Raw genomic sequence first — 71,501 nt, 5'->3', positions numbered from 1 at the left:
GAATGCAAACAGCTCCTTGTGGCCTTAAACTCTGAAGGATGGCACTAAGAAACTCAAAGTGATGCACAAAGAGCAGTTCAACCAACATTAGAGCAGGAGGAAAAACAAAGGAGACCAGAGCCTACTGGTTTCCCAAGGCAACCTGAAAAAAGTCACAGCCCAGGGCTGTGCCCATGTGTTGGGCTGCGTGTCAGGGAGTGGTGGTGACACTTGGCTGCACATGGGCACCAGCTGTTCCCAACACTGGGTGGCAGAGGGAGGCAAACACAACTCCTGCCTGTGGCTCAGACTAGAGTCTCACCAGACCTTAGGGTCACTGGATGCCACTGGTCCCTTCCTGCTTGCCTAGGCCAAGCACAGACGGCCCTCTGACCAAGTAAGGGCTGATGAAGAACCAAGCATTGCAGGTCTGCTGCTGAGAGAGAAATCCAGGCTAACCCTGGCTACCCTCCAAATGCAATGCTTGCAGGCAGGTGAAGATCCTCCTCCGGGAATACACTAATTGTCAGGAGATTCGTATTTCAAGGCAAATCAGAGCCCTTAATCATCTCCCCAGCTACATGCAACTCAGCTCTCACCTCCCAGCAGCCCTGAAGGTAGATGATCCAACCACCCTGAGGACCAGCCAGGAGAAGCAGCCAGGCTGGGAATATACTTTCTAGCTTTGCCTCTCCCCATGGGTGCCTGCACACCCACAAGAATGAGGGACGGACACAAACTCCCCAGAACTAGGCACCAAAACTGTGATCTTTCCACTGTGGATGAGTCACTTCCAACTGGGTTATTAAGTTATTACATTGTATTATTATGTTAACGTCATTGCCATTTTCAGGAGAAGATAAACCTAATTTTAATCTGCTCTTAATTGAAAGCTTATCAAGAGACTGGCTCCATTCCTATGCAGTGAGACAGCTTTTTTTTTTTCTTCTCTTTTCCTTTCCCCTCTCCATACACTGCACTCTCTATGCTGATGAAAAGAAACATCTCTATTCATCAGAGAAAAAGTAGCTTGGAGTCAATCAGGCCTGTTAACCTACAGCCTGGGCTGTTATCACAGATCAAACCTTTCCTAACAACAAAAAACTCTTGGGGGCTGTGGTTTGGTGGCTTGTTGCAGTGGTTTCATTTGCCATTCATTTTTATGTTGGGGTGCTTGACAGTTTCCATGAGAGGAAGTGAGAATATTAAAGATATTTAAGCAGCTCTGGGAGAAAGTTAAGTATATAATGCAAGGGGACTGCGCAGATTTTAATTACAGATTCCTCAAAAAATCCATAGAAACTCTGATTAAACTCCTAATTACTTTTAAAGAAGTGAATAAGCAGTCAATAAGATGAACAGCAGTCTTTCTCCTTCTTTCTTTCTCCCATAAGCAAGCTCCACACTGATAGCGTGCCGCAGATGTATTATCACAGGCAAGTTCACAGGAGACCAAAGGGGAAACATTTCTCTAAGGACTCCTTCGAAGGAACCTTGTGACATCTTCAATACCAAGGCTGGCCCCAAAATCAGTCCAGTCACAGTGATTTACACCAGCAAAGGAGGTGCCCATTGACTCCAGCTGTGACTTCATTTTGGAAGATTACATTGGCTTTTCCAATGGAGCTCTGCCTCCCCACGCAAGCGGTTCTGGCCTCCATGGGGCTGTGGCAGGGTGTTACTGCTTGCCTAGCCCAGGTGATGCTCATGGAGATGCAGGCCTTGTCCCAGTGGGCTGGAGCTGGTTTTACTGGCTGTGTTTTACTTACAGCCTTCCCAAACGTGTCACATCACCACAATGAGCAACTTCACTTATCCCCATTCTGTCAGAGCGCAGAGCTGGCAGCAAACCTCCCCTGAGAGCCCTGGCCCAAGGTCATGGCTTGGCCACAGCTGAAGATGTGGGCATCTCTGTGCTAGGCAGAGCACCAGCCCCTGGCATAGAGAAATACTCTGATTCCAAGGCAAGCTCCTACCAGGTGGGAAAGAACTTCTCAGTCCCAGACCTGTAGGCCACGTTTCAGTCCCTCCAACCAGGCCCACCCCTGCAACATGGATGCACCCGATTGTCTACTCTCATCCTGAAAAACAAAAAAGGTTTCCCAGTGAGGCTTTTTCAGGCCGTGCAAACATGCTGGATTTGCAAACAAATTTCTTTCTTCTGAGCTTGTCTGAAACCCACAGTAAACTACAAGCCATGGTCCTCACTGCCATGAGGATCACTCCTCTCTTCCACAGCTGTCACTTAGCCAGAGCTTTGCTAGAGTTGCACCGGAGCAAGACATCCCTGCTTGCTGCCTCCGAGCACAACAGTGCTATAACAGTAGAGATACCTCCCCTAAAGTAATTCAAAGTCTGCAGGTGGGACCCGCTCTGAGCTGGTGTACAGCAGCAAGACATGCTGAGCAAGCAGTGACTGTTCCCAGGGCACAGCCACACTTCATCTTCCTGTCTTCTCTTCCAGCCATTATTGTTTGTTTTGCTGCCGCCAATGCCCATAACTTTAACTCTGCGAATAGCTTTCATTTTCCTGTCTCAGAACAGAGAATGTGAGTGCTTCTAGGGGGTCAGCTGTGCCTGCGTTGGAGGGCTCTCATTCTCCATCTGCAAATATCACCACACTCTGCTTCTCACCAAATTTTTCTACATTTTCCCCACAAAGACGACTCACAGCTAGAAAAACCCTCCTCCTATACCACTGCCAGCAATTTTCTAGGTAAATCAGAGGGCTGGGAAGCAGCCCTCCAGCTGTCAAGGGGTGGTAACTACCCATCTCCCCCATCCCTGCCTGCAGTGCCAGCACGTCTGTATTCCACAATTTGGCCAGAACTGTCCTCACTTTATCTAACTGTCCAGGTCCCACAGCTTTATCACTCACAAACCTTTCAGACTATTCCCCAAATTTGAAGAGACCTTAACCAGAGGATGCAGATGACCTCTGGTAAAATTGTTAGTTCAAGATTGCTAAAGCCATGTCGTGCACTTGATGTGGCATCTGACAAGATGGAGTTCTTTGCTGGGTGGGAACTCTCAAGGTTTTTGCCATAGAAATAATTTTGAAAGAGAAAACACAGCTAAAGTAGTAAGGCTATAGGACACGGAAAACCTGATTTATTTTCTGGAAGAAAGATGCAGCGGGGTCTTCAAGGGGAGAAAAAAATCCCAAGAGGAGACTTTTGAATCAAGAAGGGAAGGAGATTTTGGGGTGCGTTGCAGAGGTCAGTTAATTCTTAAGCCTTGAGGCAAGGGACAGGAGCAAAGAGAAAGAGGCTTGGAAAGGGAAGGAGGAAAGGAGTTTGTTCTGCAACTAAGGCTGGGTAATAAGGCATATGTGGCTTCCAGTGACAGTGTGAGAATTTACAGTATAATAAAGATATATATGGCCATTTGGAACAAGCTATTTCTAACATAAAACCACTCTGTATATTGATTGCCCGAGGAATTTGTACAGAACGTTATTTCCAGGCATATAACTGAGTATATTATTTACTCACCATAAAAGCTGGATAAATGGCCAGGCTCCAGGAGGGTGTGAGGCAACAGTAGTCATTCACTGACAGATGAATGGAAGGAGGTTTGAGTGTGACAGAGAATGCCAGGATACTGGGACCTATACCACTCAGCCAGCAGCTTCCACAAGTCACTGCAATGTACAGATCAGGTGTATCTGCTTGCTCTTCAAAAAGGTGATGCCACTTCAAGGCCCTCTTTGAGAAGGCAGGACCCCAACATATAGGAAAAACCTTATTTCTCCGGAGCAGCACTGAGACATAAGGAGTCTGAGGCCAACAAATCCAGAGAGCAGAAAGGTCTGAAGCAAAGCAGGCTCTTATACAGCAGCATATGATAATCACCTGAGGCCCCCCAACCATGGGCACCCAGCTAGTTCTCACATCAGTCCCTTAATGGTGAGGGAGGGATGACAGCAGCAGTTCAGCCTCTGCCTTGCTTGCCATGAGCCCAGGGCCAGCCTGGCCTGAGACGGGTCCCCTCAGCAGGTCTGAGAGCTACTGGGTCACTTCCAGCTGTATGGAAGTGCCTGAATGGCGTTCAGAAAGCTGACCCTTTCAGATCCCTGTTCCTCTTTCCAAGAGACCCCATGGCATACCGGTGTCCAAAGGGAAAGGGCTTCGCAGGCTTCCTTGTCTCACAAGCAGACCATAAACTTCAAAGCATTTCCCAGGGAATGTGATGGACACATCAGCTGGGAATTTCCTTTGAAAGCAATGAAGAGTTGAAGGAAGAAAGAGTCTGAAAATGAGAGGAGGAATATCTTTTGGCCTTCCAGCAGATACACAAGCAGTAGGACCATCCCAGAGATGGGGAATTCAGCAAAGTTTAGCAGCTCTACTGCAATTCTATTTAGACTATTGATATTTTTGCCTCAACTTGTGAAACAGGTGAACAAACAACGCAGTCATCTTGAGCACCCTCCTCCCCATTCTCCTTGCCTTTCACACTCCATCGCCATGTCTTGTGCAGGCAACACCGAGTCCAGACTGAAATCCCCTAGGCAAGGACTGCATCGTTTCCATATAGTTAAGTATTCAGACTGTCCTAGCAGTTACATACAGAGACCCAAAGGACTGGCCAGACAGGTGAGGGGGTCTTGACTCATGACTTCAGTTTAACAGCAAGTTGCTCTAATAATGAAAATAAAAACTCCCTGTCTGTTGAGCTTGAAGGGCTGTAAAACTGGCATTACATTCAGCACACAGCCAAGCCACCATAGCAGCTGAGCATCGGAAGAGGCTAAATATTCCCGTTCTCCTGCTGCCACCTAAAGGAAACTTCTCAAAAACGTTCTGAAATATTCTGGAGTAAATACATTCATGTTTCCAGGCTAGAGTGGGCTTTCAGCTGAAGAAAGATCCATTTGGAACAAGGAATATCAGGAGCAGAATATTTCCATCTCCAGGAATCAGCTCCATTGTCCTGGCAGATTTCCAGCATGGCCATGATTGCAAACGGATAGGATCAGGGGGAACTTCTGCCACCAGCACTACAAGGACTCCAGCTATGACTGTCTTGATGGGCATGATCTAAGGCAGAGGTGTCAAACTCATTTTCACCAGGGACACATCAGCCTGGCAATTGCCTTCAAAGGGCCAAATGTAATTTTAGGACTGTATTTATACATATATACTGTATTTATTTATACTGTATTTATATATACACACACTGTATTTATTTATACTGGTCTAAAGCTACAGAAGAGGGAAGGCTTATAGAGAGCAGCAGTATCTTTCTTTATATGAACTGACCTAGATGGAAATGAACACAGCTTTAGGGTCATAAAAAATATCTCCTTCAAATCATTTAGGGCTCACCACAGAAATACCACCAGTCCTTGTTCAATGGCCCCTTCTGAAACAGTTTTCCTCAAGGCATCTGATTCCTGTGTTTGAGTTCTCCCCATTATTCAGAGGAGACCTCAGCTCCTTTGGTGCTTTTTAAGAGCTGGTGACCAGGTCAGGCCAGCTTTAGAAATCTGGTACTATGTCCTGTTCGGGCCAGGTGTTCTTGATGTTGGCTGCTTACGGATGAATTAATCCATTCCTTTTGGATTTCTTTGCCAGAATTGGGCGTACTCCAATGGTGCTGGTGGCAGCTGGGCAAAGGGGAGATTTCTAAAAAGAAATGTTCCCATATTGTGCATAAAAAAGCAATAACTTTGTTCAAGTTTCTATGCTGAATAAATGCCCAACACCAGAAGTTCTGTACAGTCAGCACTAGTGAGCCCAGGGAAATATTAAATTGCCTTGTAAACTGGAAGCCAAGTGGAAGTATTACTTAAATGCTCAAAAAGTGTAATTTGCTGCTGCAGATCAACAACTTGCCTTGTTAAATAGACGGAACATTATTACATGAGTTAGGAAATTGCCTTTGCATCTTTAACTATGGAGTTCACATTTTAACAACCTTCTGCTTCAAGGGTAAGAGAATGTAGCCTATTTAGTTTAACATCACATACGTGCATGAGGACATGCATGGAAAAATGTGCATATGACGTTCAGAGTGCTCAAGTACAGAAATTTCATTGACATGTGTCAGAGGGTAGGATCACTCCCCATGAATGGGACAGTACCTCCCATTCAGGACACTGGTGAAACATCTCCAATCCCGGATGATTTAATAGATGCTTCCAGACATCCCCATGTGAAATTGCATGTTTGTCAAGAACAGGCAGCAGTGCATAAGCTTCAATGCACGGTAGACCCTGATGTATCATTCCACAACATGAACATCTAGTGAACTTATTACCTTTCCTACGTATTTACTTTTTGGGATGAGTGAACACTGTGTTGTCCTATTTCACAGTGATTTAAGCTGAAATGCATATGCATTAAGCAATTTGCCCAAAAGTATCATATTGCGATGTGTCATTTGATGATAGCTGCTGTTTCCTGGTGTTATTCAGGAAGCCATTTGACTCCCGGCCTGTGACTAATGTCTTGCCTGAGCAGACTTGTCAGGAGATGTGATTTCTATATATGCTTTCCTTCTCCCTGCATTCCACAGAAACTGTATCTACCCAATTTGGTCTAATCCTTTCCCTATTTATCCTCACTAGGGAATTTCAGCTTCTCTTGAGAGTGGAAGCAGAAGCTGTCCAGGGCATCAGGCACAGATGAATATGACCTTTTAATTAAGTGTTCTGAAACTGCTGAGTAAGGAGGGAATGGAAGACAATATGCATTATTTTGAAAAAGAGAATGGTATTTAAAACAAAACATTTTCAAAAAGGATCATCTCCTTGTCTTGCTTTCCCTCCCAGACTGCACCTTAGGTCCAGCCAATATTGCTACGAATCCTCAAAACAGCGGTGGCCCAGAGACACTGATGTGCTCTGCTCCAAGGCACTGTGCATCATTAACTCTACAGCAGCAGTTCTCATGACTGACATCAGAGCATGCTTGATATCAGAAGATGAAAATCAACAGGGAAATCAGAATGATGGGATTTTATTTTACCATTTTATTCCCCAAATGCTCAAATTGGAAAGATTTTTTTTTTTCCTCCACTATGCAGGAGCATGTACTTGCTGCTTGCAATGGGTGGAATCAACTTCTATCCCCAGCTGCCCTCAAGATGTTGTCTACAGAATATAAGAATTCCCAGAGTCTTTAAGTATAGAGGCAGTCAGGTAACGCCCACTAAATATCTCTGCAGCTGTGACCACAGGTATGGCACACCTCTCACCTACCTTCAGCCATCTAGAAGTGATCCCTGTAGTCCAGCCTTCTTATTGAGATGGTCCTTCTAGTCACTGGAGGGACACAGGCTCTTCTGGCAGGCAGTTTGTCCATCTCCAAACCTTTCCTTAGAAGGAGTTGAAGTCTTCTCAGACCACATTTAGATGCAGGCAGAGAAGAGGATCCCTACCCCAGAAGATTCACAGGTTGTGTGCCAAAGTCCTGCTGAAACACAGGCTTGGGGAATTATTCAGAACACCCCACCTCTGGTTTTGTCTTTTCCAGCAAGACAAATAAATATATACAGCAATAATCAAGCATAGAAATATCACACCTCTGTCCCTGCTCTGAGACAGGAGTATGCATTTCATATTCTAGCCATGCAAAATGTGGCCCTGAAGCCTTGAGTTAGCATTCATCCCAGTCAATTGAAAATAATTTTGCTTGTAACATCTCACAAAACAGTGTCTCTAATGCTTTACTCTATTCCACACACTGTGTTCTTACCTACATCTATTAGTTTTTGTAACGGTATCTAGGAAAAAAGGCAAACAGGTTTGCTTGGCACACTGTGGTTCTGTAAACAAAAGAACCTAGGAGTTCTCAGTGCCATTTTCCTCTCCAAAAGTCCTCACTGGTTGTTTTGGTTTGTTGGCTTTTTTTTCCCCCCCAGAACCATAATTACTGCACTACAATGCCTTTGTGTTTTACTTGGTCTCATTCTCCTCCACTTTAATGCAAGCTTTGGTGTTTCAAAATTCCAGCAAGAAAGCAGAGCAATACTAGGCACAAGGCGTGCTATGCACATGCCAATGCTTGTAGAGCCTTAAAAGCACATCTGTGGCTTCTGCGCACCAGAAAGACAGAGTCATACTGGCACAGCTCTTTTACCATTAAAAAAAAAAAAAAAAAACACCGCATAATTGTTCCTCAAGATCTTTTCTTCCCTGAATAACCTCACAATATTTCAGCTAACTGGCCTTTTTTGTGTCTTCAAAGGAAAGTCATCCTGCTGGACCACTTATTGTCATTATTGCCACAGATGAAAAGTTAAAACAGGAACTCAGGTGACAGGTCGGGGACACTGAGAACACTTCATTTTATCTCAGCAAGGTGAAGGAGAAGGAATTTTTATTTTCACTCTGTTAACATGATGCTTGTAGAGATATTCCCTTCCTGTTAGCAGTCCTGTGTCCACCTGAAGAATTTCTGCATTGCATGTGGAGATAAGCCAATGTATTGATCAGAGGAAAAGTTCTCTATGTGGGATTAGCGGAAAGTTCTCTGTGGTCTTGTCTTTTTAGCACAGCTTGCCGTGAAGAGCCTGCAGACAGCAGTGCGAGTAATACTGATCTGGACGAGGGTCTCTGTACCATTTTCCCACTGGCAGTGTCCCAGCCCACAGAGACACCCCCAGCCTGCGTGCCAATGCCCAGCAATAGGATGAGAGGCAACAGGCACAGAATGAAGCACAGGAGGTTCCATCTGAACACGAGAAACTTCTTTACTTCAAGGGTGCCAGAGCCCTGGAACAGGCTGCCCATAGAGGTTGTGGAGTCTCCTCTGGAGACATTCAAAACCTGTCTGGACACATTCCTGTGAGATCTGCTCTGGGTGAACCTGCTTTAGCAGGTGGGTTGGACTAGATGATCTCCAGAGGTCCCTTCCAACTCCAACCATTCTGTGATTCTGTGAAGCAGGGCTGTGGTTCATGGAGGTGATCGAATCAGTTCTGACATGGGCACAGCCCAAAGACTGGGATATAGGATGAAACTTTGCTTGGATTTGTTCCTGATGCTGGAGTAAAGGAAGCTGCACACATACATTACCTTGCTTCACATGCTTACACAACTGGAGACTGGTTACAGCTATCTAACACCAGTCTTGCATATATAATAAATGATACAAAATATAAAAGATATCCACAAAGCAGAACAGACTATCATGAGGATTCACTCTTGCTTTGAGAGAGTCTGATCTCCAGAACAGCCCAGTATCTTCTTCTATCCATTTCCATCAGCCATGAATTTTTTGAGTTCTTCCCAGCTTTAGTGCAATACTGGGATACCTTCAGATTTTTTTTCTAACTTACTACGTTTAAGGTATGAAAACTATCCATGTACAGAGACCGGTGTTAGTTTCCATATGCCTTAGAGCACACAGTCAAATCCACCCCTCTGCTTCCACTGAGCTGACATTGGGGTCTCTGCAGATGTAAGCCCCAAAATGAGAGATAACAGCCCTATTAGGACAACCAGGGGGACATCTTTCTTATCCATAGGTGAGAGGCACCTGCATGCCCAGCTCCACTGTGGTAAATGCCAAACAGGCCTAATAAAAGACCAAGTTAGTATCTGAAATAACAATAGGCCACAGAAAAAGAAAGGAACAGCATAGTCTAAGAGGTGCCTGTGGAGCATCAGAGACAGAGACAGTGTGGGGAGCAGAGAAACACAGGCTCTCCCCCTGGACATTCTCTCACATGCAGAGGTCCATGGGCAACTCTGTAAAATTACTGTTTCACCCGCTGTGACCTCAGTGTTAATTACAGAGTCTAGACTAGGAGCAAAACCTAAGGCACTGAAGGCCAATGTGTTTAGGCCAGAAGGTAAAGAGGAGTATAAGTAATAAAGAGAATCATATTAAAGATATGAACTACGTAGCAAGGGGACTAGAAGACCTATAAAACCAAGGTGAAGTGAGTTAGGAGAATTATTAAGGAACCAAAAAGAGATATTGAGTATCAGACTTATAGAGAGGTTCCCAGGAAGCCTGATGCACCATGGACAAGTCTGTACCAGACAGAAAGTAAACAAGACAATTACTCCAGTAAAAATGATAGGGATGAACTGAAGTCAGTAGGTAACGAAATGGGGTAATTTATGAAGTGTTTTTTTTCCATCTGCCTCTTCACAGGAAAGGGAGGACCCAATGCCATGACAGGGACTATATCTCTGGGAGGGAGAGGGATAAATAATGTGCAGATAGGAACAAAGTCATTCTGGAAAATATAGGGCATTTACCATCACCAGATACATTAAATACCTGCTTAAAAGAGAAAACACACCTAACAGCTGTGTGGGAAATGAAGATAACAGCCAGAGAGCATCAGGTCTAAGGGAGCTATTTTAAAATATCTGGCAGTGCTAGCAAAGGAATGCAATGGAAGATGTATTTTGATTAGTATTGGAATATTGCTGCTGCATTAGCACAGTGCCGAGATACACAATCAGGATCAGGGGAACAGGCAGGCAAGCAGATTCCCTACCAACCCCAGGACTGTGAGACTGGTGAGGTTACCAATGAAGCCCCATTTCATCAGGCACTGCAGAGCTCCTGGGTACAGGTGATCCACACACACAGGAAGGCAGATCCAGAGCACAGAATCTGGCAATCTGCTTGTAACATAACCTTAAGGTAGACTTGGACAAATAGGTAAAGTCTTCTCCTCCTGTGCTTTAGATACATGTGGCAGCCTTATAGCAGGACAGCAAGGAGGCTCATGCCGTAACCTCTGGTCAGGACTCTGAGGATCTGCCATTAGCTCTGCCCATGAGCCAGAGCAGACACTAGAGATTCACTGTACTTGGTGCTTTCCACTCACAGCTAGAAACAAAACTTTGGAGGTGGGAGAGAAGAAACCAAGGCACAATGTATTACAGAGGCTTGGCTTCTTCCTTCACATAAGAAGTCCACAGCACAACCAGCAATTCTTTCTTGCAGATCAGTAACAACTCCAGTCAAGCCAGTGCAATTACTAGAATTAAAGGTGAATCCGACCCATTTAACTAGATCCATTGTCTTCCACATTAGTGCTCATAAATCCATATTCTAGGCTGCAAGCAAATTTGCAGGGAAAACAAAGTACAGAAAATAGTTATATTTCACCTATTCCCTAAACTCAGGATGCTGAGTGGCAAGCAGCAAGCACTGGGGAATGATGATACTAAAACACCAGAGTATTTGCAAAGAAAAAGAACAGTCCCTCACCATCCCTGTTCTTACAAATGCTTTTGTATGGGGTGAGTCCTACTGAAGAACACTGCCCTCATAAAAGTGTCCAGAAAGGAAGAAGTGCAAATATTCTAAGGCCTGATCCTTCCCCTCCGCCAACCCTGTACCTTACCTTACATAATGGCTGTATTCCCACAGGCATGCACACACACAAGATTTTTCCTTAGAAACAAGGCAGAATTGTTTTCCAGATCAATTCCTAAATGTGCATAGTCCCATGCCTACCAAAAGCAGAGTCTGTACTTTTAGGTCTATATGATCAGTTAGGGAATAAATACCCAGTGCTGTCATGCCTGTTTGGCAGCTGGTTCCCTTCTCATGACCCACAGTTAGTCCTTAATTAGTCCTTAACAAGTCACTGGTGGCAGTGATTAATAAGGTGAATTGGCACTCAGGAGACCTAATTTCCCTCCTGCTTCTTCTCTTGTGTCTATATGGACAATAAATTCTTTATAGTAAGGACTGTGTGGAGTGTGTCCACCTATTTTCAGGTTTTGCACCTATTTCCACAGCCATGCTGCTCAGGCTTGGTTCTTCAGGACAAGTGAATGTTTTAAATTATATCTCCAACAGGCATTAGCTCAAGGGACTGTGTATGGCAAATTTACAACTCTTTCAATTTGTCTACAGGAAGATGAGGAACATGATTGCTTGTAAATAACAGGTTTGAGGATATAAATCATTCCCCTGCTTCCATCCATCTGTCCCAGTGACTCCGAAGTTAAAAATGCACGGTCTATTACCATATAGCTTGTTATTCAGCCAAGTTTCAAATATTGTTAATATGCATCTTCATGTGTCGGTGACAGAGGAGGTCAATCAGTTCAGGCCTGTGCTGTGCAGGGCAGAGTGCTGGCTGGCAGAGGGCTTTCCCAGGTCCTGCATGGGCTTGAGATGGCTACCTCCACTGAGCTGCTCCCCACAGCTCAAGGGCTCTGAAAGTGAAGGGAAGAGAAATTCAGTTTAAACCAAACCCAGTACAGGACTCAGAATGAAGTTATTGTCCTGCCTTTTCTTTTGAGCCCTCCAGGGACAGAACTTAGACAAAGCTCTTGAACTGTCACCACACTTCTGAGGGATCCAAAGCAAGGATACCTGTATCCAGCTGCACCACACGTTTCCATCTGGTCACAGACAAGCGCTTCCCCTCCACCCCGCTTCTGTGGTGAAGGCTGTGCAACTCCTGCCTCCTTCCCCAGCGCACTGAGGCTTGGCGTATTGATTTGTGTCAGGAAGAGGGCAGAGCAGACAGCACTGGAAGCGCAAAGCAGTGTCTAGCAGGCGCGGGTAACCCGCTGAGTGATGGGTGCTACAGGAATGCTTGCAAGTAAATAATAAATCTGTCTCATCTCTGATGCATGTTGCACAGCAGCTAATCCCTTCCCCTCCACACAGTTGCTGCTGAAGTGTGGTGGTCGGCTACGTGCTCAGCGATGGCCTGCCCCTGAACACGGGATAGTAATGCGGGGCCCCACCGCACTATCTTGACATTGGAGAATATTATAGTAGCTTTAAAGCTCTCAGACATTAAGGGACCATTACTCACTGTCTCCCCAGAGCTGATGGAGTCCTTGCTCTACGTGTTCTCCATTTAACAAATGTCACTGATTGTTTTACAACACACTCCGCCAAGGAACAGAGGAATCTTTCAATTCAAATAGAGTTGCAATAGATCTAAACAGCTTTGCGCTTGTTTGGGAGCAAAGCGGTTCTGCAGGCTAAGGTCAGGGTAACAAGCCCTGAGAGAAACTGCCCTGCACAGCAGGACTTTCTGCTGGCAAACCCTGCCGGTCCCCACAGCAGACCCAGCAGTAAGGCTAAGACATGTCCAACATGAAGTCAAGCAGTGAGTCTGTGGGAGGATTAGGGCCCACATGCTCCAGCTCCTGTCCAGCTGAGCAGTGCTAGACGTGATGAGCTCTGGTTATTGCAGTCAGGTCCCTGGGGCGTCCAAGGTGGGAGGAGAGGCCAGCATGGAGCTGACAGCAGATCACCATCATTTTACACAAATACGAACGTTTCCCCTGTGTTAACCCAGGAGATAATGTGAAAGTCTACAAACTTAGTGAATGGTAATCATGAACCTACATCTCAGTAATGTTGCAAAGGACAATTAATAATTGTGCTCCTCTTAATACAGGGAAAATGCTATATCATAGCTAGGGGTTTTTTTAAGTCTGAACTCAACAAGGATAAAATGGCACAGCAAATCTACAGTATCATAAAAACTGTCATTCCCAGTGCACTATGGATTTAATGTCATTATCTAGAGATAGTGTGTGTTCCTATTCTTCTGAAATCATCCATTCCTCATCTATGGTTAATTACTTTATATTAGAGATGCTTTAAAATTATTTCTGCCATGCGGAAATCTTGTATGAAAATGAGAACATTTTGGTTTGGAATCAAAATTCTCAGTAGAAAATTTTTGTGTTTTGCAGGGCGGTGTTTGTTTGTTTGTTTGGGGTTTGGTTTGCTTTGGTTTGTTTGCTTTTCCTTTTCCTCAACTGCACAAAGCACTGTATTAAAAGTTTTAAGTTTGGGTTTTCTATGGAAAAATATCAGGTCTCTCAGTTTTTTTCAAGGAAAGGAGATGCCCTCTATGAGTTGCTTTTTGTTACATCAAAACTAAAATTTCCTTGGCATTAGGTCTAACCATGCTGCACCAGTCTCACTGCTGCCGCAGCTGGCTAATATCCAAAAGGACTCAGGATCACTGACAGACAATTTTTTAATGCTATGACACTGTGCTTTGCTCCAATACCCTGGGTTGTGTTCATCGGACAAGCTCTGTGGAGGCGGGGGTTGAATTTGCAGAATCAGACCCAGGGACAAGGGCAGCCAATATTTTTGAACACACTTCCTTTGTCCTTCAGGATGGTGCCAGAGGTAGTGTCACTGTTCTCAGCATTGGTTTCTGGAAGCAGAGGGATCCTCTGCAACCGCAGCTAGAACAGACTTTTTCACTTTTCACCCTAGGACCAAATAACCTTCCCCCGAGCCTTGTCAGAGCCATCCATTTGTGAAATGGTTGTGCCAAAGGGGCACAAAGCGCAGGACAAACTTGGATGCTATTGTATGTATGCTAATGTAATAACAGAGGTGCTGCTCAGGAGCGATGTACTCTGTGCCCCTCAGTCCCTCCAAGATCCCAATTAATATGATTCCATTAACTTCAAAAGGTGTGCTAAGTAGTAATGCTCTGGGCCATTAATTCCAACAACGTCAGCATGCTCTTGCTATGACATTTGCCTTAATTAGTCCTATAACCCATGACTTGACTGCAAGCTTTGCAGGTAATAATTCATACGCAAGTCCCCCATAAACAGAACGTTGCGTGTGTTCTGCTAGAAACTGCAGAAATTGGTACATGCTAAAAGATAGCACAGGGGCACAAGATTTAAAATGTTGTAAAAGAAAAGAAAGGGATTTAAAATGATGTTGCCAGAGCTACTGTAACTCTTTGAGCCTCAGTTACCCCCTAGGGGTCTGTTAGGCTCCAAAACTGACTGTTCATGATGTTCTTCAGAGATCCACCAAGAAGCAATAGACTGGAGGAAGTGTCTCCGGATGGCGTTCATCTGTAGCAGGCTCTAGACATCTGGTAAAATCTTTACATGGGTTAAATTGAGATGAAAAGGATTTGGTCCCATGAAAATGAGAAGCAAGGTCCTCATCCACCCTGAAAACATCCTCTGAACTACTCAGACTATCTGTTGCCAGAAAACAATATGAGATCTGTGGTTTCGTTGCTGCCTCAGTGGTAACAAGGTTGTCCTTGGGGAGACAACCCTTAGGGGGTATTTGCAATTTAGAATGGGGCAAGTACACATACCCTGGGAGGACATATACCTGGAAAGAGGAAAAGCAGAAACAGCCCCAAATTTCCCATAACTTCTTAGTTTCTGCTGTAATTTCTAACAAAGTCTTATGGAAAGGAAATGGGGATAAATGGGACCCAAGAAGATCCCTGTAAAGAGAAATAGGTGGAAACCACTGATACACAGGGAAACAGCAGCCCAGGCCTGTCCAGCCACCAGGAACCCAAGTACAGGGTCTTCTCATTCATCTCCTGCAGCAGCAGCAGCCAGAATGTTCATCTTACCAAAACAAACCAACTTTCACAGGCCAAAGGATCAGAATACCTAATTTCACGTTAGGATCCCTTATGTATCTGAACTTAGTTCAATTTCTCCCCACGCCTTCTAAAACTTGAGAAGCACTAAGTGCTGAAAACAGTCAGCAAAGCAAATGTCAATCTAGGCCATATTTTCTGAATAAGCCAACTGCAACTAACAGAAAGAACTGACATGCCCTGCAATATCCAAGCTCTTGAGAAAGATACATTTTGGCCAGAAGTCTTCCAAGGTCAAGTCTCCCAAGAATAGGAAGGCTTACTAAAGGGCCAGATCTCCAGTGAGGCATGCTGGAAAGGTATGAGCACAAGAGAGCAATGATGCCAGTAGGTATGGGCCAAACAGTCATGCAGAAAGATGTAGGCTGACTAAAGACAGAAAATGTAGTCAATGATGTCATCTCCTTCAAAGATGGTCTGTTTGGGATTGGCTCTAGAAAGCGATAGGGATTCAGATGCACAGTGTGTCTTCTAAAAGTTATCTCTTTCTCCACCTAGACATGACAAACAGATGTTCCTGGTAACAATCGCTCTTGTAGATAAATGAGATAACACGGATGGCTGAGAGGTGCCAAAAATGTTGTTCCCAGACCACTCGTTCCTTGTTTTTCCAGCTGAGACTGCCAAGAAAAGAGGCACTCACTGTCAGTTAGAGTTTCTGAAGGCAACACTACTCCAGAAAGAATTAAAATGAGAGCAAACCACTCATTTCTCCCAGGACTTCATTTTCATCAGCAGGAAAGAAAATGTAATACAACCCTGCAGGCCTTTGACACTGAAGTCTGAGGATCTCAGTCTGATCTCTATTATACTCACGTAAATCAAGGCCTGCTTGTGCCACAGAGTCGGTGACATTTCACTGCTGTGGTATTAATAAGGGCCCACATATCACCTGCTGAAAGGAGATGGAAGATGCCTTCCAACAATTCACTGCTCTTTGCCTTACATGTGTGACTTGGCCAATTGCTAAAAAAAGGAAGAAAAAGTCCTGAGGTCATAGGGGAGATCTGTGCTGTTGCAGTAGCTGGAGCAGGTGTTCCCCATGCTAGACCAGTGCAAATTCACCAAATGGGGAGGTTAACCGAGATGAGAAAGCACATCAGTCCCCATCACTCACCTCCTTGCCACAGCACTTGGATTTCACACATTACCAGCGCAGTCTCCTGCCTTCCCTTCAGCTTCAGGACCTATGAATTCCATGAGGGGAACCCAGCAACGCCTGGAGTCCTGGCCTGGCCAGCACTTACCCACCCATAGCACACAAACCCAGCACACGAGCTTGTTGCCCGCAGGGTGTTCAAACTGGGGCAGCATCCACCCACCAGACTGACACCCTCCCCATGCCAGCATCCTTCCTCTTTCCCACCAGGACTCTGAGCACCTCAGTGATTCTGGTCATTCTCCAGCTTCCTGCTAGAAGTGGGTTGAGGAACAGCCCAGACAAAAAAATACCTGTTTGAACCAAGCTGAGTGTGATGTTTCGATGGAGCACAATGGGTTTTGCAGCCACCAAGGGATCAGTCATAAACACCCATTCCCACTAATAAGGTCACAAGCAGTTGCTCTCAGTAGATCTGAAAGACAGCAGCCATCAGCAGGTTAAATTAAAAATAAGCAAAAGACGTGGGCATAATCCAAATTATTGCTCCAGTCCCTATGTGTTCAGTGCTGGAAATAGCTCAGACTGAGGTTCGAGCCACAGGAATTCCAGACAGCTCCCTGACCCCTCACACTTCAGGAAGGCTGAGACTGGCTTTTGTGGCGTGACTGTTACTGCCAGAAACTTTTTTTCAGGCGCTGGTCCAAGTCTGTGGACTGTGCAGCCTGTGGGACCTAAAATCCGCTACAAAACACCCTACTTCTCGTTCCAAGTGTGAGACCCTTTTCCCAGCATGGCAGGCCATTTAATGCCACTCATGCTTAAAGTAAAAAGGCTACACAGGTTTTTTAAAGTTCTCCTTCTACTGTCTTCTGCTGAGAAGAGAAGAAAAGTCAAAGCAGGTGAGGAGCTGTTGGCTCATCTCATTTAACGTGGGACTAAAAGGCAGATAGACACCTCAGCACCATCAAAGGGTCAGATCTCTAATGGCTGGTTAACAGAACCTGCAGGAAACCTCTATCCAACCTCACTAAGAGCTCCTGGTCAAAACCATCCATAAGTATCAAGAAATTCTGATGAGGGTGGCCCAAGTACGCGATTTTCCACATCACTCTGGAAACACCCTATCTGCTGAGAAGACAGTCACTAAACAGAAAGGCCACTTGTTTCAGACACACATAGCCAGCTCTGGAAGATGTCAGCTGTCATATAAATTAGTCACTATAAAATGGAGAACTCAGCACTGAAAAAAAAAAAAAGGAGGAAATAATATGAGAGGCTTTTCTTGGTTCATGACTGGAGCAGCTACTGTCATTTAAATTTTATTAGGAAAGATTAAAAGGAGCTTTGGAGTGAAGCTGCTGTGATGAAGTGGTCCCAGGGTCTCTATAACTGTGATTGGCACCATACTGATGTGTCAGCCTGACAAAGTTATGATAGTTATTACGCTGGCCCTAAAACAGTCCCTTTTAGCCCGAGGCAAAATAATAAAAAATGGGAAAGAAATCTCCAGAACACAGGAAAACTTAATTCAGTTGGGCACAGAGATAGACATTTACCTCAGTATTATTTTTTTGGAGGTGATGTGGAGTAGATAGTCAATACTGCCAAGTCTATACATGGGTGATTCTTCTCAGAGATGTTTCTATAGCCTGACCTGTAGGTGAGGCTTGGTGCATGGCCAGCCCATGCCTGCCTTTCCCTGTGGAAACGGAGCCCTGGGACCAGGCAGGAGCGGGCTGAGAAGCCTCTCATCAGTTCTAGACAGCGCCTGCCTTGCTCATAGTGTTTCTGTCGTCCCCCCTCAAACAGCACTGCAACAGGCTCCAGGAGTCAGGCTTGGCACTCGCTGAGCAGAGCCTCCGGTTTTATACCCATCTTCGCTCTCGGCCATAGGTAAGGAGGCAACAAAGGGGCCGTAGGCTGGTGCCACCACCCTGAACCGCTCTGGAGAGAGCTGTCACCTGAAAGTCACAAATGCCCGTCCCCACTGCACCAGCCCCCACATTGCAGCTGTAAAAATCTCCACTTCTACAGTCTGCTTGCCTTTGATATCTCTGCTGCCCTCAAAATACCTCGTGATGCATTCAACCTACTCACTGACCGCATTACACCAGACATGCAAGCGTTATCTCTGGCCCCAAGAGACACTGCCAGCCTAAGCACAGCTAACAAACAGAAGCATAATGAGCCCTTCTCACCACCCCACAGTTGAAGGTGAGATCCCTTTTTAATAATAAGGTATTTGGAAGGATTTATAGGCTCTGGTTGTCTCAATACACAAATGACAGCATCAGTCAGAGCCAGACAGCAGAGGAGGAAAGCGATACACCTGCTAGGTGAGGGGAATGCTGATGTAAGGCACAGGCAGCAGGAGCTGTGACTGGCAAGAGCTGAGGTTTGTACCTGTGACTTCTCATTTGGTGACAGAGGTGGTAGCTGGCAATAAATATGAAAGAAAAACTGCATTCTGCATCCCAGGCATGTCTGGCTTTGATTTTAGGACAGACTAAGCCCCTTTGGTTCATCCCTTCCTGTCTCAGGGACTCTCTACCTGCTTCTTACATAAAACCGCAGGACCTCACAAGCCAAAGAAGAGGCTTCCTCCAGGTCTATTTGCACCCACAGCCCCTCACTGCTGCAGAGGTGGCAGATGCAGAAGACAGATCATTGCTAACTGAAACCCTTACGATGCCTCCACCAATTTAAAGGCCAAACACACCAGGCAAAATCAATCTTTGTTCTTGTTCAGAGGCTGGAAAACCAGAGGGACTCGAGTTGCAATAGCTGCATTCTTTAAAGACACCTTGAGGAAGGAACAGCACTTTGAGGCAACCAAAGATAGGCGAGCAGATGATAATCCTGCACTGCAGTAAGAACATCCTGAACAACATTACATATGAGCTCAGTCTGGGGCAGGAGGTTACCTGCCAATGGAGTGAACTGGTGATCCACAGTACGTCTGCACCAGTCCAGCTCCCTTTCTGTCCCCACACATCAGAGGGGAGGAGCTGAAACACCAGCACCAGGAGATATTGTACAAGAACAGGGCAGGTGGTGCTCTGAAAAGGGACACAAGGCTTGAGAGATCATTTGTTTTCATCCTGTTCGATCTGCAGAGGCAAAGCAGAAAGGGAGTCTTCCCATCCAGCAGGATCATTTTAATTTGGGTTCACCCAGAGATAATTGTTTAATTTGAGCAGGTCAGGGGTTCTGTTTACTCTGTGCTCACCTAGTTATTTTACAGATAATACCTAATACAGTTTGAAAGGAAACTTATGCTCATGTATTTTCAAAGATTTCCAGCAAGTCTCCTGGGCAATGCTCCCAGTTTAGAACTCATCTGGAAACTAGAGAAACCTATTGAGTTGGGAGTTTAATTGTTCTATTCCATTAGCTACTGTATGCATATGAACACTCTGTACAATAAATCCTGTATTTTACTCCTATGGCTGCTCTACTGAAACAATTACTGGGTAGGAAATGGGTTCCCAACGCACAGAAATTTTTACAACTTAAAAAAAATCACATTTTAGAATAAAACCAAGTCCTCTCAAATCCTTTCTGAAAAGAAATGCAGGTCCACCCCTGTGGCTGGGGGCTATCAACTGGGACAGAGTGGGACTGTTCAAGTCCAGCTTGACTTCTCAGAGGTCTCCTGGAGGCAGGCTACTGGTCATGCCACCATTTCTGCTGCTGGAGCTTCTTTGCACTCCATAAATATCACAGCTTCAACCAGTGACTCGAACCCAGCTTTCTCAGGGCTAACAAATATTTCTTTCCTACAAAGTGGAACAGTTTCAATAGGACAAGTTGATAAAGACCTGTCCCAAAATACCCATGGACCTGGTGTGTGAAGTTGGAATCCAGTCATCCAAGCTGACACAGAGCAGTCTCTCACAGCTCCTGCTGCCCAGAAAAGTGCTGCATCTCCCATGCAATGCACCATATTAGAGCCTGCAATCTGTTCTCCGTGTGTCCTGGGTCCAAGCAGAGTTTAATCAAAACTACCTTCCTTTTGAGAAGTATTTTCTGAGCAAAACTATTTCATCAAAATATTTCCAGCCTTTTCAAGTACAAAAGCTCAAACCCATTCATTGCATTGTGCATACTCTGCAATCTAGCAGATCAATAGGCAATCTTTGCCTTTGTCACTAGCTGCAGTAAGAATCTTTGCTGCTACTGACACTCCCTTCTTTCTGTGTGCTTTTAACAACAACACGTTTGCCTCCAGCTTCTCTTTGCTTCCATGCACTTTATAGATGCAGTCGTAAGCAAAGACAGCATCTCATTCATGGGGCAGACACAGCAGAACAAGAGTGCTGAACATTCGCTTCTCTTGCAGAAGGGAAAGCTGAAGTCTCTTCCCATTCTGCAGGGCAAAAAGACCCTCACTCTCCTTTGGTAACAGCCTTGGTGGCATGCAGCCCCAGAGAGCCAGCCAGGAGCGCAGAAGCATATTATGAGCAACTGGGCAGACAGAACAAACTCCCAAATGGCGCAGGACTGAGCATGTCTTCTTGTGCTTTGCAAACTGCAGCCAATTCATGCCTTCCACACCACCCTTCACAGGAGAGCCTGCCCGGCACTCCCCTTCTAGCCTTCAAGCACCCTGCCAGGCCCAGGTCCAGGATTTAGCTTTGCTGTCAGTGCCACTGCCTGGCCAGCCTGGGGACTGGCATGTGCTCCACCAACCTCACATCTGCCCGCTGCAGCAGCGATGTGCCAGATGTACAGCCCAACCCGCAGAGCTCATTGAGAGTCATTTCTACATCAGGGACATACAAGAGTGGAATCCACCAGGCAGGAGAGACTCCTTTCTTCATGGACATCCACAATCTGACGGATAAGCCAGGCTTTGAAGATGATATTATACATGTTTTCCAGACATTTATCACTCTTGGCTCTTATTAAACTAAGTTCTTACAGAAGGATACATCAGTTTCCCCATCAGCACATTCAAACACAAATAGATATCGTCAACAAGAACTCTCCCTCAGTTTCAAGGAAAAAAACAAACAAACAAATGAACACAAACAAAACCAAAACCCCAACAAAACAAAACAACAAACAAATGAAAACAAACAAAACCACACACACACAAAAAACCCAAACACAAACCATCAGCATTTCCCAACTTAAAGACCTCACAGTCACCACCAGATCTTGGGAAAGAGCTGCAGCAGTTTCTTCCTCTTCCTCCAGGGCTTTAAGGCTCATTACCCAACTAACAGATAGACAGGGTTTGCCTGTTAGGAGCTTTTTCGTAAGACAATCTATCTGCAATTCAAACAGTTTAGTACACAGCATGAACGTAACACAATTTATCTTAACTGGAAACAGCTCCAATCTGGCACTGTTTGCCTTAGAAAGCAGGTCTCCCACCCAGGCTGACTCGAATTACACAAAGCTCTGCGTCACAGGAGCTGTGCAGAGGATGATGCTGAGCAGTTGCTACTCGAGGGGCAAAGCGAGGCAAGCAGCCCTTCTGGAGAGCAGCTGGGAATATTACAGCCTATCCAGCTGAAGAGCCACAGGAGACAGTCACTAGTTTCAAGCAGTTCTTTGTCTGGAAATTGCTACTCACACTAAGGTACAAGCCAAATTCTTCCTGCAGGTGAGAGCAGCAGCAAACTGTAACTCTGAGATAAGAAAAGTGTCTGGGAGTCCTCTCATCAGCCCAGGTTTATCATGATGAGCATCTGCAGCTTTGGATGATGGCTGAGCAAAAAAATAATCAAAACCCATAAAACAGGCTGACCTCAGGCAGTTTGAGGCTTTTTTTCAGGCTTTTTTTCTGTCAACTCTGAGACCTTCCCTCTTCCAGGTCACACTAAATGTCTCATTTTCCTCCCTAGAAATTGTAGTGATTTAAATAAACATCACTTTCTACAAAATGTGTCACTTATTTTTTCCTAAGGCTGTCAGAACAAAACTTTCCCTGGAAAAGTTCTCCCTCTTCATTTTTGGCCCAAACAATTCACTGAACTCAGCCCAGATACCCAAATAATTTCATTCCACAAAACTGGGTTTTTTTCAGTGAATTAAGTATTCCTCAAAAGGCATTTCCTCCCCTGCTGATGACCTCTACCATTTTCTTCTTTGATGTGGTAAGTAATAAAAGACCGCGAAGCGAGAACAAAACTCTCCTACACAAGCGATTCTACTCCCAGCTGCTTTTTCATGTTAGATACAGGCACCTCAGGCTCTTGGAGACATAAAGTTCCTCCAGAGTGGGGAAATGACTTGCCTATTGTCACATTGAGTCAATGGCAAGGCAAAAGAGATCTCTTGCATTGCAAGTCTCTATTTGAACCACAAAACACCCTTGAGAGGAACAGACTTATCTCTACAGTTTCCTGATTTGCAACAGAAACACCACCACAGGGATTATTGCAAGGAATAATCATCAGCAGAAATATCGGAGTTGTGCCTAAAAGCACCAGATACAACATGAATTGCATTGTGCGAGATATCATTCCCACACCTGGTGAGAGACAGGCCTTGGAGCACAGGGCTTGCAGGCTGTGGAGGCAGCTGATGGATGCGATGGGAGGTGTTGGTCCCTCCCAAATGCAGAGAGAGGCAGTGACTCCACGGCATTCATTCTGCACCCAGACTAGCAGCTTACCTAGGCCAGACTTTCTTCCTTAATGCACATTAGCCAAGAAACCACAATTCATTTGTGCAAATTTCCCATTTCTCACTGGTTACTGTTGAGACTTCCCTCATGTCCCCACTCAATGCTGACTGCCTCCTCCCACGCAGAGTGGCAGTGATCAGAGTGCAGATGAGATTCCTTTCTGATCCATTGGGTAAAAACCATGGAAAGCACTCAAGGCTGAACCCACATAAACCGAGGGAACAAGGATGCAGTGCACCTTGCCTCTTTCTAAAGGCTAGAAATGTGTGAAATCTCAGCATGACTGCTAAATTGTGCTCCCCAGAAGCCCAACTTCAGTCAATGCTTTGTAACGGCTGAGCGTGATGCCCTGTTTCTCAGAGGGCACCGAATTCAGGAGGCTGTTAAGTGCAAACAGAAAGACCTGTATTTAACACCTCCCCAGACTCTGTGGGCATGCCTGCATAGACAGGCACAGGTCCACCACTCCCAAGCCCCAGCCTGCCTGGCACAAGCCAAATCCTGCGTGGAAATACAAGGCAGAGTTGGCGCAATGCTGCCCGCTCCTGCTCACACTGGGGCCAGTGTCAAAGTCTCTACCCAGCCCCCAGAACATGTCTGACGGGGTTGGTGCATGAGCACAGCACGTGTCCCGCCACATTCACCCAGGCACAGCACCCTTCCTGTGGCTTTTTGCAAGAAATATATTTGTACGTTTTCTTTCCTGCTTTCTTATAATTAGCATTCTTCTGGACAGAGCAAGTCCAAGGAGTCCCGAGGACATGGGGACCGTGTGGCACACACTGCACAGCCACACAAGCACTTACCCATCAGCAGGCAGAGCATTTTTCAGTAGCTGGCACGCACCTGGTACCACATGGGTCTCTCTGTTCCTGAACTGAGATGTTTGAGAAACACAGCTTATGACGGATAAATGCCCATGTCACCAAGTGAGGAAAGGGAGGGGAGAACAAATCCAAACCACAACATACTGAGTGCTTTTTTGGCTGTCTGCCTTACTTCTGCCAACAGCTGCCTGCTGGCAGCGAGGAGAGTTCCAGGCAGAGAAGACCTTGTTGCTTCGGCTGCTCCTGAGCCCCATTTTCACCTGGACCGTGCTCATAGCACCAACTGTACTTTGAATTTTCCCTCCCAGCCGTGCGAAGGAGCCCAGGAGGTGGCGCCGGCCCCTCAGCCATCGCCGCTCTGCGCGCCGGCGAAGCCGCGGGGTTGGGGGCGGGCGGCACCTGCGGGGCGCACAAATAAAATACGACAGAGGAAAAACGTCCCTGTCCCCCGGGGCAGCGATCAAAATCAAACAGCCCCTTGCCGTGCCCGCAGGGGAACAGGAGCCGCCGCCCCCGCGGCTTTCGCTGCAGGTCGGGATGGGAAAAGCCCCGCGGGCGGCAGCCGCCGGCGGGCCGGGAACGGGCCGGGAACGGGACGGGAACGGGACGGGAACGGGCCGGGAACGGGCCGGTGCCGCCCGGCACCCGGGGAGCTGCTGCGGCCCCTGCCCGCCCCTCCTCGCCCGCCTCCGGAGCCCCGGAGAGAGCGGCAGAGCCCCGGGGAGCCCTTCGGGCCGCCGCCGGGCTCTCCGCGGGGCGGCCGCGTCCAGCCCAGCGTGGCCGGGGCAGAGCTCCCGGCCCGGGGACACACGAGAAGGGGAAAGGGGAACGTACGAGGTCACCCCTGGGAGGGAAAACGCCGGTTTTGTTCTGGCGGCCTTCGGCAGGCAAGATTAATCCATGACCTGGGGAAACCAGGACATTCGCTGCCTATAGAATGAGTTTTCCAGCAGCAGACGGAGCATTCCAGGGCACCAGGGGGTGAGGCAGCCTGTGGACACCCCGGCCTGGACCTGCGGCCAGGGGATGTTTATTTTTCCTTTAGATCAGGCTGCAGAGAAGTGCTCTCCCTGGCGCTCTCCTCAGTCGTCACTGCCTTTAAATCTTTAAATTGCCGCTGAGCGATTGCCAAGCAGCTTCGGTGCCAGCCTGGTGCTTTCAGGCTGTGGCAGGAATTCTGTCCGGGAAGGTTTGACGTGACAGCTGGGACTACGTGCTTGCGACAGACCTCAGGAAATGCAGGAGAAAATAACCACTTACAAGCAAAAAAAAAAAAAAAAAAAAGCAGCATAAAGTTTTTTGTTTGTTTTAGACAGCTGGTTCTTTGGAACTGTTTTTCTTTCATGGTTGCTGTTGGGAAGGCAGCCCTTGGGATGCACGGCAGCCTCTGGTGGAAGTGGGGAAGGAAATAGTTCCCTTCAGGAGTTGCTCTCATCTCACCCATATATAGATGGACACATATAATTCAACAGAGGCAAAGAGCATCACAAGATTAACTGAAAGAGGTCCCAAACACCACATTCTTCAAAGACAACAAAACGCTGGGCAACTGCCTGGTCTGGCACCTGGTCTGAGTGCCAGGGCATGTTATCCCCGCTGCAGGAGTGAGGCAGGGGAAGGTCCTTGAGAAGCAGGGTGGCAAAGCTCACAGGCTTCCATGTGGGACCTGACAGGTAACCAAGCCCACCAGATACAGCACACATGCAGCTACTGCTTGGATGTTTGTACAACTGCTGTCAGGGTTCCCTCAGGGGAAGCACCTTCTGTGGGAGATGTTTCGAAAAGCTGCACTTTATTTGTCTTTCTTTGCTTTTCTTTTTTCTATCCCTGCTAGAAATCGGCTTCATCATCTAGGTGCTCAATTCCCAGTGTCTTTGTTAGAGGATCTGGTTAAGCAAAGGTTTGCCCAGAGAGAGTACAAACTAGACTTGTGGTCAGCCTGGTCAAATAGGTTGAATTATCTGGAATGCCAAGTTTAGGCTTTTTGGAAGCCTGCAAGCACACGAAATGCAAGTACTTTCGCCAGTTGAGGTGACTTTTAATTGCAGTTAAAAAAAAAATTAAAAATCCCGTTCGGATTTAAACTTCCTCTTTGCTGGAGAGCAGCTCTAGCTCAGCCCATGCCCATGCACCAAAACCTCCAGGAAAGGGGATGCTCTCAGGGTCTTTACACTCTTCCCACCATCAGCCCAGCTGTGCTAGTGCGTAGGGATGAATGATCCTGCTGGCAATCATTAGAAGAGTGAAGTGCAGAAAGACCAACCAAACCACACCAGTCATTCAAAATAAGCTGAGAAAGAGAATTGCAGACATCGTTGTCTATGTATCTAATCCTGTGGAAATTACTTTTCCATGCCTTGAAGAATGCCATTTGGATATTTGTAAATTCAAGTTGTCATTTGGGTCACACAGAAGTCAGTTAGAATTTTGCGATTAATTTAAAAAATGGTCAGAATTTGAAATCCATGTTACTACCTCGAGGCATTTAAAGCTGTTGTAAATGAAAAATGAAATTTATCAACCATTTCTCCTTTGCACTGAACAAGTTCCCTTCATTGAACAATTGCTGCGTAACAGTTGTCTTCATCCTGTTGAGGTCGAGACCAGAATCTACAGCACCAAATGTTCTTTCTTCAGAGCTGCCTGTATCTCAGCTCACACACACAAAGGAGAGTTAACAGCAGGCCTTGCAGACACATGGTTTTATCTTAAAACAGCTAATACATCACCAGCTAGTTCCTGGAAATTCAAAGCAGCCAGGTCTCAGGCCCTACTCACACATGTTCGTTGTGATAAGAAACCACACTTTTGTATTTATGCATCTGTTTGTCAGTGTGACTGAGCAGGTACACTGGTTTACTGCTAAACATGGCCTGACCATCTTGTTTCCTCCCAGCCCAGTGTCAGCCAGCTGTACGCCTGCCCCTCCAAAGGGTTATTTTGGCACTGCCGGTCACTAACAAACAGCTATCACATTCTCGTCTGGGAGAGGCTGCACTGTGGCTGGGGATGAGTGAATTTTATGCTGTCCATACAGGGCCTCACAATTAAATGCTTAATTGTATCATACCCTAAAAGCCTCAGATAAAGCCATTCAAGAAACAGGGCTCTAATTTCCAGTTGGTTTCTTGTTCAAGAACTAGAAATGTTAAAAGCAGGAACAACATTCTAGTCAGACAAATGTCTCTCTGCAAATTGCCGGAGATACACAATTAATACTAAACTGTTATTAACCCTGCGTACGGCTTTACCAAGCAGAGTATAAAATAATCTGAAATTGTGTCCTTGCCAAACTCATCAGGACGTGCCTTTTCAATACAAAGACACCAATTGTTTGAAACAGCTCCTAATGAGTCATTTTGGGCCACAGATAAATGCTTTCTGCCTCAAGGGATTCAACTCTCCTTTGTCATGTGCAACAGTAGCAAGGATATAGCCCCGGTTTGCTTTTTATCAGCAATTTTGTAGTGTTTCCATGTAAATCCAGACAGACCCAGGCCTGGGGTCCCATTTTGGCAGGGTGGCCCAGGATCAGAGTTCAGATGTTTCTGCACCAGCAGCGCCTTCCAACACCACCAGATCTGTCTCTTTCAGGACAAACTGGGAGTGATACTTGCTTGCTGCTGGGGTGGGTTAGTCAGCACAGCCTCACCTAATCCTACTCACCCACCCTTTATTTGTGACTCAAACATTTGCATTTTATGCTTTTTCTTTCCTCGTGGACGGCAGCGCCGGAGGCTGGAAGACCATGCAGCTGGGTGGGTTATGCCCTGACAGGACTGTGAGCTTGGGTATGTGACTAACTCAGGCCCAGAGGGAAAAGGACTACCTGGTGTGGTTCTAGTGGCTTGCCTGCCTTCTGAGATGCTCTTTCTTTGTGCTTTCAAAGTGGCCACTTTAGGAAGACTGGGTCTCATTCCCTTTTGTTGGAAAGGACGTAGCAAAGAAGTAAAATACTGTTGCATCAACTGGACCAATATAGAGCAGCTGCATGAAGAGTAGGGTGGGAGAGTCATGCCCACTGGTTGTGGACACAGGACCTGCCACCCATCACAGCTGCAGCACTGCTGCAGAGCTGCCCCAGGTAACACAGAGAGGGCAACAAGGGGAGACCAGGAGAGGGCACACAGGTGCCTCATTTCTCTTTTCACCTCTTGGGCAGCGCAAGCACACACCACCACGCAAGGTAAGCCAGATGTTCCTCCAGCCTGACTTCAGCACAGCTGTGCTTTCAGAGGAGGTACCTGATGTGGTCCTTGCCGCTGAGGCTGAGGGACATGAAAGTTGTTTCCACCTCCTCCAGTCTGAAGGAGTGAAGCAGCTGTATATGTTGCAAAGGTGCTTTTAATTTCCTCCCCAATGCAGTGGGAAGGCAGAGGGAAGGAACTTCAGTGGTTTACCCCACGAGACCAGGCTAAAAGTAAGAGGGAGCAGTGGTGTATTATCACATCCCCATACCAAGCTGCAGTTTACACAATCCTAAGTACTCTCTCCCATGGAAAGAGAGGAGGGAAGCTCTTGCTGTCACGGGGGGAAAGAAGCCTGGGAGACCAAGTGGCCTTGTTTTCACTGGAACCGATTTGTGTGCCCATGAGGGAGGGCTGTAGTAGCAGAGCAAGCTGGCTGGGTGTTAAATTGTATGGTTTTGTCACCTGAGCAGAGTCCAGCAGAGAGGAGTCCTGCTGCCGAGCCACTGCGCCACCTTGAACAGTCACTTCACTTTATTGTGGGATGGCCAAAATATTTCCCTCCTGCCAAGCACCCTTCCACTATCCCTGTACACTGGAAAGGTGTGAGAGGTGCCAAGGCAAGCAAACTTGAAATTACAGTTTCCATTTATCTTGGAAAACAAATTTACCATTTGTACAGCCCCTCCTCCTTGTCAAAGAAGTACAAGGTGAAGAAAACACAGCTGCCAGGCAGCCTTTCGCAGCTGAGCAGCGATATCAGGCAGGAGGTCTTTGTGTGGTGTGAGCTGCTGATAAGACCCAGGAGATTCACAAGCCACCACGCAGCAGAGAGCAGTTTGCAGTCTCTGCGCCTCCAGCAGCCAATGCACCTGCTTGGGGGCTGCTCTCAAGGTTCGAGAAAGCATCGGATCCATCCACTGGAACCTTCATACACATCCCACAGACATAGGCTCTTTGCCAACCTCCCATCACAGAGCTGCTCCCTTTTAACAGCAGCTGAAGTTACCGGACAGTGATCATTCCCCAGTACAGCACAGACAATCTCACACATATGTTTGTCAGGTTTAGAGAGATTTGTGCACCATAAGCACTTCTTGTTTCCAGAACAGGGGTCATTTGGATCAAAGGCTCTGATGTAACATGGGAGATTCTTTGGCTCACTCAGCTCAGAGCCTCTCTACAGAATTATAAATATAGCTGAGACATTATTACAATTTTAACAAGTTTCTCTCTCAGGGACGTCAGTTACTCACCTGTGAGTAGCTGTTGTTTCATCACCAAGAGGGAGTCAAATGGAAAGCACAAAAGCAGGGATGGGTTCTAAGCTTTTAGTAGTCATTTTGTTCTACAAATTAACGGGGACAAAAAGTCCCCACTAAGCTTAGTACTCTCCTTCCAGGTGGTACTTTCTAAAATGTACTAATTGTGGCAAGAACTTCTGAAATAGTTTAACAGTCTTGCATCCTTGGTTGAACATATCCACAGCCACTGCTCATCAGTATCCTTGACAAATACCATGTCCTGGTGAAGGCTACTAGGCAAAGCCTGACTTGTAAGGGGGAAAGGAGCTCAAATAAGGGACCAACACAAGTGTAGCTGCTAATCTGCATGGAGTTTTCCCCACCTACATTCAGGTCACATTTGGCAAATATTTTTCATGACCAACATTTATTAAAAAAAAAAAAATATGAAATGTTAGCTAACTGTTTCTATCGGTAGCTATCACAAAAAATAAACAAAACCAAACAAAACCCCACTACGAGTTATCGTGCCACACAAGAGTGGAAGTTGTTCCACATTGTGGCTGGAGAGGATCGTAAAACACACGAACCTTTCCAGAAGAGTTGGTGAAGGACAGCTAATTCCAAAATAGTTCATCTGACCCTGGTGATCTGAGTGGCCCATTACCTTGTGCTGCCTCTGTTGTGCCCTTGTTATTCCAGCAAAATCAGAAACTGGCACAAAACCTGTTTTCATTTGAAGGGAGAATCTCAATTGGACACTGGCCTTTAAGACAGCCTTTACTTTTAGGAACATTTCATAGTGGGAGATGTTTTAATACTGCAGTAAACACTTGGATCGAAGTTCTGGTAAAACCCTAGATCTTTTCCTAAATTGTCAATGTGCAGAGAGTCATGTGTAAAAAGGAAATTGGTTAAGGGACGAGTTGGTATTTCAGGCTGCAATCAGCTCCCATGTCTCTATGGGAGCTGTATATGCGGATGTCCATGAGTATTTATTCCAAAAATTGTGGCAATGAAAAGGTGCAGGAAAAAGTGGGGAGTTGCAGAGTTTATTGGAAACTCAGTACATTGAGGATCTTAGAAAAGGTACACCCAATTAGGTGAGCTCAAGTTTAATTCGGCTGGTTGCTAAGACGGTGTCATTGTGCAACTGTTTTGCAAGAGCATTGAAACTGGTAGAACAAGGTACACAGCATGTGGAAGTGAAACTAAAGAGATTAAAGAACACTTTGGATTGTTGTTGGGTCTTCTTTAATTACTTTTTTTAAGACACTCCACTTTTCTTTAAACTTTAAATAACATCAGGAAGAAGGCCTCATCTCTTAGAGTGAGCAAATAATGCTCTGTCATGTGTAAGGACACTTATGAGAACAAGCCAGGCATGAATTTTCAGAAAAGACAGCTTATGGGAGATGAGAGATGGAGAACAGGTTCTGTAACAAGGGCCCCTGTTCAAAGCAAGTCAAGAGAGGTCTCAGCAACTAACTCGCTGGGTATGTGTTGTGCATCAACAAAGCCTTCTCTGTTCAATGAAAGGTTCCTTCATCTTTGCCTCTAACCTCCATTCCTTCCTCACCACAGCAGAGGGGTTTGCTTTTCAGAGAAGAAAAATCTGAGAGCACACTCATTTCTTCTATGGATTCAGAAAACCACAGAAACATCTAGAGCCTAGGCCCTTGCCGTTCCTGGCAGGCCAGACCCTTCACTACAGCAGACGCAGCATGCGCTTCATGAAAACCCCGTGTAAAGCTGGTATCTCTGTTTAGGAGCTGAACAGTTCTTCCTGCTGACACAAACCCTGAGCTCTGAGTCTGCCCTTCAGGAGCTTTTCTCCAACATGAGAATCTGCAAGCAGTGAAGTAAAAGCCACAGTAACAGATTCTTTATAGCTTTCCACTAATTCGGCCTATTCCCATGCATGTAACTGGTAAGCGAGGAGCTGCTGCCTGCGAATACCCAAGCCATCATGAATTATTCTTGCATAGGGGGACCGAAATCGCTTGGACCGTAACTGGAGAATCTGTCACCACAGTTTCATTGAGCTGGGCAGAGTAATAGGTGAGACACATAGGTCTTCCAATGCTCCCCTTGGCTGTAGATGACTACTCTTATCAAGTTTTAGGAAATTATCATTTCACACTTCTTCCGCTCATTTCAGTACATCTTCACCTTCTTTTTGCATTTTCCCTACTTCCCCTAAAGCAGCAGGAATATGTATTTCAGCAAAATGCAAACATCCTTATTCAAAACTTCTCTTTTCCTCATTCTTCTTTTTACATCTCCTCACAAAGCTGGTCTGAACTCCTTATCTACTTAGACTGTCCTCAGCACCTTACATGGTTAGCTGAATGACCTCAAAAAGTGGTGAGAGGAGGAATTCACATGTTCTGCAAGCATTTAACCTAGGAACCATCATGAGTCAAGTCATCTTCTCTTTCTTCCTCTGGGCTTCTTTGTTTCTGTGCAGCCTAGGTGTCCTCATCTCTTCTGTTTAAGAAGGGCTGAACAGTCTGCATGGCTGTTCTCAGAAACCTTCCTGGAGAAATTCTAAAGAAAATAAGAAGTGCTGGCCAGAAATGATATGATTTTTGCAGGCCAAAATCTTGAGAACCAAAGCACACTGTTATCTGAGATGGTATGTTTGTATGTGCGTCCCCAGAAATCAGTCAAGAAAGACCCCACAAATAAGTCTCCTTAGAAATACTATTTCTCTGTTCTTAAGATGATTCACTGTCTGTTAGCACAGAAGTGACTTAGCTAAAGTCCTTCAGTCTGAAAAATGGTTATCTACTGCCTTCCTCCAAACAAACAAAAAAACCTAAAACACCAAAGCTCATGCAATAAAGCTGATCATATCATGTGCCTAGACAATGAGCTGTGCCCCACCTGATGCTGATATAATGATTTTGATAAGCAGATGTTTTCAGTAGTCCATGCCTACGCATCAATATAATTTTCAGAGATTACATGGAAAATAAGATTGTTACTTACCAAGTGACTACAAAACGCATGGACATTATATCGAGTTTGATGCTTATAAACTAGAACTTCCTAAAGGGCCATTACAGCATTAAGGGCAGGGATCGCGAGACAGAATTACGGATAGATAGAAAACCTCAACTAAACAGCAATGCCAGCGTTAGTCATGGAATACGGTGGGGCCCGGGCTGCCCTGAGGAGACCACCTCAGCCTCTCCACAGGCCCTGGGGCAGGGTTCAAGAAAATAAGAGTAGGACGGAGCTCTTACAATAATTGGAAGCTGCCAGACAAGGTAGTTAGAGTTGGTAAGCGTGCATAATCACCATTCCAGGACTTAGAGCCCTGAAGAGGTTTTCACTAGACACATTGTGCATGTACCAGGTGCCATGAAGAGAGAAGGGCTCAGGTGAGCTCTGGCTGCCGTGGCCCTGAGCACTGCAGTAGTCAGAAGAGTAGAAAATTTTGATGTTTCCAGCTGCATTTGGAAGATATTTTTGATTTATCAGTGTAAGTGATACACAGATGTTCCCCACAATCCAAAACATACACAATAGCTCAATTATAATGTAACGATAAATATATAATGTCACAATAAAATATTCTTCAAGTGTATCTACTGCTTAGAGATACACACACACACAAATGCTTTAGATCTCTGGATGTAAAGACAAAATAGCTGAAAGCAGCAAGATAGAACCAGATATATTTCAGAATATTGTTTTGAAAGAGGCACCCAGAGGTCATAGGAACAGTGGCCATAGGAACTTACAGCAGTTGCTGATCTTATTCATTTTAGTTAAGTTGATATCACAGGAATAAAACTGTTTTTAAGGGAGAATAAAATAATTTTCAAATCAGGGTCTGAAAAAAAAATCCAAAATAAAAAAAAGACAGCCTGATTTGTTTTTCTATTGCTAGAACACCTCCCTTATTCAGGCTTCTAAATCTCAACACCATCGCCTTCTCACCCCTGCCACTTGAGAACACCCAGCAGCAGATTTGGAGGCTCAGCACTGCTTGGGGCACACAGACCGAGCCCGAGGGGAGGAGACACCCCCGGCATGTCACAAACGAGATCCAAGCCAGTCCCCTCTGCACAACAATGGGCCCAAGCAAGCTTGTCAGCTCACTTGCTGATGTGTGACACTTCACATGGGGAGGGGGAGTCAGATCACGTACATTTGGGCTGGATACAGCACACAGAGCTTTTTTCCTTCACACTTTTGAGGTGTGTTACCTTTTTCCCCTTATCTCTCTGTGAACTCTGGTCCAGAATCTTATCTCCTGTCTTGATATTTAAAGGAAGCCTTTCCTGAATTATCACAACTGTGCATTTGACAGAAGATATCTATCTAGATCACATATTTCTTTATCCCAGGTAGTGCCTGACTGGCCGCTAATCACTCTGTACTACATGCTATACAAAAGCTTAACCTAGACTCTTCCCATTCTAGAAAGATTTCAACCTGAAGATCAAATCCTAAAGATAGCACAGGCTTAGTTACAGTCCTGAGGCTCAGGAACTTGGAAATCTGCTTTACTCCCAGAGCTCTATTTAAGCACCTGTATCCACAAGTGCAATTATGTACAGGTAGATTATACTCAACATTTTTATCACTGAATGAGTGGTTGCAATCTGTGAGCACATACACTCTCCATGATTTAGACCTTGGCCTGGTCAGTGCTTCTGCACATCTGCTTGCTGCCATACACCCTGAATGCCCTGTTATTCAGAAAAAACCCAGCAGCTTTCTGGCTAGAATTAGAATTAAGCGTTGGCCTAAAAGGCGGCTTTGATGCAAATGAACCACTGGGGACAAGGAAGGGCAAAAAGGGGACACTTTGGCTCAGGACACTGCATTATCAGCACAGGACTGCTCCTTAGTGCTGAGGTCACCTGGTCCTCCCATGGCCCTAGCAGAGTTTGTTAGCAGAAGGTGCCAAGAACCAAGTACTCTGCTGTCTCTTGAGAGAGTTTGAAGTATCTTACAGGAGTTATTACATAGCATCCTTCCTCGAGGTTGCTCATTAGCCCATTTCTTCTCGAAGACCTGTTTGCCCATGGTTATTAACTTGAGCTTTTTCCTTTGGGTATAAACAAGAAAATGTTTTGCTTCTTAGGATACCAACTTTAGGAAGCTGGAAGACCAGCAAGCTGTTACCTGGTGCAGAGCATGGACCAGTGCCATAGTTTGGGGTACAGAGTGGAAGGCAGGAAAGCATCAGAAAGTAGCATTTCCAATGTTTAATTTCTGCCTGGTGGAACCAATAAAGGTTCCTTTGTGAGGGGTAGACATAGTTTTGGCCTCTTAATCTGTCTAGAGGTAAGCACGGGCTGATACTCACAGCACAGTCGAGAGAATAATCTAGTCTAGTACCATCAATTGTAGACACTTACTGAGTGTGCATTTTCTAATGTCTGCACATTCAGGCTTACATACAGGGTTCAGTCCTCACAGTTTAGACACAGAGCTCTGATTCAACCACTGCAATCTAGCGAAGGAGACTTCTGTGCAAGACCAAGCAGATTTATCTCATCAGAATTCATCCTACAGACATTTGCTACCGTTAGTTACAAAACTCTTCAGTAGTAAGCTACTGGATGAAATTTGGACTCCTACCTGCAGTTCTTCAGGTCTTGAAATATAATTTCAAATGAGAAAAAAAATAAGACTGGGCAAACACCTTTTCTCCTCTAACACAGTATCACTTAGCAATGGTATTTGGATATAATCTGTAATACACATTCAGCAGTACACTAGCACTGCCATAAACTTTTGGTGAGCTCTTATTAAGCTTTGTCTCAATGTAGACAAAAGCAACAAACACTTAAGCCTTGCAGGCAGGGTGGAGAGTCTGTATTAGCTACAGTTTCACTGCTTTCTATTTCTTTGCATGACCCTTCCAGTAGTGTGACTACTGTAAGTAGAAAGTGGAATTCTTAACCAGTATAACCAGAACCAGACACAGGAAAATGATAAATATTGCTTTATTAAATTACTTTTATACTCCTACAAAGAAATTTTCTGATTTCTGTTACAGAATTAAATGAAGAAAAGTCATTGCTGTCTCTGCAGTTACCTAAATTTAGATACGATACAAAAAGGTTGTAAAAAGACCAGCCTATTCAAGTTACATAAAAAAGGCAGAGAATAGACGAGTTCCCTTAGGAATCTTGAGGCTCAGAAATATAAAGTCCTATAATACAATGAAATTAAGAATTCAGCAATGTGTTGAACAATTGTAAACTGTAACTGCACTAGTGGACCGCATTATTCAGCAGTTTCCTTAAAGGTATGAACTGTGAACTGAACAAAAAGTGGAGCTGCCACAGCAGACCTCATTTAGTTGTCCTCCCTTTCACTCCCTCCAAGTAAAAGTTGTGAGACCAGCGTTCAGCATTTAAATGATAGGAAGGAAACTTGCCTCCATAAACACCAGAAAATTCTCCATTCCATAACTATTTATATAAAGTAACTAGCTGTTACAAGTCAGTTTCAAGTAAAACAGGTGGCTGAGGCAAAAATAATCAAAATCAGATCATACACAATTTTACTGTAAATACAGTAATTTGAAAGATAAACACAACTATAGCACTGACAGGATATATCAATGCTGCCATATTATAGACATGATGTGTCAGTAGAAAATTAGGATGCCTATTATCAAAATCGAGGACATTCATTCCAGTCTCTGGTAATCTAATCTTAGTGCAAAACAGATGCTAAGACATATTTAGCAAAAAAGGTGATACATTTAAGGCCAAAAATTTGTTCAGTCATCACTATCGCTTCCAGATTCACTCAGCTGCAAGTCATTTCCTAGAAGAAAGAGAGTCATCATATTAGTCATTTTCAAGGAAATACTTTTATTCTTTCAATATATTCCCTTTCCCAATTAAAGGTTTACAAAAACTAATACCAAACAGGTCAGGGAGGTTGGACTAGATGGTCTTTGAAAGTCCCTTCTAATCCAAACAATTCTATGGTAAGATAATAAATAGCTGTAGAACCAAACTCCCCAGTGACAGAATCTTAGAGAAATCACTTTTCTACAATTTTAAAATCTTGGCAAGGAATTCATTAGCCACAAATGCATTTATTTAATATCACCAGATCACAAAAGACAACACCTAGCTATCTTTTCCACCCACATTTCCATGCATCATAAGTGAGAAAACTGCTGGTGAAGGCAGTTTTGTGGAAAACAAGTTGGGTTTTTTTGAAACACATCTGAATGCTACTCGCTGTGCTTGAAAACAAAGTGGTGTCTCAATCAAGAGCAGCAGCTCTTTGATGTACCATTTAAAGATGTATCAGTGACCTACTATTTCAAACAGGTTTTGGAACAAGTGAACAAACAAAACATCAAAAGAAATTTTACACAGCACTTTAATTTGGTGGCTATATATATATATATATTTCAAAACGGGGAAGTAAGAAGAAAGACTACATTGTTCTTGCAGTGGATGTCCATAAGCTTAGGGGATGGGAGGGATGGAATCTTTCCAGGATGACAGGTAACCAACAAAAAGTACAGCAGCTCGCTATACAGAAGCTACATCATATCTAGCAACTTTCCACACATTTTAATAATTTGTTCCAACTAGTATGCTTTCATTCACAGCTCCCTTTTCAAGCAGCCATTAAGAATAAAAAAAAAAGGGGGGGGGGGAAGGGATACGTCTCTGGTTGTGCAGAAATGGCCTAGAGATCAAAGGAAAATAAAAAAAAACAGAAAAAAAAAAAAATCACTGAAACTGAGTGGGCACACTATTTTCACATGCCCTTTCCTCAGCTGCAGCACCCACCCTTCACAGATCACTTTTACAGGTGGGGAAAAAAGTAACCTCAAGAGGGTAAAGCCAGCAAGGCACTCAGACTGGATCTTTTGTGATCCAGCACAGCATTTCTGCCAGAACACAGAAGTCTTTAACCTTCCTTTGTTTTGTATTGTGTCATCACTAAAGCTTAGAAAGTGGTACATGATTCTCTGCAACAATACAGAAAACACTTCATGTAAGACAAGAATAGTGAAGATGGCTGTTTCGAGCAATCTTTAAAGTACTACTGTAGACCATTCTTTTCCAGTCCTCCATATAGAGACATTTACAGCCATGTCATTTTAATAAACGTTAAAAAGCGATTTTGAAAGAACAAAATCAAGTAATATGTCAATGATTATTCAGGACAATGTATTATCCTGAGAAGTAATATCTCAAGGCATTAGTAAATTAAACCCATGCATTTATCACTCAGAGGAATACTTACAGTGCATTTCTAAAAAATGTCAGACCTGTTGTGCACTACCTACTTTAGGAGAGGACTGGGAGTACAAATAAGAAGATAACCTTCCAAATAGTGATTCTGCAGCCTTTAAAAGTTATTTCAACATAGTTAATAGAAATTACACAAACCCTGTAACACCAGCCAAAAATACCAATGGTTGTGAAAGCCAGCAGATGGGAAAAGCAAGAACTCCAAGTTCCAGAGTCAGAAATAATGCATTATGATTTACTTCAGCGACAACTTTCTGCCCCATTTTTATAACCCTACCTGTAAAAAACACCTTCAGAGAGATGGCAAAACATTATCAGACTGGAATTGGTAGTTTTCAGGTGGGTTTGGTACAAGAATGGGAAGTTCATGTAACTAGGACTCTGCAGAAACATCTAGACTCTGTTGTACTTACGAGGCAGCAAAAAAATTGGGGAAAACTGTTGAATTCAGTTTTCACAGTGCCAACTGCTTATTAGCAACATGAATTGGGGAAATAGATTGTGCTGCAAATGATGACATTTCCTAAGCTTTTAAATCAGTGAGTACAATACATTCAATTTAATTCTTGCAAGTTATATGGGATGGGGAAACTCAGAGGAGCGAGCTGTTTCACAGACCTTCATGGTCACACCAACACCAAACTAATACATGGGAAAATTATTTCATGACCAGCTGCTTGTACCAGCCCCAAGTATCAAAAGAAGTGAAGTTGTGCTGAATACTATGTACATAACACAAGGCGCCAGAATAGCTAATCTCTGCTGGATTTTCTTAGGAAAGTTACTTTATTTAACATAACTCTCGTTTAAACAAAACGCAGACATAAAGGAACATATGATCAAATATTTAAGAAAAACAGATTTATTAGTGCCACCATTTACAAGCTTTGTTATAAGGCAAATTGTGAGCCTATGTAATCAACTTCTGTTGGTATAAAGGGGAAGCAGCTGTATTTTGAGGGTGAGGGGCAGTCTTGAGCCCCGGATTCCTGAAGAGGTATATCATGTATATCTGACAGAAGTATTTGATTACCATGCTCTAGACACCACCTCCTGTGCTTTCCAAGTTCCACAAAACCTCAGCTGTACAATTTCTACATCCAAGATGAAACTCTGTGCTCTAACCCTTCCCCCAGCCCTCCGCCTGCACACAGCAAGCTGAAGGAAAACTTCACTGATTACCCAGCATGGCCCCGATTCTACAGAGGTGCACAAAACTAGTCACGCACATTAGAGGTCAAACCTCAAAACAGGATTAGACAAGCAAACAGCTTGTGCTGACATTTGTTGATTCAATATTTTATTTTTGTAAAGCATTATTTGAGATGGAAGAAGTGACTGTACAGGACCCCAGCTGAAAACTCTTGCCATTCAACCACTTGCTGTCCATTTAGTTTCTCCAGGTTTCACTCTCTTGCCAAATTCCCTCAGCAAGGGAGCTAGACAAACACATTCTCCTTGAATGTAACTTTTTTGATCTTTGTCTAGTTCAAGTGTACTTCAAGTGTTAACTGTACTGGACATTGGGGACAGAACCATTTAAAGCAATAAATAGATCTGTAACCATAATAGAAGTAAATGGGATTAAGCTAAAGTTCTAAGCAAGCTCAGTCAAGCCCAAGGCTTGATGCTACAGAGGTTCTGGCTGTCAATGGAGTTCTCAAGCACCATTGAGCCACCAGCTTTCCCTGTAATTGTTTTGATATTGTCATGTTTTAAGCAGCATTTTCTCAATATGACTGTTGGAACTGGTGGATTTGGCCACCTGTACTTGTATTTCTCAGTGGAAGCTTTGCCAGCTGGGATCCTGTCACTGGGGATAGAGCTTAATCTCTTTTTCATAACAGTTGTATTTAGAGCATGAAGAATGGGAAATCCCATTTGTAAATAAGGGTTGAAATAAATGGCACACTCGAAAGTTACACAAATTATAAACATGAAGACATTGTTCTCTACAGTGATAGTAAAATGAAAGCAGCATTTAGTCCTTCGCATGCAAAGTCACAGGACTTTTCAGTCTGATCTTATCTATTAATGCAGTACATAAATAACCATCACAGATATTTAATTAAGTATTCAAATACTAGCTACAAAAAACCTGTTCATGTTATATATTAAATACTGAAATAAAAGTAGATCTGCCAGAGTCTAAAATTTCAGTACAACAACTGTACATATAAATGGTAAACCATAAAGATCTAAAGCTGCAAAACAGGATTGATGGGACTCTCTTCAAATCGGGAGCCTGCAGCTAAGCACCCGATTAAAAGTGTAATAATTTTTGAAGAGTCACCATAGCTGAACACTCGCTTTTATGTCTGAAAACTCCTGCTATTTAGGTAGCAAACTTAAGGTTCTCTACCTAGTGGGATTTTCTTTTCTGTCCAAACTCTCCACTTAGCACTCAATTCCAGGCTGCACAGCAACCACTTATTGAAAAACACCACAGCTACTCTTCAAATTACATTTTTAGTTGCCTGAATGGGTGAAATAAGATAGTATCACCTGAGAGCAAATTGCCTCCTTCCTTATATGCCAAGGACAGTTTTGCCATGCTGTCCGGTGGAACAGTGCCATGAACAACAATAACTGAAGCAGCTAAGAATACACCATCTCTTCCGTAATTCAAAGTATTGCCAGTATACAATCCCATAGTTCTACCCAAGAAATTATAAGCATATGTTTTGGGAGTGCCCTGTTAGTTCAAGTATTTTCAATGCAAAATTACTGTTCTCCAGTCCCAATGTATATACCTGGGAGGAAGCCAGAAGAGCTTAGGAAATATCTCTGGGGACCAAGAACCTTCCAGCCCAGTGTCTAATTCAAACCACTGCTGAACAATCCAACCCTAGCATCACTTCCCACAGTTTTAATTATAACCAAAACATACTTAAAAACAATATGGTTTCCTCTCAGAATCTTGATGTCTGGAACTGTGCACTAAGAAAAGAACAGCCTTTGTACTTACGTAGTGTATTCATCATATGACCACTGCTCTCTTGGGATCTGTTATGACTGGCATCTTTGTCAGGGACAGCCTGTTGTGGTATGGCAGACACAGTAGGCTGTGGCTGCAAATATGGCATTGACATAGGAAGGGAGGGCTTCATTTCCTCGTCTTCAGAATCACTAGAACTATTTTCACTACTTGATGAAGAGGATGAAGAACTTTTCGAGTCAGATGAACTGTCAGAGCTACTCAGCTGGTCCATGATGCTGGCTTCTGCTTTCAGCTCTGCAAACAGTGTGATTTGTTTTTCAGTAAACATTTGTCATAATTGAAAGAAGAAGAAAGAAAAGTCAACAACAGAAATCAGGTATGCACATTGTAGCAACAACAAGACCACCACCACCACACCAAAAAACCCACCAAAACTCTCCAGAACAACGAAAAGGGCACAAGGAAGCATCCAGCCTGTCATGTGATTTTCTTCTTTCACAGCTTGGGCACTTTCTCTCTTTCAAGCCAAGTATTAGAACAAGGGTGACTGTGAACCAAAATGCTAAGCCCACATTCCACAGGGTAGTGCATCCCACATAGCTTTTGATTTCTGCAGCTAACAAATCTTCTGTATTTTCCTTAGCACACCTGAAGATGCCTTTCACTGACTAAAAGCTGCAGTTTCAATCACACATATAAGTTTGCTGTAAGATGTCTGCAGCTGCACCCAAAAAGCTTCCCAGCAGTTCAGCATTACAACCAAGACACTTGTTTGGACTTTGTGACATTTTGCTCAAAATCAAGTTAAGTTTGAGAATATCCGAAGGAACCACCTACAGTTCACTATTATGAAGATTTCACCAAATCCTTGTTCTTTTTGTACATATGGGGGTGGGGGGAGGAAATGTAGAACAACAAGAGGTAGACAAAAAATACTGGAAATTAACAGATCGAACTCACTCAACCACCTTGCATTCTTGATGAAATAACTCACCTGGCTACAATAATATTTAGGAGAGTACGACTGGATAGATCGTCCTGCGCAGTATGCATTTTTATATATGTTAGCTGAAGTGCAGCATACAGAGGAATTTAAGTCTTGCAGAAAGGCTACACATAATAATTGTGCAAAATAGGGGTGCTGCTGAAGCAACAAGTCTGAAACAGACTACTGAATCATGGTGGATGGAGGGTTTATACAGTGACTTGAGGAGTTACCCAGAATGCAGAAGTTCATCATTACACAAAATTGTAACTACCCAGACATTTGTTAAGATGATCTTACAAGCACCTGGAATATTTCAGGAACAGCTTTGATATAGCAGACATGAAAAGCAAGGTGGAGAGTGGCTCATCTCACTTCAGATTTACCCAACACAGAAGAACAGGTCTAACACAAAAGTCACAAAGACGCAAAGTGTCTCAGAGCTTCATCGAGAGAAGACGGAAAAGCAAAAGAACAAGTTTGAACACAAACTTCCATGAAGCCTTCCAATTCTGAGTTATCAAAGGCCACTCTAAAGGACACGTGCTTAGGCCAGTCAGCCTTATCAAAGGTTGGTCTAAAGAAAAATGATTTTCAGGAAAAATGGCACCTGCAATAGCACAGCTATGGCTGCAAGGACAAACTAATCCAGTGCCAAGGAAGAACAGAAATTACAGTAAAAGACCATACTGGCTGTCTTAAACATAATGAAAGAGAAGGGGAGGGGAAAATTACAAAAAGGAAAGATCCTCCTGTTACTAAGAATGTGTATAAAAGAACAGCTTAAGGACAGAAAAGGAGCCAGAAAGGCTAAGGCAAAATTAGGATACAGCTGGCCAAAATATCAAGAAGTCATTTCAAAATTAATTCTAGAGAAGAAATCCCAACAAAAGAACTGATCTACCACACATCTGGAGCTGTAAGCTAACAAAGATACCACTCAAGTCCTATGCACTTAATTTCACTTCCTCTCTGCTCTCACTAATGCCTAAGATGAGAAAAAATTAAGTGTAAGGCTTACAGTTAACAGCAATAACAGATGAATAAGATCCCTGCCTTGAATTTTGAAGTAATTTAATCTGACAGAATTTAAATTAAGTATTTTCAAACAGCAAAGGAAGAGCTGTACATATACTGGACAACAAAGGTGAAGTGATCTTCCCCCACCTGAGCGAGTTAGTAACAAGTTCAAGGTAGTGTATGTAAGCAGGAATAGTCAGTTGCACAACCACAGAATGATTAAGGAGGTGACACTTCTGAAGAATGTGAGAGTTTCTGTGGATCACTACACACAGTTGTACCGCACCATGCTATTGTGGAAACAACAAGCGTTATACTGGGTTTGGTCTTTGTGTGTAGAGATGAACGGTACTGGCAAGACAGTCTTCCTGCTCAACGCGGCACTGCTAAAGCCTTAGCTGAAACACCAAATGTGTTCAGGCACTATACTTCAGGAAGGCTTGTTGGAAGATGCCTAAAGGAGAGTGGGAATGCATCGAGGATCTAGAAAACTTAATATTTAAGGAAAGATTGAACCAGCTGGCATCATTTGGCATAAATAATGGGAAAGCCATAGCAACTTCTGAGTACACAAAGGACTGCTCAAAAGCAGAGTAATTTGGTCTATACTTGCATGATAAATACGAAAATAGTAAGGCCTTACTGTAAGATTATTTATTAGTAAGAACCTGAACAATAAGGTAAGCAAAGCCCTGGAATGGCTTGCCAAAGAGGACACAGAATCTGTCACTGGAAGGCTTTAAGAACAGGTTAAAAATTATGTCAAATATCTGACTTTAGGACAGAAAGATGGACTAGATGACTATAAAGTGTCCCTAATGTCCCTGTTTGTCAATTATTCCACATTATTCAGTAGTACTCAAAATTGGGCTGGCACTACACCAGAGTTTGATACATGTTGGCAGTCACTTTGGTGACTTGCAATATGTTTGACGCCACCACTCCCTCCAGAGCAGCAGACCACCAAGACAAAGTATCATTTCATTCTATGTGCTCAAGTGCCCCTTCCTCTTTGCAACCTAACCTGTATTCTAGTACTGTTCTGTAGTACAGATTTCTGGTCAGAGTTTAAGACCAAAATGGAAAAACAAACAAACAAACCAAACAAACAAAAAACAGGAAGAAAAAAAAGGGAAAAAAACCACCAAAAAAACCAAAAAACAACCAAAAAAACCAAAAAACAACAAAACAAACCAAAAAACCCACCAAAAACTTCATAATGACAGAGCTAAGAAAAATATCTGTTTAAAGGAATTCAGAACATCTTGGGAGGCAGATGTCAATTCTAGTCAATGAAACTGCCACCTGTCAGCATTTCTGTAGCAAGTAATTACCACCTGCCGTCTTCCTCATCCTCCAAAAGGAAATAAGGCCTCCTATTAAGTGAAACATGAGTATCGCACCAAACCAGAGTCTCTCAAGAATATATAGCCCCGTTCAAGGGACGTTTTATGCAGGTTTTTAGCTGTCTTTTGCATTGGAACCTCATCTTTCACAAGGTCCTATCCAGTAATTTTAAATGTATTTTGAGCTGTAAAACACTGTAACCTATATGTTTGCTGCATGCAGAGAAAGAATGAGGAGTGATGTCAAAATGGAAGTGACTCAGTTGGTTTCAGTGCCTCAATACAACCAGCTGCATACTTTGTTAAAGTAGCAGCAGAAGACAGAATCAAGGACAGCAAGCAGTGGGACCCTTGGCATTATTAAGCCTAATGGTTCATCTGATTTTTTACCTTAGCAAGTTTCAAATACTGCTTTGTTACCACTCCAGCCAGTGGTCATTCCTATATGAGGGTAAAGTGCTTGCCATAATCAACTTCTAGTGTGAATCTCAAATAAAAAAATAAAAAATAAAAAAACCCAGCCACACACACACAAAACCACAACCAACAAAACCCCCAAACAAAACCACAAACAAAAAACCTTGGCTCTTAAAAAGTAATTGCTAGTTAAGAGCAAAGTTTCCGAAACATTTGTGCTAGTGGAGCTTACCTCGTTCAATATCATCCATAGGAGAAGACGGAAACATCTTCTCTTTTGGTGGAGAATTTTTAACATTGTTTGGAACCTTGGTTGCATTTCGCATCTGCTGCTGTTGCTGCTCTATGCGAGACTGGACTTTACTGCTTCCTTCAGCTCTGTGTGTAAGAGCAAAGATTTTTAATTACTAGAAGATCGGGTACAAGGAAAAAGGCAAGAATACAGGGGATACAGTACCTAAGTTATGGAACTATTTGTCATGCCTTTCTGAATAGCATCATTAGATTTTTAGGTACATTATACTGGCAAATAAGTATATATAGATTTTTTTTTTTTTAATACAGTACTAATAACTTCTTAACCCTTTTTCAGTTCATTTGTTTCTATACCTCACTAACCAGGATTATTTAAAAATAACTCTGCTGGAAATCACTTATGTAGACTCAGCAGCAGGGGAAAAAAAAAAATCAAAAACTTGATATAAGAAAAAACAAGCTATTAATATTACTGAAACATGCCACAGGCCACTTCCAAACAGATTTTCCCCCACCCTTTAAACACATCAGAAAATAGTTACCATCTCTTTCAACAATGTGACAGTTTTTAGTTAAAAAAAAAATTCCCATTTCTTTCTCCAGTCAAGACTCAAAAGCTGTGAAGGCAGTGAGAAAGCAGGCTTGTCACTCTATTGAACAAGGCCAGGTACTTTCTAAAAATGACATTTTGCTAAAAACAGTAGTCTTGCATCTCAATTTAGACGCGGTAACAAATCAGTTTTCACAATGAGCAAAGCACAGCTGTCTCCCCGGTAAATCACCCACCTCGTTTTTTTCACAGTGATGTTGCTACTAAGTTTCTCTAGGCGGCATTCTCCAGTGTCGTGGTTGATAATTAAGATACATTCTTTCATGTAAGGCTTCTTTGAGCCCTTGAACACAGTCACCGGTGGAGTCGAGCCCTATTAAATCAAAAGTCCAGTAAGAGTTACTGCTACAGTCTTTTTTTCTTAGGAACAGCAATCCATCACAGAGATGACAAGTTCACTACAAGTGATCATTTCTAGCCTTTAAACGTGTTATTGGTTGATTCAAATTAGTCATAGTAGCCATGACCAAAAGCAGCTGGAAGGGGATTTCACCCAGCTTGGCTTAATTTGAAGCTGATTAAATGCTGTTTTCCCAAAGAGACCACGCTCACTGTAGGACTGCTTTTACCAAAAGGGGTGTCAGTTCCCATATCAGTAGAGCAGTAAGGCATGGCAGGCAGTAAATTTTTCCTTTCCAGTCTTTCCTGCTTTAGAACTGCGCTAGAGCAGTAAATACCAAGGGGAAACTTGCACTGCCAACATCCACATGAAGCTTTTCTGTGTACGCAACACTTCTGGGTCATCCTACAGCATATGTGCAATGCGGTGAATACACTTAAAGCTACAGTGCAGCTCTTTAACCTGCAGGTCTTTGTAATTTTACATTCTTAGAGCAATTGTTTTTCTGCTCTAAAAATCACACAGACAGCTCTGAAACAGCACAGAAACTTCATACTCTTATGACAAGAAAATAAATCATTCCCTTAGGCCCACCACTCTTCAGCCACCACACTCACCTCAATATTTGGCAGTGTTATTGTCACCTGTTCGCCTTTGCCAACTTCAAGGTCTCCTTCACAGGACATATCAATAGATGCAGGCTTAAAGTCATCTAAATTAAAAAAAACAAACTGGATTATTGACAGGCTTTTCAGGAATCTTACAAATGTAGACACCTTTCAATTACAGTTGGAGGTTAGTAAGTTAAAGCCTTTTTGCTAGTGTATCATCTACCATTCCCCTAAGCAGATAATTCTCTAAGTCAGGAGAACTCAAAGTCAAGATGGTTTTCTCAAGATTCAGTATAAGTGTTAGAACCTTCCAGTTAAAACTGCAAAAATGCTTTTAGGTTTTAATGGATAAAGAGGCTGAGTGAGCTGTGTTATACTTCAAAAGATAAATTCTCATATAATTACTTTCAGAAAAAGCAATAATCAGTTCTTGAAAATGTTGATCCCAAACATGGGAGATGTAGACAAGAAGTCACTGAAAATGCAAAGAACAATACCTATCCTCAATATCCGTTTCTCTATCCTTTTCTGATTTTACTACAACACATATGTAAGAAGCTGACCAAAACTTGAGTTTCAGTATATTGATTTTTGTCAAAAGTGAAATTACTTCCCCGTTAAATATTAGTTTCCTTTTTGTCTTTTTTGACATCTAAAATATAGATTGAAATAAGTTTTAAACAAAAGAAGATACCAATTTCTGGCCCTTTTCAAAAATCTGAGACATTGAAAATGGGCATGTGTTCAGGCACCAGAACTACAGCTATGTGAAATACATATAAGTATGTTACTATAAAGTATTATTTCCACCACAAATGGACTGGTAAGGGCTAGAGCTGAAGGGCCTGCCTGCACAGACAGAGAGAGGGGATGGAATCAAGAGGCCCTGCAAGGCACGTGCTAACACATGCAGGTTTGAACCCGCAGTTCCAGCGATCACAGGGCCCGTTGGGCACCCCGGGGTGTCGGGTGTGCTGGGGAGCAGCACCCTGTCACAGCTGAAGGGAAGCACAGAGGGACCGGGCACGTAAAGGGCGCCCACGAGACGGCACACGCTCCTGGCCTCGCAACCTGTCACGTCACCCGCGGCTGGCAGCACTCTGTTATGGCTGGGCAGCTTCCCAGCTCAACAACCGCCTGTGAGCCGCAGGCCAGGCAGCGCGGACCGCAGCTGGGAACCCTGGCTCCAGCTCGCACACCGACCGGGCGAGAAAACCAGGCTCCAGGAGCTGGCGGGCAGGACAGCGCGCACAGCAGAAGGCTTTGAGCTCAGACACAGGTTACAGCCCCTGCTAACCTTGTTTATGGCAAAACCCCACACGTCGTCTTACAGGGATAAGGGTAAAATAGTTCCACGGTTTCTCATCGGGAATTAGAGAACGTTTGCTTTAATATACAGCCACTGGGTGGTTAATACTTTAGAAAACTAGGACATTGATTCCAGTATGCATAAACAGACTTCTGATCTTAACTTTTACCCTTTACTCATTTGTTAACAAAAACTTAAGGTGTTGGGGAAGAGTATTTTTGCACATGCCTGTGAGGGAACTGATGAATGTGCCAGTTTCTACGTCTCACTTGTTGAAAAGAAAGAGAGCTTTCAAAACAGATTTCAGAATAAATCATCAGGTTACAGGAGTCAGCAAGAAATCGTAAAGGCAGGAGGTATAAGACATGGTTTTCGGTTCACTTTAAAATTAGGATAAATTTCAAGTTACGTCATTTGTTTAAATCCCTTTATAGCTTTTGCTCACTCTCTCTTCCTCTCCTACAGACAACCCTACTAAGTGCCGTTCCGTTTGCTCACAGAAAGCACTTCACTCATCTCGCTGCACTGCACAGGGGACATTCTCCAGAGAACGTACGTGAGACGGAATCTTGGAGATCAGTCTATAAATAATGAGACATCAAACCCAGAAGCAGCAGTCCTAAATTACCAGAATTATAATCCTAAGAGTATTTGTTTCCTAGCTACCCTCAGAATCTTTGAGCACACTCCTCTCTAGATAGTAATTATGTACTCAGGGAGGGTATAACGAGCTTTGTGATTAATACCGCCTTTAACCTTTGATTGCTGAATTACACTTCCAAAAAAAACTAAGTGCAGGGAAGGGTGGCAAAGCCAGAGATATTCTGTTTTTCAGCAGAACTGCATCGAGAGACCATTCTGGATGCAAAAGGCGTAAAAATGTGAAGTTAGTGCCCAGAAAGCAGCGAGGGGGACCAGCCCCGACAGCGTTGTCGCCCCTCCCGGGCCCGCCGGTCCCCTGAGGGGCCGCCCCATCCCCACACTCACAGCGGACGGTGTGGAAGGCGCAGCGCGGCTGCTTCTCGAAGGTCTCGCCCAGCTTCAGCACTCGCTCCTTGGGGTCGAAAACCGACGGGACGGCTCCGTTCATCGCGGCGCCCCAGATCGCGCCTCACACCATGGCGAGCCCGAGCGGCCGCCGCCGCCGCTGCCGCCGCCGAACATCCCTCGCACCGCCTGGGACACGCCCACACACCCCCCGGCTCCGTGCCCGGGTTGGTCCCGCCCACCCGGCGTTCTATAGGGCGACGGCGGCGGGGCCCCGCCCCTTCAAGCGGTGCGTCACGGGCAGCGCGGGTTCGGATTGGGCGGCGAGGCGGCGCTCCGTAGGTTTCCACGAGTGGGACTGTGGGAGGTGCCAGCCCCGCACGCGGATATGCAAATGGCACCCTCCTCTTTCAAGGGAGAGCTCTGGTTGGTGGAGAGCGGCCGCGACCACACAGCTGGGAGGGGAAGGGGAGTGTGGGGGAGCGGTCGGGTTTGAGCCGGCGGGCTCGGTTTTCCAATCCCCCCTCGCCGCCCCGAAGTGCGGGGGCCCCCGCGTGGCGGTGAGACGGGTCGGGGCTGCGGGCGGGAAAGGGGTTTCCCTCAGACCGTCCCTGGCGGCCCCGGGGGCTCCGTGGCGCCGGGGCCGCCACTAGTGGAGACGGCGGGGGCACTGAGGTGACTGTGATGGGAGAGGGCACCTCTCCCTCGCCGCCCTGCTGGCGGGCAGCGCCCTTCCGCGGCCCCTTCCCGCCCCCGCCCGTGGCTGAGGTGATGCTGGCGGCCTTCAGGGAGGCCTCTCTCGGGCCGCCCAGCTGGAGCCCTGCGCTGCCGGCAGAGCCGGTCCTGCTGCCCGCGGCCCCGAGAGGCGACGTGAGGGAGCGTGGATGGGGCTTCCTCCATGTTTCTTTCCTTCCTCAGGGGGCAGCCCGGCGGGCAGATCGGAGCGTGAACTCCCCGCTGAGGGAGCTGGAGGTTTGGTGGAAGTGGCTGCCTAAGGACCCCCACGCCTGCACTGAAACAATTAAAAAGGGAAGGAGGCTTGAATCGATGGTATTTGGGGTCTCTCTCTGTTTGCTATGGCCAACGCGCCCAGCGCGGGGTGGGCGGCTGCGGACCCCCGGGTACTGGCCTTGGCTGCTCAGGTCACTGAGAGCAAAGAACAGGACATCCCCCTGCTGCTTCTCAAGTTAAAGGGTAATTAATACCGTTTCTAAAATAAAAGGATGAGGTAGTGAAGTATGGACAGTCCTTCTTCCATCTGCCTCCTTAAACAGAGGTTTTCCTGAGCATTTTTGGCAGGGCTGGAAGCTCTGTAAGGTTGATAATGCAGCCTTTCCTGAGAGCAAGGTTGAGTGGCATTTGGCTTGACAAGAGTAAGGAGGAAGAGCTGGGGAGCAAGTGGAGGGGAAGTCTTCTTCTTAGCTGCCACTGTGTTTGTTGGACTCATGCTGATGTGAGCAAGGATCTTACACTTGGTCAAATCACTTTCTCCGAGTGCTTTTGGGTAGAGAGCCAGAGTGGTCATCACTATTAAATTTTTAAGTTTTAACATAGATACGCAATCCTGAACTCCTGTGTGACTCCCCATGTATTTCCTTTTGCCACATAGCCTCTGCTCGTAGGAATGGTGGAAACAAGTTAGGTCCTGTTCTAAACTGGGATGTAATTATAAGGAAGCTGTATGTTTCACAGTGGTTGTGGTTTTATCTGGCCTAGAATACTCATACAAATGGGCTATATCCCAGGTAATGCATGTTTTAGAACTAAATGTGTAATGAGAAAATAGAAACCTAAGTTTAGAGTTTAGCTATCCTTCCCAATTATCATAAAATCTAACAAATGGATTGTAGCTGTAGAAGTGAAAAATGCTGAAAAAACATTTTATGCTGTTGTTAGCACTTTTAGAATTACCTTAATCCTGGCTCTGTGTACACACATTGCTCTTATGTTTTGGAAAAAGCAAAAAAAAAATCTTGTGCATCAGATTCTTGTGTTCCTCTCTGTCTCTCTCCTACTTTCTTCACACAGGAATTTTAAATAGTGCTTCCTTAGGATCTGAAGAATCAAAAAAAATTAAGCAAGATATATACGACTATGACCTTACTCAGTACTGCATGCTGGTCCTTAGACAAGATCACTCTCGACTGCGTGGAGGCTGGGCTACTGCTGCCCAGCTAGCAGAGATACTAAGGTAAAAAAGAAATTGCTAAAAAGTTTTCTTGTTTTCTTTCTGGCCTTTCATCTCGCTCTTTTTCTTTTCAAGCTGTAATACATTGGCTTCCATCCAGAACAAGGCTTGTTGTTCAGGAAAGGGCAGGGTTAAAGTGCAGGGAGCAGTCAAGAGCAGAGGGGTCAGGCATAGCCTAATTGGTCTTGTTTAATTCATTGGTATTGTGTTTCGTTGAGCTGGGTAAACTGTTTGGTGGGAACAGTTTTTGTGTTGGTCTTACATTTTTTTGTGAGCAGGAGTCATCAGTGTCACAGTTCTTACCTCATAATTGCTAATTTTGAATTGTAGTTATTTTTAAAAGTTTGTTTACGTAGATTTCATCCTGCAAAAATCTTTAGCCTGATTGACTCACAGCTTGGCTTAACTTTATTTAAATATCTACTTAATATACCCATTTTAAGTATAACATAGCAGAGGACACAGTTAATACAGACTAGATAGCTTGATGTAGTGATATTGTGAGAATGGCGTAATTAACTTTAATTCATAGCTAGTAAATAAGACAACTTTAAACTCAAATTCCCAGTGATCCAATCTCAGTTTTCAATGTCAGGAAAAATAATATGTTTTAAATTTTCCCCAAGTCGTACTTAATTTTGGTTTAATTAGGGAGCAAAATTCTAAGGCATGAAACAATTAGGCAACCTTCTCTTATTTATGCCATATCTGCAGTATGAATTTTTAATGCCAAGATTTTCACTAAGAGATACAAGATTTATCACCAGAGTTGTGGCATACTTAAACCATCCCCAAAAGCTATTCCAGTTTGCAGAGAAAACTGAAGCTTATTTTAGCTACAAAAATGTCCTTTTGTAACTAGATGAATCTCAGCTTCATGCCTAGAATTTGCTTTCCAAGGGCTTTGGGAAGCAAAGTTTTATGTGTGTGCATTCACAAAAAGCTAACAAAGCCTAGATAAGGTGTCAGAAAGCAAAATTCATAAAAAGTTAGGAAGACACTTTTGTTGCACTAATATCAGTGCAGAGTACAGAATTGAAAACCTTGTTAGTTGTAAAACATGCAGTTTCTTGTAAAAAGTCATCTAGAAATGGCCAACATGTTTGCAGTGAGTAAAATAAGAAAACTGAGATCTGAAGAACTGATTTCTAGCCCACATGTATTGCTCAGTGAGAGGAAAGTTGTAGACAGACTTGCTGAAGATTTTGTGGTAATATTTTTTTATACATATTTTCGTTGCCTGATGTGCACCCCATTCATCATCAGGCTTCCTTTATCAGGCTTTTGTGTACTTTTCTATTTTACCTTTCTTTTCTTTTTTTTTTTTTGTCGTCTTTGTGACCATCAGAGCCCTTTCCTAGCATGTGGAACAAGCCTGAACAGATCCTATGAAGCTAAAGGAGAAAGTGTCTTGTATATGTTTCGAACTAAGATGTTCTATAATAAGTAGTAATATACTTGCTGTCTCCAGCCTGGCAGTGATTCCTCTTCCTTTTGAGGCAGCTACCTTGGAGCCAGTCACAGCAGTTAACTGTTGTTCAGTGTTGAATTGTCCCATGCCAGTGAAGCATTTCTTCTCCGATGACGTGACATTCATTCAAAGCTGTTCAAACAGGCCCTCGACTATTGAGGTTGATTTTCTTTTTTCTTTTTCCATTTCAGTCATTGTTGTGTAGGACTAGAGGTGAAAGAAGATCCTGAGGAATTTCACAATAAATTTCTTCCTTCAGCCATAGACAACCTGCTGTTTTTGGGAAGACGCCTGCAAGCACGATTTATTCGAACAATCAAGGTATTTAAATTTCATAGTTGAAAGAGCAGAGAACTTCTGTAAACTTTCCAAGGTTATGTATTGTATAAGGATATTATTCTAGGGACACTATTATGACAATTTATTTTCCAGAAATGACAGAGTTCTTCTTATGTCTTGGAGCTCTGAAATAGAAATCTGTCGTTGTGGAGCGTTCAGTCCATTACATGCACAAAGCTAGTTTGTTATCATAGGTATTTTTAGAGAGTTTGGCTACTACTTTTCACAAGTTTTAAAAATGGGGGAAGGAATGCAATTAAGTGTAGGATAGAAGAATTAGAGCAGTATGATACGAAAAAAATGCCTAACAAAAGGCAGCATCCCAGTCACGGTAGTGTCTTTTTAACTTTGCATACGATTAGTTCAGTCTTTGTGACAGCTCTGTTCCCACTGCTTTATTCAGCTTTACAAAGAAGGTTTAGGAAGTCCTAAGACTTTAAATCAGATATGTTGAAGCTTGTTTTGCCATATAATTTCTGCCACAAAATTGGCAAAAAATTCCCAAAATGCTCACTGCTTCTAAATGTGCATGCTAGGAACCCCAAAGGCAGACTTTGTGGATTTCTAGATTTGAACACTTCCTCACATTGCTCTCTTTGCAGCAGAGAAGAAAGGTTTTGCCCTGCTAGGTTCTCTCATACTTTTGAAGCATCCTGTGTTCCAGAGTTAGAAGGAAAAAAAAAAAAAGAAAAAAAATTAAATAACCAACCTCATGTATTCTGCTAGCTTAATATCCCCATTTCCCCTCAGTATCTCATTTCTTGCCTCACTGGCTTCTTGCACTTAGTCAAAGGTTTCCTATGGAGTATTGTGCTGGGCACTGCAAACACAATCAATTTCAGAAAGTAGTAGCAGTACAGTAGCATGTTTTCTGTTAGTTCTTACTTGAAAAGAGCATTTAGTGCTTAAGAAGGAAGCTTCCTGAATGATATCCCGGGAAACTCGAGTCTTATCCATAATATGTAATTTCCCCCACACTTTCTTATTATGTCTCAGCATAAATGCTACTTGAGTCATGCTCGTGGGCAAAGATTTCTTTTGAATGCAAATGCAGTCTACATTATAATTAGTACTTTGGCTTTTAAACCTTGTGGTCTCAGAAGTGACTGGGCACCCAAACTTGATGCTTGCTCAGTGGAACTCTGGAAATCCCACTCTACAAGTGGAGATTTGTAGTTTATTCTGCCCTCATTTGCTTTTTGTACGAGTCTTTGAAGTCAAGGGAAGTACTGAAATAGCTTTCAGAAACTGTCGTTTTGCCAAAACACGGAACAGATAATATTACAGCTTAATTTACTACTGTGATTTTGCATCTCTCATTGTCAGTAAGAACTAAATAAAAAGTTTAACTCCCAGCTGACAGTCAGGGTTTCAGTGTGGATCCAGGAATAGGCTTTCCACAGTTTCATTTGAGGAGGCTCAATGAATGTGGGAGATATCAGGCCAAGTGCTTTATAACAACATTTCTCAGCAGTGCAGTACTATCAAAAGCTCCTTTGCTGTCCCACGTACCAAGATTTTAGATTTCCAGTGGCTCACACCTGGAATACAGACTCTAGACTGTGCAGGTGTATGTGCATTCACGTGTTAAAACCTGGATTCTTCCTGGTCATTCTTTCTAGTCTGGTGTTATCACAGACCAGCACATAACAAAGTCTGTTTGGCAACCTGATCAAACCTCAGCTTAATAGTGGTTTGATATTTGTTCCCACACTTGCAACTAGGAGATGCTTCTGAAGCCTCACCATGCCAGTTTTAGGAGCCTTTTCCATTTAAGCTGTCTCCTTTGCCACTTTTTACATGTTTTTTCCTGTGCTTTCATCTTAAATAATATATTTCCCACTTTGTGGATTAAATCTATGATGCATTTGTACTGAGCTATTATTTGTCGTCTTAGCCATCCTATGCTATCAAATATTTTTTAAGGAGAAAACAAAACTTTTCTCTCCCTGTTATGATATTTTCAGGAATGGATGCTTTCTTTAGTGTATTTAGATTTTCTTGATTGATCTCTGGCCTTGAAGGACTTGCAAGTTGTTTTTTTGACTGATTCCTACAGTTTCACCAACCTCATTTGGGAATTTGATGGAATTGTGGTCTCCAAATCCCTGAAGCATACAAACCTTTCCACTACATCAAGCTGAAGTCTTCAGTGAAGATGTGTACACATACTTTTACCTACTTCTCTTTTGTTTAGGATGAAGAAAAACAAGATTTTTTACATTGGTTCCAAACAGTAGCTGATGCCATCTGCTGGCTGTTCGGTGGGCACATTCAACTAGCAGCGTGTGGTAAGGGAAAAGTAAACCCAAAAAACACGTGAAAATTTATTTATGTCATGTACAGGTATCAAGAATCACTCTTAAGCTAATGTCCACCTAGTTTTCTGAATTGGAGTAGCTATTAATTCATTCTTTTAAACTAGTCCACTGAACAGAAACAGCAATATCTAAAACGGAAAAGATCCACTAAAGGGAAATACTAAAGTATTCCCCCTCTAGTTTTTCAGAGACAAACATTAAAAGTCTTTTCCTGTAATTTCCCTTTGTAATTCTATACCTTAAAAAACCCTACTGTTTTGTTTCATTTTCTGATAAGATACCATTGATCTTTTTACCTATGTGTGTTTAACATATGCGGAAATTTGACCAGGGTACATTGCCAACCCTGAAAAGTGGACTTGAAAACAGATTTCTGGAGTTGTTGCCATGCCAGGAAATTTTATAAATATCTAACAATGTTTACTATACACTTCTGACCAAAATAAGCTTTCAATTGAACCAATGTTAATCACACTCATTTTAAAAAGCAGAATTTGGTCTTGTTTCTAATATAGAACAAAAACTTAAGGATTGTAAGACGTGTAACTAAAAACACACATGGCCAGAAAAAAATGACTAAATATGTAGACAGTGATATACTGGAATAAAAAAGATTGTGCTTTAATGACATCAGTGGACTTGTATTAAGTAAACCTGGTGTAACGAACTGTCAAGGTTGAAGTCCTTATCTTTTGCAGATATTGTTGCCCCAGTGATAATTCCACTGTTGTAATAAGAAACTGGTACTAGTGTAACATAAAAGGTTTTTAAGCTTTTATTCCATTGCAACACCAGTGCCTGAGGGACATCCAAAGGCAGAAAAACAGGGCTTGACATGTTTTTTGGATGTTGAAGTAGTTTACTTATTCCAGTATGTTTCAGTGTAAAAATTATAAAAGAGGGAGTTTGTTCCAGACACAGTATCTGGTTTTACTTGCTATGGCTTATGTTCCATAATGAAGTTTATTTGTTTTATAGGTTTTTTAATTCTGTTGTTCTGTCTGTGATTTCTTGTTTGCTTGGTTTTTGTGGTGTTGTGGTTTTTTTTTTCAGTGCTGCAAAATGATCACTTCCTGCAGTTGTTAATAACAGATGATACTGAAACAGCAATTATAACAATGTCTATTCTACATAACATTTTGAGAGTCAATAGGTTAGTCGTTTTTAAATCATTGGTTTTTCTGAATTTAAAATTTAAAACTTAGTTCGTTATTGCTTGGTAAAATAGAACTTTTTCATATACAAGAATTGGTTGGTTGGTTTTCCTAGTATTGCTGTACAAACAGCAAAAAATACTTATTTGTCCTGTTGTTAAATTGAAGGAATGGGAATTGGTTGATTGAAACAGTAGTACTGCCTGGATCAGATTGATGATCCAGCTAGCTGAGGATGTTTGCTTGCTGAATTGCTGACAAATCTAAAAATAAGTCACTGTTACAAAGCTCACAGTTTGTAACTAACCTTTCAATTCTGTCCCCCCGCCCCCATACATTTTTTTAAGCTCTGTCTTGCTTCAGGTTGATGAAGAGACCCTTCACTCCATTTTCGATGAACTTGTTTATAAGCTTTCATCTACCACCAATCCTGTCATAGGAAATGCGGCTACAAAACTACTGTTGTTGGTGGCAAAATTTTGCAAGCAGCTTGTGAAGTTACTCACAGCTCGCTACAAAGGTTTGTAAACATGCATGGGATCTCTTATATTCACTGTAAAATACAAAGATGGAGGTTTCCCATCTTGGTTCAGTAACTATCCAATACAGATGGAAACTGCAGTGCTGTGTCGGTTTTTGTTGGTTGGTTGGTTGGGGTTTTTTTCTGTTCCTTTTCTTTGTAGTTTAAGGTGCCACACCTCTGTTTCTTAGATTTATTATCTTCTGTGTATTGAGTGAGGACTCTCAGAATCACCGAGTGGCTGGAGTTAGAAGGGACCTCTGGAGATCATCCAGTCCAACCCACCTGCCAAAGCAGGTTCACCCAGAGCAGATCTCACAGGAATGTGTCCAGGCGGGTTTTGAATGTCACCAGAGAAGGAGACTCCACAACTTCTCTGGGCAGCCTGTTCCAGGGCTCTGGCACCCTCAAAGTAAAGAAGTTTCTCCTCGTGTTTAGATGGAACCTCCTGTGCTTCATTCTGTGCCCATTGCCTCTCATGACTCTGCATATGGCAACTAGACGTTTAAAGCTGTTATTTGTCACTTCCAGCCTGATGGGCTTTACTTATTTCTGTGTGAGGTTCTGCACCTTTTTTCCTGTGCGGATTGGCTATTGAGAGATTCTAGTGCAGGGTGCCTGCACCACCACGGTAAGAGCCGTGTGTCAGACACCTGCCAGTGTGCTAAGGCTCACTAATCCAGAAGCATGAAAGTTTTACTTAAAGCCAACTTCTGACCCTGGCTGTTACAGATCTGCTTATCCGATAGGTGCTGTTCTCTTACTGAGGAGCTGACTGTCTTTTGATACCCAAGTGATTGGAATGAACTCTTTCCAAGAATTCATGAAATGAGTTTATCTTTTTGTCTTGATGCCTTTAGATGAGGAGGCTGAGTATGCATATAGATTTTATTATGAAAAATATGAAGGCAATGCTAATAAAAGCCAGCACTTGCATGGTGCTTTACATCCTTTTAGTACATTACAATGACTTTCTGATAAGACACTGAGAGTACATTGATAATTTAACTGCCAGTTATGTAGACACAATAGATAGCGACTTGGACATACAGAGTTACAACCACCGTATAATACTTCTCTGTGATGGCTGGAGCACCAGATATTCGTTGATAATATTCTATGCTGGAATTCAAAGATGACTGGTGTTCAGCTCCCAATCTACTGTTCCTTTGCACATAGAATCATGTTTGATTTTTTTGGCTTGAAAATTGTTAGTTTGAAATCCCAAAAAGAAAAATTCACCTGAGCAGTATCACATGCTGCTTCTCTCTCTCTCTCTCTCTCTTAGGATTAAAACAGCTTTTAAGTAAACAGTGGACTGGCAAAGGGTTTGACAGGGATCTCAGTCAACTCTTGGACGTGCTGTACTTGGAACAATCCAATGGAAAAGGAGAAATGCAGGTGCCAAAGTTTAATGAAACTTGTGTATGTGAAATCCTAGTTACATGTGATTTATATGTGTTTAGAATGGATTTACTCTATCACTTTGATGCTTTTCAGAGCCTGTGTTATTTTTTTCAGTATAATAATAGATTTTTGAATTTCCTATTTTTTTTTCTCTCCATCATTTTTGAAGACATCAAGAAATTGTCCAATGGTTAAGATATGAGACTGTGACATGGGAGATTGACTTTCTGTTGCAGATTCACCGTAGATTTTTATACAACCATAGGGGAAAAGAATTAATTTAGTTTTGCTAACTATAAACCAAAAATAACTGTATCTGCTTTTCTCACATCAGTGTCACAGATTTAGAGCTCTGAATTCCAAGCAGCATTCACATAGAAGAATTAAGTCTTATAGCAAAAATGTTTGGTAAGAACACCTTCTGGGCTGTGTTCCAAATAAAAGGAATGATGTGTGTTTTATGAACTGCATGCCAGAATTTTAATGCAGGTTTTTCAGAGAAAATACTTGAAAGGAAATCAGAGCTGTGTTTCTAGAGACTTGCTTTCATCTTCAACAGAGCAGAGTGCTTTGTGTTGTAGGGTTTTTTCCTAAAAATAAATTCCATTTAAGAATGGAATTGAATTTTTTTTTCAGATTTGTTGCCTTTCAGTGAATTCTGATCATACTGCAAGTGTAACATTTTTCCTGCTGCTAATTCTCCGAACTTGACTTTCTGTCCTCTCTAGTGCAGGTATTTTGATTGAACCACCATTTGAAATATCAAGTGCTTCAGGTGTTTTAAATACAAATTTCTAACATTGATCAATACAGCTAATATATATTTTATAATTGTGCTGTACATTCATTTTTTTTTACCATAGCATCGATCCAGATTATCTGATTAGCTGCCTTTGGAGCAATTACAGGCTTCATGATAATAACTGTCTTATACGACCTTAAATTCCCCAAGCTGTTACAAATACTGAATTTTGATGCATTTGAAAACCAATGTTTATTGGCCAAATGTTGGGATTGTTCCAAATACGCAGCAGTAATAAAGTGGGTTTATATGCAGAGAAAATCCACTACCAACTGCTTTATTGATTTCAGAGGCAGCATCAAGCAGCTTGTATAATCCAGGCTACGTGGAGGGGATTTCAGACAAGGAAAAGGCTGAAAAAACTACCCCAAGCAGTGACCACTTTACAGAGAAGCTTCAGGTAAACAGTTTGGCTTTGTAAAAAGCACTACAGAGGATAATCTAGTAAGAAGATTTGGGTTTTTTTGGTTTGTTTTTTCTCGGGTCACAGAGTGACAGGGAAAATTTAAGTCATCTAATCCTACCTCCTGCTTGAAGTAGGGCCAGCCTCAAACTGCGATCCAGCTGCTTGGGGCTGTATCCACTTCTGGAGGTCCCTAAGGATGAAGATCCCACCATCTCACTTGGTTCCTGTCCTGGTGCTGCATGATTCACCTTGTGAAGAATTCTTCTGTTACAGCCAGTGGAAATTTCCTTGTTGTAGCTCTTCACTGCCTCTTGTCTTTTTTCTGTGCACCTCTAAGAGTCTACCTCTGTCTTCCCTCCCTTCAGCCTACACAAACCCATCTCTGCCTCTGTATGTCACACATTCCGTAGCCCTAATTGTCCCATTCTGAACAGTCACTATCCCTTCAGTTTGTCAACAACTCTCTTCTACTGGGGGGCCCAGTAAAGTGTGGCAAATATTCCAGGTGTGTCCTCAAGAGTTCTGAGTAAAGCAAAATAATAATCTTCCTTGACCTGCTGCCTCTGCTTGTGCTCGTGCAGCCCACTACACAACTAGCCTTTGTTACCACAAGGGCACACTACTACCTCATGTCCAGCTTGTCACCCACCAGGAATCCCAGGTCCTTTCCATTGGAGCTGCTGTCCAGGGAGTCACTACCCAACCTGTCCTGGTTCATGAGGTTGTTTTGTGCCAGGTGTAGAACTTCCTATTTGAACTTTATGTGGTTTCTGTTAACACATTTTCTGTGTTTGTGGAGGTTCCTCTGAGTGTCAGCCCTGCCCTGCATGGGAGACTGTGATGGCAGCCTTGCTAAAGTCAAGGAAAATGACATCCACTGCTCTCCCCTTGTCCCCAGAGCCAGTCATCTCATCGCAAAACGTAGTCAGGCTGGTCAAATATGATTTGTCTGTGATAAATCTATGCTGGCTATTCCCATTCAGTTCCTGGCCTTCCTGGAAATAGCTTTCCTGAGGATTTGTTCCCATATCCCAGGGCATAAGTTTGGGCTGACCAAGCATTCTTTCATCTTGAAGATGCCTTGTTCCAGTCAGCTGTTATTTTGAAACATGAAGGTAATGTAATGCCAATATGAGCTGTTTCGCTACAGATTCTTTTAGCAGAAACATCCAAACAATGTGCTTTTCCAGCAGTACCTAACTGCTACTTCTGGTGCCAAAAGCTCCAACTGTCCCTTTCTCAGCTGCCAAACTTCTCCATGAAAAAACTTACTTCTATGATGCTTTTATATGTTTTCAGTGTAAAAATTTATGGCATATGGAAAACTGAAAGTGTGGTACACTAAATAGCTCTAGAAGATGATGTACTGGTGGTAGAACAGTTAACTGGTTCAGAGTTAACTCGGCACAAAATTCCACCATAAGCTGAATGTGGAGCTGTCCTGGAGTTTCCGATCTGCCATGCCAGGGTGCTACAGAAACCAAGGACCACAGTGCCTGCTCAGTGTAGTGCTTGCAAGACCTTGTTCTTCATTAATATTTGAAATCATTGACTCTCAGAAGTGGAGTTACCTCAATGACCTAGAAATAGTATCCACTGACTTGGAGCACCACAGACAAATGAAGCTGTGTAAATAATGCTTGTCTTATTTGAAGAAGGTTTTCATCAGTAATGTTAACACGTGTTAGGCCAACTCTTTTGAGAAATTTAGTGTGTATTTAACATAGGTTAAGGGATCTAAATCAAGTTCGGACTCCACAGCAGGTTTTTTCAACCTTTTTTTTGCACACTTTGAGCACTACTGTGTCAAAACCAGATCTTATAAATCAATTAGTCAAATCATATTGCATTATTATCAAGGTGTTAGAAAGCACAGTTAAGATTTGTTATCTAGACTGGCGTTAAGAAGATACTGGACTATCTAGGGTGTAATCTTTAAAGTTTGGAAGATTTGCAGGGGCAATGTATGTCTATTGAGGGTCACCAGGCACTCCAGCTTTTGTGCTGAAACACCAAGAATGACATCCCGATCACTCCTTTTTACTTCACCGTACACTTTGAGCAAATATTCCTTCCCTGATCAGGTGCCTTGCAAGCCAAAACCATAGCCCAGAAAACTTGGGTGATGGGCTAAGACATAACATGGTGAAGCAGAAGGGAAAGGGTGACGAGGCTATCGGCAATCAACAAGCTATTTGACTTTCTTGTGTCATATTTTCAGTATTGTAAGAGTTAGTGCACTCCTCTTAAGTAGTTCTTGAGTCGTTTAAATAGACTTTTGAATGTTTGTTTAATATTGAGAGTAATGGAAATGTATTAATATTCTCACAGTTGTTTGTTCATGGCTCAGTCGCAAGGTACTGAGTACAATATAGTGACTGTACAGCTCCAGTGTTGGTTTATTTCTGTGTAGGTCAAAGCTGCAGTTAGTGTTACTCTGAACAATAATGTTTGGAATACTGTAAGCATGACTTTAGCAAAACTTTCAAGAGGACGTTTGAATTTTTAGCAGTCAGGGTTTGGTTATATTCACAGATTTATTTTAGAACAAGTGTGGTTAAATACTGCTGAGGTTGAAACTCCAAACTTGGCTCACCTGCAGCTCCAGAAGAAAATCTTAAACTCTGCAAGTCATAAACTTCTGAAACTTTGTGGTTTCAGAAATGTCGCCTTGGTGAATATTGTTCACTATTACATAGCTAATTGTAGAACTGTTAAAATGACAATAATTTGTATTATTCAGACAGGTTTATCTGCGCCATGAACTGCTGAAGGAAGCTTGGATCTTACTCTGTGTGTATTTTGCTTCTATTCAAAGGCATTTCCCCGTCACAGTGTGGTCTTGTACAAACAAATGTGTCTTGTCATTAGGAGGAACAGAGAATGAAGAAGAACATGTGTTTTGCAGACTACATGGGGAAAGGATCAGTACCAAAGAAACATTTAAATATCTGACAGACACTATTCATAGTTTCACAGATGCACATCTGAGAAGTTCATGAAACATTCTTGTAGTTTTCTACCTAGTGGAGCTGATAAAAATTTATAAGGAAAATTATTAATAGTTATACCAAGAAAATGTCATGAGAAGTCCTGTTTGATCCTGTGACATCGTTCCACTTAGAAGTATAATTTGTGCTGCCTGGATTAAAAATGTGAAGATTTACAGCTCTAATTTGCAGAAATGTGTGGGCTGAAAACCTCTAGTTTCCTTCAGACTGTTCTGATGTAATCATATATATCATGATCTGTCCCTGTAGGTAAATGTGTGGGCACGCTTCAAGTCTGCATTACTGTCATAAAAGGATTATTGTCTCTCAGATCGTGGTGGAGGCTCTTTTATCACTTAGGACCAGATCTTTAAATCCAGAGCATCTCTCCCACAAAATAGCTTCCATCCCGTCTTTCTCCACACAGCTATGGAGACTGAGAAGAAAGTATGGTTGGTGCAAAAATTGCAACTCAGTTTGTGGGAAACGCATAAATAATAGTACTGTGAGTCTACAGGTATGTGACATGCAGCAATACCAAAATTTCTGGGCATTAGTTCTAGTCTACAGCCTTTTTTCTCCTTTCTGGCACCCCATACACCTGTGCTCTGTCCTTTTGTTCTCTTTCCTAGTGCTTAAGGTGCTTCTTTCATTGTCCCTGGAAAAGTGCTAGAGGAGAGCAGAACTTGGGGCTGTGGGCCCAGTGAGGGTGCTCGGGTCCTGAGTGGGCAAATGACTTTGCTGCAATAGGAGGAGTCGCATCATTACCTCGCTGTGAGGTGAACTCATGAAGTCTCAAGTGTTAAGCCGCTAATGAGGTCAGGTTCACTCGGATGCAAAGTAGTAGTGAAGGGAAGGGGAGTCCCTACTCACAGCTCCTTGTGCTTCACTGAGGCCATATCCAGGTGGTCTCAGTAATTATTACTATTGATACATCAGTATATTTAGTATAAATATATTAGTTTCTATATTAATATGTTAGTGTATGTATAATTGGTATACAGGCTAATATAAGCTTAAACATTCCAGGGCCAGTTACAGAGTTTTCAGTTGTCTCTTCTGTGAAATGCCTGCTGGGACTTTTCCAATGCCAAGCACAGTGGGGCAACATCCTAACCTCAAATTACAACAACGAGTACAGATCAGAAAGAATTTGCAAGAAAATTCTTTCCTAGTTGTTCTGTTAACAAAGTTGATGGCGAAAATGTGTCAGTCTGTATTTCCTGGAGAAAAAATTCCCTCCAAATTTAAGAAGTGTGCCTTAACAACCAACATTCTGATCTACTCTTGCAGTTGGTACAAAAATAATCGTATGTATTACAGAAAGCATGTGGCATGCATGCTGATGGATGCACTGGAAAAGGTGCATACTGGAGCAGATGGGTAATGTTGCTTTATCTCTTCCTTAGACAATAGAATCAAAATTGTTGTTCTAGTTCTGCTAGCTGTGAATGTCCCACATGGAGCATCATTCCCTTCAGGGTCCTTAGAACTTCATCCTAAGTAAAAATACCTCCTTTGATTTGATACCATATTGAGTGACTGACTTGGAATTTTTTGTGGCTGTAGATAGTGTGGTATTTTGTTAGCTTGCAGGTGATTTCTCGTTGCTTGGTGTGGTCTTGCAGCCAACAGCAGGGATGGCAGATGGTTTTGTGGATTTCTTCCCTTGATGCTGGACCATTTAACACAGAGAGAAGGAGAGATGCTTTTAAGAAATGTGCAACTTAAGCTAATTGTTAATGTATTTGTGTATTGCAGAGCTAAACGGGAACAGGAGCTGCAGCATTTAAAAAAGCAGAAGGAAGATGAGACTCTAAAACTGCAAATGCAACTTCAGAGACAGAGGGCCATGAGACTCTTCCATGAACGACAGCTGGCCGTACTGGAAATGATCCATGCCAGTATGATTTATATTAAACTATATCAGAAGGTTAAACTGTCTGGGTCTCCTTAAGAACACTTTCTCCAAATATATTGCCTAATCTTGCACATCTCTTTGTGCTGCAGTCTTACAGTCTCTTCTCCTGACTCAATTATCTGACAAAGAACCTGCTAATTGTGCAAGGGCTCACTAACTGCTGATAGAGATCTGCTGCCTTCAAAATGGCACAGGAGAAAGGGAGACCCAGTTCTCTTGTGTTACAAAGCTCTTTTGCAGCTACAGTTCTCTGAGACATGGCCCACAGCTAGTGGACCTTGGATGAAGAGGGGTTTTTAACTGATAGCACCCAAGCTTTTTTTTTTTTGTACTATCTAGTTTGAGGATTAAAAATGCAAATTGTTAAGAGACCCCAACCCACAGTCTTGTAACTGGATTTTTGTTACATTCGTAGGTCAGGTAAATAAGTACATGGAGGAGATGGAGGGGAAATCAGCATTAACTATCCAGAGATTCTGGCGAGGATATAGAGCAAGAAGAAATTTTCATCAACAGAGACAATCTCTTAAGGAGTATAAAGCGGCTGTTGTCATTCAGAGAGCAGTAAGTATATATGCTTTGTTCTAACATTAGGTAGGACTAAGCAGATTATTGCAATGCCTCAAAAAGCTCTGTTTGTTTTCTTACTGTCAATGTAGCCATAATTTATTTTAAAAGTTATTCAGAGGATGATAGTGTAGAGCCACAGTTGCTTAGATGGGCTAAACCTTGCACAGGGTACAAAGCTGATAGAGTCTTGTAACTAAAATCTATGAGCTGCCACTTTGCAACCTAAGGTTGGAATTTCACCACACTGCAGATGAGTCACTAATTTAGTATCAGTGTTCTTACTATTTAGTATTTGTGCTGACCATTGTATGTTGTCTTGTTAGCATCATAGCTAAATTTATGCTTTAACAGATGCAGTACTGAAACATTTTCCTTTCACTGATTGATTACAAACAAAGCAAGAAGACCAACTTCCTGTCTGTAATTGTAATTTTCGCGTATGTTCTTTACAAAGGCTTGTAAATTCTTGGAAAAACAGAGAAGGAGGAGACCTCTCTCTCCTTGGAAAGATCCCAAGGGACTGACTGATGAGCAGAGACTGGCTTTGCAGCAGAAGGTGGATGACTACATCAAGTTGCATCCGGTCTGTTTCTTAGTCATTTCATAATTCGCATTAATGATGCAACATAAAATACTGTAAGGATGAAATGTATCCAGCTTCATAAATTCTGATCAAGATAATCCGTGTGAGGTATGCATATATTAACCCTGCTTGTTTGGAGCAAGATACTAGGATATTGGGGATTTTAACCATTAATCTAATAAAGAAGGTCAAAGCAAACTGTAATTGGAAAATTTATATGCTTGGTGGCTAGTTTTGGAGAGAGCTGCAGAGGAAGCAAAATTATTAAGTTAACAATTAAGAGCAGCATTTGCATTCCTTGTTTAGACATTATTCTGCCCCTAAAAGATTTAAAATACCCAGCCCCTAATGGAAATAAACTGTAATTTTTCCTCCAGGCTTCCCAAATGTCAGAAGACATGAGTAAGGAATTGCATGTGCAGGCCCAGGAAAAGCTGGCACAGTTCCTGTTGAGGAGCAGACTCGATCAGAGAGCAGCGCAGCGGAGAGAGACGTTACTGGCTCAGGTCAACACCGATGTGGAGCTGCTAATGAGTACGTGACTGCTCTGGTTTAAGTTTTTATTACCATTTGGATTAAAATAATTTCAAGAGAAAATTAGAGGCAACAGTGATAAAGCCTCATTTCAAAAATGAAATATCTTTCTTCCTTTGCTACATGCCTTATTTTGAGATTCAGGCATTATTAGAGATTATCCAGGTGTTGGTATAGGTTAAGTATAGACACCTGCTTTTCAAGGAGCAGCTTATTCTTCTGCTAGAAGTCTCTCTCTGATATGTTCACAAAAAAAGCAGTGGCCCTGTAAAAGGCTTTAAAATTTCTAAGAAGGGGATTTCACTCAACCTCTTCCTCTATATTTGTTTTGCTTTGTTCTGTTTTCTTGTGTTGTAAGTAAGCTGCTGGTTGAAGAGCTCTCACCTGTCATTTTCTCTGTCCTGGCTTTATTTGAAACAGAATTCAGTGTTGTGCTATCTTACTTCCAGACAAGTAGCCTGGAGTGAAAGAGCAAGAATAGCAAACTGCAGCCACCAGAGAGCACCCAAGCAGGACAAAATTCAGCAAGTTACTGAATTCCATTCCTTAGTGTGTCACGTGTTGTGTCACTGCAGCTCATCGCTCTCTGACCAGGCAAATCAGCAACAGACTCTTACGCTGTGCTGGGTCCCCCAGGCATGGAATACGCAGAGCTGCTGTGCCAGAGTGGTGGAAATACTTAAAGTGATGTCACCCTGCAGCAGGGGTGCTGATCCAGCAGTGGCAACCAGGAGATCTTCTTCCTGTTAGGACACAGTTTCACAAAAAGTAATTTGGATGAATGCCACCACTGCACCTGAATGAAGTAGTCCTGCTTTCCCCTCTTCTTCTCTCCCACCCCCTGTTATATATTTATTTTTTCAGATTAGCCTTAATTTGGATTGCTTCTCCAATCAGGTTTATCATGCAGCCATAAAATTGTAATGCCAGCATGTGGAAAGGAGTAACCTGGGACAGTGGGAAGTGGGAGGGTGGTGCTCCTTCTTTTTTAGTTTGAAATATTTGTAAAACAGCAGCATAAGAAACAAAACACAGAAAACTCTTCTCCTTGTTTTTACAGATGCTCCAGGGTTAGCAGAGGCCACAGAAAAAGATCTTGATGTCTTTATGAGTCGATCAATCCCTGTAGCTACCAAGGCAAGACAATCCCACAACACTATGCTGAAATACACTCGCTGGCCATGGTGGAAGAAGCTTGGAGATGAATTTGTGGAGGATGATGTCATTCCTGATGATGCCCTAAATGCAGAACTGGGAACTCTATTTATTGGTGGAAAGAAATCCTTTTAGGTAACAGGCAGAAGAATTTCTTACTCAACCAGACTCATACCTGGCACTACGCATTCACTTGGGTGTGTTCTTAAGGAAGGAAAACACTTGAATTGTAAGACAAAGCACTGAAAAAGACCAAAGCCTTATTTTAGTGCATTTTATTCATTAAGAATGTCTTCCTGTACATCGACAGTTAGATCCTACTGATTGTGCTGTTGCAAATAGGATTTAAATGCTGCAGTGGTAAATGAGGATATTTTGTAATTTGTATTACTTTAAAAGTACGTTCATAACCTTTGGCTTTTTGATTCTTATTCACACTTGGATGCGTGAAGAATCACACCATTGTAAAAGCCTGGGCTTTTATAGCAAAACATTTTATCAGGTGATGTGCTTTGGGATAGAGGTGGGTTCAGAACAAACCAAGACATCAAGAAGTAGTCAGGCAAGCACTAGGCAGGCTGGGTGCTTACGGCAGAGTAGAACGGCTCACTCCAGACAGCACAAACAAGCTTGGCCTGCGGAACCTCCACCAGCCTCTTCATAGCAGCAAGGGAAAAAGCAAGGGGAGGAAAAAAAAAGCCAATATTCTTGGATTGTATGTGTTTTCCTTTAAAAGCACACAGTTCTTTCCACAGCCAGGGCAGTGCAGTGTAACGTGGGCACAGTCCAAACTGTTATATGGGATTGGAGCCTCAATGTGACCATCTGGACCTTCAGCTCTGTCTTCTTAAACCATGCAGATGCTGTTTAATCCAGAAAGGTCTCCAGCACAGGACCTCTGCAGTCACTGTGACCCGGTACACAGTAAAAACCTACAGTCAAGTGCCGAAAGCTGCTGCTTACCGATGTGCCCAGAAAGCAAGAACTCAAGACTGCAGCTAGTGCTGTACGCACCTGCGCAATTTTTTAGGTTAGAGGCCCAGGGAGTCTTAAGAATTAGATCTTACCTCACTGCACAGGAAGAAAAAAGCACAGTGATTTCTGCCAATTGTATGTGGGCAGCAATACTGGTTCAGCATGTTTGTTTTACATTCTCTCTAGAAGGTTTTGAGTTTTAATTTTAGTGGAGATGAATGGAAAACAAATAAATACAAATAGTGGGCAGAAGCCCAAGCCCATTCAGATGCAGCTGATACACTGAAATTAATAACTGGACAGCTGCCAAGAGGAAGAGCTGTGCTCTAGGTTAGTTTTTTTTAACAGAGCTGTGATTTGGAAGGCATTGAATTGGCTCTCAGTTCCTTTCTTGGAGAGTTAACTGGTGGAACAATCCATTAAGTATTTGCCAGGGCACTTGCATGTGTCTGTTGAGTTACATGTTGTTCTGCACAGCCCTGCTGTTAGTTTTAGCCTGAGCCCATAGCAAGGCAGGTGCCCTACGACCACCAGAGGGGAAGGGCTGGGGGACAGTCACCAAATGCTACAGGGGATGGAAGTGACACCCCAGCAGCTGCCAGGCTCTGGCACTGGAAAACGCCCAGCCTCTCTGGATGAGCTGCAGCAAACCAGCTGTTCCCTCACAAATACATGAGTCCTCTGTGCACAGTGTAGTCCCCTCTGCCATGCAGCCGCTGACCCAAACTATTTTGAGACAGCAGCCTCTGATGTTATGTTTATTCCTAATCACCTTCATTATGCTTTTTAGCACAGGAGGACGTTAACAAAGGTGCTTTGCTTAATGTATGTGATGTAAAGAGATGAGCCCCCTGGCCAGTGTTAAATACCAAGTGAATTATAGAGCCCTCTTACCAAAAATCCATTTATTGTGATGGTAATGGCCTCTGCCACTCACTGCCGTTTGAGTGGATAATGAACTCCCCCTTTGGAACATGCAATTTGCTGTATAATGGGTTTTTTAAGTGAACAGAGAGCCTGGTGGAAGGTGCAGTCTTGCTGGAGGAATTCAAGTTGCTGGACCATTTATTACCAGCCCAGCAGTGCAAATTCCCCTGCCCCACCACTGCCCTGATAAATAAAAATACCTTTTCTTACTTTGTGCTTGTCACCAGGAGATCTCAGTCATCTCCATTTTAAGACCAGGGGAACCAAGGCACAAGAGCCATGAGGGAACATGCCAATGGCCATATATAACCATATAACTTGTCACTTGTTCCCATTGCTGTCCCAGGCAGAGAAGAGCCACTGCAGCATGCTGGGGTGGAGCTGGGAGATGCTCTTGGATGCCAGTCACTGTGGCCAGTTTGGAGCCTGGTGCCCAGCAGAAGAGATCCCCGATCTCCCCTGCTGCCGCCCTTTGCTCATGGATGGGAGGGATGTGGCAAAGCTTGGCTCATCCTCTTTTCAGGTCCTCTTGCACCACTTGCAGGACATGTTGCTGATGATTTATTTCACTGCAGCTCCTGGAATAAAATATTCCTGCTTGAGTAATGGGAACACAGCTGAGGAGAAGCCACTTCCATCCAGCCTGCTACCAGGTGAACAGTCCTGTCTGGGTTATACCATCACCCAGAAGTGGACTGTAGGAGAGGCCGTTAGCTGAGATGGGTCCAGTCCTGCTCCCACGTGTCTGATTGACAGAGATCACAGGCATGCCCAGAAAGCTGGGAGCTGTTACTGTGGCATAAATGTGATGCACAGGTAGTCCAGCCAGGAAGGAAAAAGGGGTAGAATTTGGTCGGGCCCAGCAGGTCTGGGCTGTGTTGCTCTGGATGGTGAGCAGTCTGCCCTGGCAGCCTGGAGACAGACCCTGCTCTCAGTAAGGGAAGCATAGGGGTGCTGTCCGCACTGGTGGAGTGACAAACCTGGGGGACACTCGGTGATGTGAGGAGGGGCAGAGGTGAAGCCAGAGCTGCAAGGTTGTTAAATATTGATGCAGTCTAAGCTGGCCTGTGGGGGCGATTTAGCTGAATTGCACGTTTCTGTTGCTGTGATAAATTGGACCAATTTGTCATGTGGGTTTGTTTCTTCCTTAAGTAAAGCTATACAGAAGCATTATTGCTACAGTTTCAGCAGCAGCAAACAACCTGGAAAACAAAATCCTCTGATGGATATGGATAAAAAAGAAAGGACAGTGACTGTTCTCCTGCTGAAGATGCCATCAGAGTCATGGAGCGGGAAGAAGGCAGCAAAAGGAACAAAAAAATATAAACCAAACCTCAGCCCTTTCAGAACCGGAGTCAAAGCAGTGTCCTCTGCTGACTCCTGCAATTGAGGAAAATTCCTCTTTATGCAGACAGATTTTTTTTTTTTTTTGGCTTTAGATGTAACTGGACTCTGCAAACAACAGGATGCTCATCTCCAGCAGAGACACAGGCATGCGCTTGAGACTACGCTGCTAAGTCCAAGGGCATCTCCTGGCCTTTCAGACTGGCTGTAACTGGAGGTCTGAGCTGAAGACTCGAGGTAACCCCGATGCTATTTCACCTCTCACCTCCAAGTCTTGCACTGCTGATTTCCATGGGAGCAGAATCTGGTACAAACATCTGCTGTCCACTGCAGAGTATCACGCACATCAAGGACAAGGAGAAATGAAAGCTTTCTCCAAGTAGCGGAATCGGGGCTATTTATAAATTAGCATGCATCAGGAAAGGAGGCAGCTCTTTGCAGGGGGAGCTGTAAAGATCATCGCAATTGGTCTCCAAGTTCTCCTTATCATCCTTCTTTATAGCACAGTAGCACCAGCTCATCCTCCAGGCATCCTTGCATACAGTGAAAAACTCATTAATAAAGAGATCGTTTACTAAAGGAGTGATATTCGAGCCCAGGGCTGGGTTCACTCCAGCTGCCTGCTTAGGACAGGAGGGCAAAGTCAGGCAGGTGATGACCAAGGTCAGGACACAGCAGCTCTAGCAATTTCTTTCTCCCAGCGGTGCCGGAGGCTCCTCTGTGACCTTGAGCACATTCTGCCTCTGCCCGTGTCTTTTCTGCTCTCACATTGAGGCTTACTGAGGAGCTTTCGTATGTTGCATTTGTAGTTTGGTTTAAAAGCCTGCAGTGGAGGACGCTGTGTGAGCCCAGTGCCACTGGAATCCCTTTCTGCTAAGGTGAAATGGCAGTTTGACAGGCCCCAGAAAGAAAAAGCATTTGTATAATCAGATATGGAACACACAGGAAGATCTCAGGGTTGCCATGCTATTTCTTTCTCTCCAAATTCAGCCTTTCTCTGCAGAATTTAGTTCTTCTCTATTTAATTGCATCCTCAAACAGAAACAATGTCTTTTCCAATGCTTGATCACTTAATAAAACCGTTGAAAGCAAGCAACTCTGATCAGGGAAACTTCACTTAACCTGTCTCACCAATCCAGAACCTGCCTGTTTGGAACGAGATGAACATACGCACATACAGATGGATAATAAAACCTAGCTCCATCTAGCATGACATGCTAGAGCTGCGACACTTAACCTTAGAAACAATCAAAGCAATCATTAAGCTCGCCAAGTCTTTACCGTCTGAAAGGAAGAAATGTTAAAGCTGGCACTGCTACCCCTATAATGAGTGGCAAATTAAAAGAAAATAGTTGCAAATGCAAGATACGGCTCCTTTTTATCCACAGGAACAGGGGAGAACTGAAGCATTATCATTATTACTATTAGCTTTATTCTCCACGCAGCTCCAGTGGTTGCAGCACTCCTGCCTGTCACGCGGAAAGGCCT

At 43.4% G+C, this 71,501-nt stretch overlaps 2 protein-coding genes across 4 annotated transcripts; one reads left to right on the top strand and one right to left on the bottom strand.

The window, feature by feature from the left end:
* Window positions 1-35,320: 35,320 nt before the first annotated feature.
* EAF2 (ELL associated factor 2) lies at window positions 35,321-48,580 on the bottom strand. Its single transcript, XM_065637988.1, has 6 exons — window positions 48,407-48,580; window positions 46,117-46,211; window positions 45,336-45,472; window positions 44,527-44,672; window positions 40,554-40,820; window positions 35,321-36,128 (listed from the first exon to the last, which is right to left on the bottom strand). The coding sequence occupies exons 1-6, from the start codon at window positions 48,507-48,509 to the stop codon at window positions 36,082-36,084; spliced, it is 795 nt and encodes a 264-aa protein (XP_065494060.1). The 5' UTR covers window positions 48,510-48,580; the 3' UTR covers window positions 35,321-36,081.
* Window positions 48,581-48,879: 299 nt separating this feature from the next.
* Window positions 48,880-70,161, top strand: IQCB1 (IQ motif containing B1). Of its 3 annotated transcripts, XM_065637858.1 has the most exons (15): window positions 48,880-48,966; window positions 49,325-49,600; window positions 50,435-50,597; window positions 52,257-52,386; window positions 54,602-54,695; window positions 55,779-55,878; window positions 56,227-56,399; window positions 57,688-57,824; window positions 58,899-59,008; window positions 63,766-63,908; window positions 64,341-64,489; window positions 64,950-65,078; window positions 65,456-65,612; window positions 66,673-66,902; window positions 70,109-70,161. In XM_065637858.1, the coding sequence occupies exons 2-14, from the start codon at window positions 49,483-49,485 to the stop codon at window positions 66,900-66,902; spliced, it is 1,833 nt and encodes a 610-aa protein (XP_065493930.1). In that variant the 5' UTR covers window positions 48,880-48,966; window positions 49,325-49,482; the 3' UTR covers window positions 70,109-70,161. The 3 variants fall into 3 exon arrangements, with proteins under 3 accessions (XP_065493930.1, XP_065493933.1, XP_065493931.1); XM_065637861.1 differs by lacking the exon at window positions 70,109-70,161 and having other exon boundaries at window positions 49,325-49,456; window positions 66,673-67,117; XM_065637859.1 differs by lacking the exon at window positions 70,109-70,161 and having other exon boundaries at window positions 57,688-57,800; window positions 66,673-67,117.
* Window positions 70,162-71,501: the final 1,340 nt, after the last annotated feature.

The sequence above is a fragment of the Caloenas nicobarica genome, chromosome 6 (assembly GCF_036013445.1).
Source record: "Caloenas nicobarica isolate bCalNic1 chromosome 6, bCalNic1.hap1, whole genome shotgun sequence".
In the NCBI taxonomy this organism is placed as follows: Eukaryota; Metazoa; Chordata; class Aves; order Columbiformes; family Columbidae; genus Caloenas; species Caloenas nicobarica.
This window is presented reverse-complemented; position numbering and strand designations above follow the sequence as displayed.

Excerpts from the sequence above, each read along its gene's own strand:
- EAF2 (XM_065637988.1), bottom strand. The coding sequence starts at position 48,509 with ATGAACGGAGCCGTCCCGTCGGTTTTCGACCCCAAGGAGCGAGTGCTG. Across the intron at positions 46,212-48,406 it reads CGCCTTCCACACCGTCCGCT|ATGACTTTAAGCCTGCATCT; the intron begins GTGAGTGTGGGG and ends TTTTTAATTTAG. Across the intron at positions 40,821-44,526 it reads TATGGATGATATTGAACGAG|AGCTGAAAGCAGAAGCCAGC; the intron begins GTAAGCTCCACT and ends CACTGTTTGCAG.
- IQCB1 (XM_065637858.1), top strand. The coding sequence starts at position 49,483 with ATGGCCAACGCGCCCAGCGCGGGGTGGGCGGCTGCGGACCCCCGGGTA. Across the intron at positions 52,387-54,601 it reads GATTTATTCGAACAATCAAG|GATGAAGAAAAACAAGATTT; the intron begins GTATTTAAATTT and ends TCTTTTGTTTAG. Across the intron at positions 65,613-66,672 it reads CGATGTGGAGCTGCTAATGA|ATGCTCCAGGGTTAGCAGAG; the intron begins GTACGTGACTGC and ends TTGTTTTTACAG.